The 65,357-nt window shown below is 47.3% G+C and overlaps 2 protein-coding genes across 5 annotated transcripts; both read left to right on the forward strand.

Moving 5' to 3' along the window:
* The first annotated feature begins 814 nt into the window (after positions 1-814).
* LOC119179612 (uncharacterized) lies at positions 815-18,846 on the forward strand. Of its 3 annotated transcripts, XM_075869030.1 has the most exons (4): positions 815-875; positions 3,844-3,992; positions 6,555-6,622; positions 18,565-18,846. In XM_075869030.1, the coding sequence occupies exons 1-4, from the start codon at positions 833-835 to the stop codon at positions 18,689-18,691; spliced, it is 387 nt and encodes a 128-aa protein (XP_075725145.1). In that variant the 5' UTR covers positions 815-832; the 3' UTR covers positions 18,692-18,846. The 3 variants fall into 3 exon arrangements, 2 of the variants coding, with proteins under 2 accessions (XP_075725145.1, XP_075725146.1); XM_075869031.1 differs by lacking the exon at positions 3,844-3,992 and having other exon boundaries at positions 821-875; XR_012884862.1 differs by lacking the exons at positions 815-875; positions 3,844-3,992; positions 6,555-6,622 and adding an exon at positions 7,151-7,256 and having other exon boundaries at positions 18,565-18,716.
* Positions 18,847-35,237: 16,391 nt separating this feature from the next.
* Positions 35,238-36,434, forward strand: LOC142767416 (neprilysin-1-like). 2 transcript variants are annotated; one of them, XM_075869034.1, is made up of 3 exons: positions 35,238-35,539; positions 35,654-35,796; positions 35,948-36,434. In XM_075869034.1, the coding sequence occupies exons 2-3, from the start codon at positions 35,669-35,671 to the stop codon at positions 36,288-36,290; spliced, it is 471 nt and encodes a 156-aa protein (XP_075725149.1). In that variant the 5' UTR covers positions 35,238-35,539; positions 35,654-35,668; the 3' UTR covers positions 36,291-36,434. The 2 variants fall into 2 exon arrangements, with proteins under 2 accessions (XP_075725149.1, XP_075725148.1); XM_075869033.1 differs by having other exon boundaries at positions 35,241-35,796.
* Positions 36,435-65,357: the final 28,923 nt, after the last annotated feature.

Raw genomic sequence — 65,357 nt, forward strand, 5'->3', positions numbered from 1 at the left:
ACGTTTCATCGCGCACACGAACGCTTTTTCTGGACGAAAATGCGTCAAAGTGTGACTGTATACGTTGCGAGTTGTAACCAATGTCAATGCTACAATCGTCCGACAGCCCAACCAGCAGGACGTCTTCGCCTCATGGCAGCCCCGGGTTTACCGTTTGAGGTCGTCGGTGCTCACCAGCTTGAGGATAAAATATACAGACGATATTCATTGTAAGATATGGTCGTATATAAATCATATTGTATTGATGGTTTTTATAGTTTAGAAGGAAGTGTGAAACGGTTGCCCTAAAAAGGCATGTTCTGAAAAATTTTTGTTGGTTGGAACGCACACCATGAATCGGCGCTTCGCTTGCTTTCTTTCGCGATATTTGAAACATCATTCTTGAAAATTCTGGCAGTGTAGTGAAATACATATCATACTGAATAAAATTTTTACTTTGTACCTGTAAACGAAGACCGGCTAAGAAACGGCCAAGGAGGTTCTTAAATTTCCTGTTCCTAGAATGAAAAAGAAAAGCATGTCGATGACATTAAGGGGAATAGGTTTCGCATTCGCGTTCATCTTGTTCTCAGCCGCGAGAAGCTCTGCCATTTCGTACGTGAAAGGTCAGTGAAGAGGTTGAGAAACTCTAGAAGAAATTTGCTGAATGAATGGCTGCTTGCAGTGCGTATCAATATATTAATGACATACCGTTTCTGGTCTTAGTCCTTGGGTGCATATGGTCATGACTACGGAAATATCATTGACTAAAAAAAAAGGCCGTAGATGCGTATATAACCTAGTATCTGTGGTTTTTAAGCTGCACAGAACAAAATCCGTCACGACGCGAATCATGGGTGTCCTAAATATTGCAGTACTCGAAGTTTTCCCTCTGGGTGAGTCAGTTTGTAGAAAAGCCTTTTTCTTATCATTCAGCTACACGAAATTTTCAAAAAGAAGGATAAGTGCGTAGCGATTATGGCCGTCAACTTCACGTAAGGCAATCCAGTTGGCACCTATTTCGGAAAGTAGCCGTTCGACTAAAGATTTTCTAACTTTTGTGCCTTGTCGAAGGAGTGACACTCGTGCCGGGGCTCCGATGTACCTTTGTCGTGCGTAGGATTCTCTTTCACGTGTCGCTTCGTGATTCGTAGACAGTATTCAACATGTAATACATTCTTTTACGGTTAAGTTGTACGTAAACTAGGCGATTAGTAATCCCGCGTGAACATTGTCAACAATTACATACCCGACAGAAAATTTCTAGAAGGTATGTTTAGCAGAAACAGGGTAGGCGCCTACTACTCCTCACTTGTCTATTAAAATTAATTTCATTTTATTTTTTATTTATTTATGAATACTGCAATTCCTACTAGGGATTTTCGCAGAGTGGGTTACAAGAAATACATGAATGCTCATTATAAAGACGAACAAATTTTCAAAACACGAAGATAGAAACACACAGAAACAAAAGTACGCAAAAAGCAACCCAAATATGCAAAAATTCGAACGTTTATGGGCACAGAGCTTAATTGGCATGCTATATTAAACATTGTTATTGAGGCTAGAAGAAAACAATGTTAAGGTTGGCTGTAAAACTTCGGTGTTGGTTAGCTTGTTCCAGTCGTTTATAGTTCGTGGAAAGAATGAATATTTAAAGCAGTTGTTACGGGTTGCATAGGGTGTTATTGTACGCTCATGCCTTTGTCGAGTTGCGTAACCGGACGAAAATGAAAGAATTTCAGAAATGTCTATCTTGTAATGTCCCTTTATTAGTTGATATAGAAATTTTAGTCTAGATAAACGGTTTCTTTCTGTTAGTGTTGGTAGATTAGCTCGAGTTAAAAGTTTCGTAATTCAAGTGCGCCCGAAGCTGTTATAAATAAAACGAATGGCCTTTTTTTGTACTCTTTCTAGCTTGTTAATATTAGTTTTGGTAAAAGGGTAAAATAAGAAAACTTAACAATTCAAATCACAAATGAATAATTTCAAAAAGTAAAGCTATACAAGAGTTAACGAGCGAAATAACAAGATAAATAAAAACCTACGCCCTACACTTCTGGCACACATAAATTGAAGTGGAGGTACTTTAAAGAACCATACGATAAATTGAAAAAATTCTGCGCCTCTCTGTACCTTTGACAAAAATTTAGCGTCAGCTCTGTGCGGTATGCTACAGAGCTCCGCAGATCATGTACCTTCACCGCGTAAAATGATTGATTAAATTTTTCATGTTTGTCGCATATATACAGAAGTCATTTCATAGCATCTGAGACCCTTTGCATTCTGGTCAGTCATGGACGCATTCAGTTCATACGTGAAAACAGACCCAGTGCATTGGTGCCCAATATACGCTTGCAGAGAAAATAAATATCCAACCGAGCGATATCTAAGAGCAACAAACATACAGGCAAAAGAGAGAGGTTTGTATTGTTTCATTTAGTTCTCCGTTCACCGATGTGCCTTGTTATCTACAAAGTGGCCATTTCCCATGGTTTTATAAGCTGATTCTTCAGGTAACTACAAGAAGAAGACCTGGTTTAGTGACAGAAATTCGGGTTGACTCTCAGAACGAACTTAAGTCGAATACTAATGGAACACAGTCAGCTTTTGTTTGCTCGAAATCTTCACTTACTTCCTCCGTTGTACTTCAATAACTGCAGAAGCGTCGGTAAATGAACGGATGTTGTAAATATTGTGAAAACGTTAACTTCTATGACAATGAAGGGATTCCCCATTAGGTGATGCGAAGTTCCTTGATGGGTGCATACTTCTTAGCTTGCCACGGGCGCAATGCGACTCCTCTCTGTATTCTTCAGCCAAACGCCTTAATTAAGGTTGGCGTGCTCTTAACCCAAAAGGAGCCATTGAGATGGTCAAAAATGAAAGAAGCATTTTTTCACGAAGAATGAAATGATAGCGGCATTGTGCGTGCTTTTTTTGCACACCATGTGCCATTTTTATTGCGAATTGAGGGTGAAGTCTAATGGCTCACAAGCAGTGGTAGTGAGACTAAAGAGTGAGCCATGCAGAATCGCGCCTTCCCGTTCGCGTTCAACTTGTTAGAAGGTGCTTGAATTGGTCTTCTGCCACTGGTTCGAAAGGTGTTCTTATCAGACTGCTTAAAAAATTAGGCCATACAGGTAAACAAAAATCGCAGAATATCCACGGAGTGCATGGTGATGAGTGGGGCGAAGCGTCCGTTCCTCCGTTTGTTCTTACTTCCGTGCGTCCGTCTGTGTGACCGTCAGTGCACCCATCCATCCGTCCGCACGTCCGTTCGTGCGTCTGCCCGCCCGTCCGTGCATCTGTCTGTGCGTTTGTCCGTGCATCCGTCCCCGCGTCCGTCCGTGCATCTGTCTGTCTGTCCGTCCGTCCATCTAGTCAACACCCCAAGTACCGCCATCTCGCATCTTTTCATCATATATTCAGCATGTAGAAGTACCGCCATCCAGCGGACATTCCAAGCACTAAACGAGAGGTGGCGCACGTGCACTTTCTTACGGCCTGCGCTTCGTGTCTACTTCCAAACTTTCACCACCTCCAGTGCATGGTTATATACTAGTTCACTATATTCATGGCACTGCAGCCAAAACCTCGCTAAACCTTGCTAAAACCAAGGAGGTTACGCCCAGCGAGTTTAACGTGGCAACCCTTTCTGGTCAGATAGTGCTCACAGTTCGTCCTTCTGATACTAGATTTTTTTAAAGTAAGCATCAAATTTAAGGTAAATTTTTATTGAAGATTAAGTCACCAATACTCGTCGCGGTAACTTATTTCATAAACAACTATCTTTTTATTTACTATTGATGTGCATGGGTTTCCTCCTCAATTCAAATAAGTGCGCGCGTGCCGCTCCTCTAGTTCAGCCGTGGAGGTGGCTACCTACTACTACTACTACTACTGCTGCTACTACTACTACTACTACTACTACTACTACTACATACATCGCGGACGCCCGACCCACGGAATACGGAGCTTCGACCCTGGAAGAAACAACAGTTTCCGATGAGGTATGTTAAATAAAGCAAGAGAGAAAAAATTGGCCCCGTATCTGCATGTAACCTGCAAATGTCGTTAGTCTTGCGTGTGGAGAGGGTGAACAAAACATTTATTTGATGTTCTGCGCAAGAAAATCGGTGAATGGTGTTCCGGAGGCGCTGCGTTAGGGTGCCTCGAGCATGCAGCGTAGGCGAACGAGCGCATCAAGTCACGTCACACGTGAGACATGAGCGCCATCTGGTAGTTTCTTTTGGAAAACAAAGCGCGTGGCCATACGCGCCCGTCTCAGAGGTGATAAGGTGTAGAACGCGAAGCGACGGGTAGGTGCCACCACCATCTCGTCTTAGCAAAGCCTTGGAAACACTTCCTGTTCCGTGCAAGATTTGCATGGTAAGTGCAGCGTGATAAACGTTACCGTCCTTAAAATTACTTATGTATGCGTTTTCTAGTAAGAGATGCATATGCAGAATATATGCGCGTTGTCATGGTGCCCCAGACATGTGCAATAATTGCTTTTCAATTCACAATTACACAAGCATGAACGCTCAACCATGAGCAACATTGGTGGTCGCTGCGGATGGGGTCGGCCGTTTCAAGTACCCCATGCCGGTAAGAGTGGACAAACAGACAAATGTACAGACATACATAGAGACAGACCAAAATTTTTGCGTCCCCAAGAAAGACTATCACCTTTAAAAATAAGACACTGGCTCATATAGACCTATAATCATTACACTTGTTCTATAAAGTTTTACGATGGAAGCAATATGACTATAGATGAAAATATTGAATGATTGATTCGTGGGGTTTAACGTCCTAAAGCCACCATATGATTATGTGAGACGCCGTAGTGGAGGGCTCCGAAAATCTCGACCACCTGGGGTTCTTTAACGTGCACCCAAATCTAAGTACACGGACCTACAACATTTCCGCCTCCATCGGAAATGCAGCCGCCACAGCCGGGATTTGATCCCTCGAACTGCGGGTCAGCAGCCGAGTACCTTAGCCACTAGACCACCGTGGCGGGGCTATAGATGAAAATATAAACAGAGCTTGGTTGTATTTATATACAGTATTAAGGCATTGGTGGAAGGTTAGTAGAGAACCCTTTCGTTCCTAGAGATTACATAAACAATTAGAATAGAAGCATAACATCAAAAATAGCATTTGTAGACAACAATGATGCATAGGTGACGATGGCGATTAAAACATTCTCAAGGAATGTATTGAGATACGACGGTATACAGCTTTTCATGAACGGCGTGCAGCTCTTGTAACCCGAAAAATACATTCTAGGTGGAATGTGAATGAATAAATAGGAAGGAGGAGGTTTATAGTAATCGAGGTGGGTAGGCAGGAATGTCGGTTGCATAGTTTCTCACATTAATACCTACAGGGAAGTCTGGTGCCACCGTTTTTGCGAATTCCTTAGGGGATGTCGTTCCCGCAATAGGAATGATGATATAAGGTAATGCGATGCTTCTGTTATCTGGCGTTCAGCAAGCTTCGGTTAAAGTGGTAGCTGTAATAAAGAAGAAGCACACCGGCGCAAAGACAGCCGCATTGAGTGTGCAGCAGATGCTCGAGCCAGCTAACTGTGCTCGGAACTGTATACGCGATCAGCCAACAGCTCTAGTGCAACTAATTCCCTTTTTACATTAAACAAACCCGAAATAAAACAAATTGTAATGAATGGAAATATGCGTACTTATGCCGTGTGAACACTCTGCCGCAAGTATTTCGTCATTACGTGCTGTAATAAGGAAGTTACAGGAGTTGGAACAACCGTTCCAGCTGGTTTCAAGTTCTCGCGCGGCCTCGCCACGTAAGGAAGGAGAAGGCGTAGCCCGCCGTCATGACTCCACCAAGGTTAGCAACATGGCACGACGTCGGCAAGTGACGTCATCAGCGAGCTCGATCAGTCGCAATGCACTTCCGCTTGCTGTGGCTCCTGGTTGTATTTTGTTTACACTGTCTCACGTGGTCCTGCTTTGAATGGCGCGCTGCGCGCGTCTTGAAAGGCTCGTGCGGGAGTTATAGAGAGATAGGTTGGGGGAAAGCTACAAAGGACATGCATTGTTGACCCACATTTTGTCATGCGGGTGCTAAGCTATGCGAGAAATTTACGCGCGACACCTGAATGGCTGAAACCGCCTCAATGCAGGGCCAAAAATAAGGTGCACTTTCGTAGTGCTGGGTGGAAACAAGCACCAAAGCCTCCGAGATTGCGGGCGCGCGGCGCGTTTAAACACGCGGCGCGCCCGCTATCTCGGAGGCCATGCAGGAACTGACGTCAACTCGAGAACTGTTCGTTCAGACCTGGTTTATATAAATCAACGAGCTCGGTGGTACGTAGTTCAAGCCGCTCACCCACGCCATTCTGGGAATATTGTTTTACCATCTCAGCGAACTGGAACCTCAGAGATTTGGAGAGAGCAGACTGGTGAGGTCAGCCATTACACCGACATAGTACTCAACAACACGTATTGTTGATCGGTGCCTCAAATGTTTCGTGTGGAATTCTCTTTATTTGCTCCGCTTTGTAACATTACCACTGATACCGATTTTCGCAGTTTTCATCGTTGTTCTCAGCCATCCTGAAAGCCAAAAGTTTGAGTGTGGACCATACTGCCCAGACCAGGCAAGCGTTTTTTTTACATTTACTTATACAAAAAAAAAACGCACGGATTTTCATGCGAAAGCAGGCTCAACGAAAACCTTTTCGTGGTTTTGAGAACCTACTCAAAAACTTCAGAATGAATGAAAAAGCTATGCCTGCTGTAAAGCTTAAGTTCACGACATTTCTCTCTAATTAATCATGTATAAAGGTAATGTTATTTGAGGATGTGCGGTACCAATCAATTTCACCGATTGCTGTTCTCAGAAATGTCACAGCTTGAGAGCCGTAGTACATGTTTGATCTCGCACTATTAGACCATGTCCGGAGAATGTTTGTAGCTGCTTGTGTACACATTGCGGAGTGAAAGGTAAGGTAGCCGATTAATTGAAGTAAATTGCAGTGGCTAAATATATCATACGCTTACTTTACGGGGCATTAAGGACTGCTTTATGCCTTAGACGAAAATCAATCACTGATGGTTTAACTCGTCATTGATTGGTGTGAAATAAAACTGTAACTTACCGAACTTTTCATCCTGTTTTTACAGGGGGTGACTTATAATTCTTGCTGGGCAGTTTGCGAATCGAGTGTTAATGAAGGCTTGGACCCATTTAATACGAAGAACGGGCGATTCCGAAATGGCACACCATGCTGGGTGTGTAGTCCTCTTTAAACACGAAAGTGTTTTATGCCGGCTTCCACCAGGGCGCTGTGACGTATTTCCGTCACGGATACGACGTTGTAAAATATTTACCAACAGATATTGCAGAGAAAAATGCGACAAAGAAAAGTTCCGCAGCGGGGCGTCGAACGAGTGACCTCACGCGACGCTAACCACTATGCCAGAGAGTGACGCTCCTCCAACGTGTTAAAGGCTAGTTTTTTACGTGCGCCCGTCGTGCCATCTGCCACGGAGCCCGGCAGATGGCACGACGGGCGCATGTTCGGCGCGCGTGCTCGCAAGGTCGTCGTGCCACGCCACCCCGCACGTCGCTGTGCAAGCGCGCTTCTACATAACGTGGTGAGAGCGCGTAAGATGTTCTCTAGCGTGGTGACCCACTCGCGCGCGCACTTATCTCGAGATTCGGGTGCTTCGTACCTTTTGCAATGTGCTTCCACCGCAAGTTTGCTTTGAAGGTACAGTATTTAAAGAGAGCACGGGCATCATTTCTCTCATGGCCGCGTTTGCGAAAGGGGTGCGCTGCTCACACACGAAGAAGTGAAAATTCTGACCATTGTTCTCGCTCGTCCTGTTCATTTCGTGCATCTTTCGTTCTGTTTGAGCAGCGTGCTTCTTTAAGTGTCGAGCTGCGACAGTTGTTCGTTTGTGCTCGTCCTTAGTATGCTCATTTCGTGTGTGCTTTCTGCTTGAGGTGCGCGCTGCAAGTTTCGAGCTGCTTGCCGTTCTTCGCGTGACATTGCAATTGGTTACTGCAGCAATCATTCCTTCGCCCTTGTGGCGAACAAATGCTGAACTCTTTCTGCGAAGACATGTTTCACTTTCGTGATATACCAATTCCTAAAAAGGGGAATAGGCCTCGTGTTTTTTTTTTATCTCACACTTAATTCGAGTCTTATCTGCGCTCATGAACGAGAATGCTGAGATGCACTAGGCGCTGTTTCCTACTTGTTTGAGGTGGCACACAAAAGTGCGCATGCGAAATGTGTTTCCCCTCGTAGGATTATTCAAAATGTTACCAGTGCTTTGTAAGCCTCTAAAAACCCATTTGGTCTATCTTCAGTTAGACGAGGAAGAACGTAAAATTAATGTCATTTGCTGAGGCAGTGAGAGCATGGCCAACAAGTTCTGTAAAAGCAAAATGCCTTACCGCTGATTGTATAACGCAGTTAAGTTGAAAGCAATGAGGAAACGAGAGAAAAAAAAAAAACGTTAAAAAAGCCGTAGTGCAAGCTTGCTATAGACGCCCGACTCTAAAGTTTTGCGGACACGCAGCGCCACCTGTCGACGCACTTTTGAGTAGTGCAAAGCCCGACTCCCTTTCACAGTTTGCTGAGCAACCAGATGCAACTACGGCGTAAAAACAGCGATTGAGCTAAATATTAAGTGTATTTGAGCATTAAACTCTTAGAAAAAGAGCTACGATTTTTTCTCCGCTAGTCAGACGAGTCACCGAACCGCCGTGAATTGCTTGCTGGTTCACTCTCCTTAAGGACGGCGAACACAAGAGCAGACGCAACAGCTCCGCGCTCTACGAAAAAAAGACACCAGCCGGCGCTACAGTTGCGTTGTGAATTGCTACGGACGTTAAGGACTTCGTTTTACTGTTTTCCGCAGCTTTCGCGAAGCATAACGGCGAGAGCACTGTACGTGGGCTGTTGTGTTGGGTAAGTGAATCGCTCGGTTTGTCTACAGCCGTTCGCGTGAGAAAGTGTGATAACGTAGGTCGCCTATTATTGTTTCGAGTAGCTTTGATATCAAGGGGAACTGTAGTAACTTTAATTATGCAGCTTAACAGAGCCTGTGACCACGGTGCCCACCGTGCAGCAGTAGACAGGTGACGCGCACAATAAACATCGCTCATGCCGCGACGCCGATAACCTGAAGCTCTACAGCATAACGCTTGAGGGCTTTCAAGGCTCTAAGTTCCGGCTTTATCTATGAAATGCGAACATGCACGCCATACAGGTATATCGCAAAATGATCGTAACCGCAATAAGTTCTTTTTTTTTTTTTGCTGTTGGTCTCCGCGATTGCCGGAGCTATCTCGGAGGCCTTGGTTTTGCATTTCGTTGTACACCAGAAAGTGGACACGCAGGCATCCCCGTTTGCAGTATATACAAACGGATGACAACCGTCAACAGAACATTCTATCATGCGTAATAAAGCAGATCAACGCACGCACAAGAAACGAGGGATCAAGGGAGAATGTAACTGCAAATGCGAAAATCGCCAGGGCTATTTGTATACTTTGTACTACTGATGATAAGATAGATTGCTCGTGCATGCACTTTGTCGCTTTGGCATCACGTTCATGCCTAACTTTAACGCAATTACGCGTTACAGATTGAACGTTGGAGTGCTTGCCGTGAACTCGATGTCATGCGATGCTCGCTTACACTTAAAGTGCCAGTTGCAGTACGCCGAATTAACTGAAATATATTTCGCAATGTACCCACTGTTTGCGTTGATGTGCTTCCTACTTTTCTGAATCCAGGTTGGATTGAAGTAAGAAGCTTGTCAGGTCCTTGATTTTATGGAAACCGCGCTTCAAGGCCAACGAAAGAGGAGGGCCTATGCACGTTCACTTGCGGATAGCTTGCTTTGCACTACCCATTTATGGCTGGCGCGTCGGTGGTGGCGCTGATGGCCGCGTTTTTCGCAACGCCGCCTGGGTAGAGTTTAACGTCTATAGACGGTTTTCCGCAGCGGCGAATGGACGCTGCCACGTTTGAACACGTGATCTAATGACCTTCTCCTTTCCACTTCTTCGGCTGGCCGATTCGGCGCCGCTGCTCCCAGGTTGCAGGCCAGCAAAGAGGGCGCAAAGCATAGTCCGTGCCGCCAGTTTCTTTTTCGTCTTCTTTTTCTTCGTTTCTCTTACGCACTGCGGCGTGTCGCCTTATGCCCGACATAATTTAGGTGCCTTTTTCTTTCTTCAAGAATGACCACCACCACCGTTTTTCGCCATAGGCAGCAGGGCAACGCCCACCACACGCCACATCGCGGTCGCGCCGCCAAGATAAAGGCCATGGCGCTTCGGTGTGGTGGCGCCATCTAGTTTCGCATAAACAAAGTAGCTCCGGAAAACGGTCATAGCCTTCATGAAATCAAAATATAAATTTCTCATAAATTTCTCAGAAAATTCTTTTTTTCCTGACTATGATTGAGTAAAGTTTAAAAGAACAACAATAGCGAAATCTACCTACACATGTTTGTCACAGTCAGTACTTGCAGTATTGTCATTGACGAACTACACCCTTTTGATCTACGGTGCTCATAACAACGCTGTATCGGGCCGCAGCATTTGCACGTTGTAGCCTGATCTTATCAGCGCAGGAATACTTGATTGATTTATATTTGAGGTTTAACGTCCCCAAACAACCATATTATTATAAGAGACGCCGTTGTGGAGGGCTTCGGAAGCACGGGAATACTTATAATATGAGATAGAGGCTCTAGTCACCCATGGTGTTCACTACAAAATTGTTCCTCCACAACACAGTGATAATCCTATCGTTTCATGGGACGCCATTTGGACACCGCAGAAGTACACGCTTTTTGCATTCTGGCATAGATTTTATCTGCACCGCACGGGTTAAGGGGTAGTTTGCATGAACCATTTTGGAAGGCACGCCATACGCGAACCTAGTTCTTGTGCAATGGAAAGTTTTGTTTCTTAGAAGCTGAAAAAAAATATGTGCACAGTATACCTGCGCCCGCATAAATTCGATCGGCTGTTCCAAGTAGCAGCCAAAATTCATTAAATTCAGTCGTGTTATACGGAGTCTCGAGGTATTCGGTTTAGTATGTTCATAAGTATGGTTTCGTAGCTGGCTAGGATGTAAAAACAGCGCACAAAATAGACGAAGATGGAAAAAGAGATGACAAGGCGTTGAACTCGCAAGTGAAATTTCTTAGAAGGAACACACACTTATATCAGGCAGATGACCTATTCACATGGCGTGTCATGGAGTCTTTATCTTTAAAGAGAAATGAAAAAAAATAAAGGAGAGATAAATTGAATGTAAATCAGGTGTTGTTTAAAAGCTGCCATTCTCATGCAAAGGGGGGGGGGGTATATAGGGCAAACCGGATGGTGCGTCAACGTTAGATTGAGGGAACACTTAGCCTTAATGACGACTAGCGTCGGTTTGCACTTGCCAGCTCATTGTAGGGAGTGTGGCTGCCAGCCATTGGCGGACGAAAGCACTTGTTTGGGAATCGGGACAAATACACTAGAGAGGTGATGAATGCATTTTACTTTGAAAAGGAAACGAAAGGTGCGTGAGCAAACCACCTGTTTAGGAACTTAGATATCTGGGCTCAGCGCTGTCAGGTTAAAGAGATTGTTAGTTTTTTTATGGACTGTGTCGCATGTTTTTGCGAACAGGTTGCTCCTTCTCTTTTTTTCTCGGGTGTTTACACGTGTCTCGCTTTTCCCCCATGATTAGATCCGTTTTGTGCCCTGTTTGCTCAACAATAAAGAGTGCCCTACAGTCCACCACGCGTTCGATTTCGGTGAGCTCATCACGCACAGATATGAATGATTGAACGGGAGACACTTCCAACGATTCGTCGTCGTGCAGAACTACGTCGAAGACGCCCGAAGTCCATTGGTTATTTCAGATTGGCCAGACGCACACAAAAGAAAATACGATGCCACATGAAAAAGCTGCATAAGCGACGATGGGCATCTTTTTGCGAATACTTGAATTCAAGAAAGCAGCCGTCGCTAATCAGGAAAACTGTGCGTGGTCTTCTTGCAACCGTTGGTGAGTGCTACCCAATAAAATCTCTGGCACTTCATTTACGCTGCGAAGAGATTGACGTCGCAGAATCTGTCTGCCAAAAGATTGCCTGCGGGGCAAATTCAACTGGGACGAGGACGCCCGTCCCTTCTTTATTTTCACGTAATCCCCGACTGAAGTGTCCATTTTCAATAGAAAAAGTAGACGGTGCACTTGCTTTGTGCTGACGTTCTTCAGCGCCAGGACCTGATGGCATCGACACTGCTTTTAGTGTTACGAGAATAATTTATTCATTTATTTTATTTTACTTTCACCAAAACAGATACAATGGCGAAAAATTGTGAGACGGCAAAAAAGCTCCAGTTTTTGCAGCTTGACTAAGCACCGTCCATCTATACGTCAGCAATGACAGGGTAAAAACGAAATACAATAAAATGAAAAACAAACAAACACTATAAAGCAATAATAATGCAAGCTAAATGCAAAGTAAATGACAGGCCAAGGTATACAAACAAAATGAATATTTCATAAAAACATGAACACAATAATTCGCAGAGTGTGTATCATCGCTTTCGTACATAAGAAAGGTACACAATGAGGTTACACAAAAGAAATAATTAAAAAAGGCACACAAAAATGATGCAAAGCAACACAGAGTGACCTATGTAAGCAATACAAATCTACAAGAATAGTTTTTGCACATCGATATTGTTTAATTTGTCAATTTTTATGCCTTGCTGCTCATATGAGTTGAGTATAGTAGGTAGCATGTGGCTAAGACTTTGGGCGCCGTAATTGGTGCGAGATAACGGAATTTTCCACGGGGTTATATATCGATAGAAGTAAATAGTTTGAGCATGTTCAAGATTTGCAAGCGTCAGAAATGCGTCGAGTTTTCCTCTGTTTGCGCTAATCTAAGATTGTAACAACCTGAATTTGTATATGTCATTTGCATTAACAATTTTATGTTTAACAAAAAGTTGTCCTGTGTGTTCAAGGTATGGTATGTTTTCTATTGCCCTGATCGCTCTTTTTTGAAGTAATTTTAGCCTATTTAAATTTGTTGACGTAGTTTTTGCCCATACTAAAGCGCAGTACTTCAAGTGGGCATGGAAAAGAGCCTGATATAAGAGTCGCTCTACAGTAACGGGCAAAAGACGTCGACAACGATTGAAAGTGCCAACCACGCGTTTCAACTTTAAACTAATTTGGTCTGTATGCTCATTCCAGGATATATGTTCATTAAAAACCATTCCGAGCGTCCTAATTGATTTGGTCACTGCAATTTTGTAGGGGTCTAGGCTAACATAATTTGGTACATGAGGGGATATGCCGGAAGCTCGGAAAAGGACACATTTTGTTCTTGATTCATTTAACATTAAATTGTTCTTGGTAGACCAATCACGAAGCTTATAACATGTATTAGCCGCTAAAGCCTCGAAAGTACTAAAATCTTTTCCAGTAAAAAATAATGTGCAGTCATCAGCATATATTATGAATTTACAATTTTCACCAATTCTGACTATATCATTTATGTAGTATAAAAACAATACAGGCCCCAGAATACTACCTTGTGGTAGCGTGTTTTTAATTGGTTGTGTGTGCGATTTAATGCCATTTATTTCAACATACTGAGACCGCGCACTCAGATATGACTGCCTAAGTTTGAGTGGTATTCCCCTAAATCCATAGCATTCTAATTTATTTAGTAACAGTTCATGAGATACGCGATCGAAGGCTTTACTAAATTCCAAATACGATGCAAGTGTCAAAAGTCTCTTTTCGATATTGCAAAGTATGATTTATTTTTGTGCTACTAAGGCACTTTCTGTTCAAAGTTTCTTTCTGAAACCATATTGGCATTCGGTTATTAGATTGTGCTTTTTCGAGAAACTGTCAATTCTACCGTTTATTATTTTTTCAAAGCATTTCGAGAAAACTGGTAGTATAGATATTGGGCGATAATTGCTTAAGTTGTTTTTATCTCAGGACTTATATATTGCAGTAACTTTCGCTAGTTGCATGTTGGTTGGGAAAATACCTGCTGTATAAGTTGTACATATGTTGTACATATGTGCTAGCACTTCCGCTATGAGGTCTAATACATACTTTATTGGTCGCATTTGTATGTCGTCAGGATCACAGCTTCGACCATTTTTTATTCTACCGAATAGCGTAATGACTTCAGATGGGGAAGTACGATCAATCTCGGAAGGCGCTCTTGCTGTAACCGATGCTAGAAAACTGGCAGGGTTCCACAGGAATGGCAGTCAAATCGCCTGATTCCACTTCTCAAATCCGGCAAGTCACCTTTGGACATTTGCTCATACCGCCCGATCACCCTCGTGAGCTGTGTGGGAAAAGCTATAGAAAGAATGATTCTAATGCGTCTGGAATGATACTGAGAGTTCTAAGAAAGATATTCAGATGCCATGTCCGAGTGCAGATGAGGTCGCTTATCAATTGACAATGTAGTTGACTTGGTGACATATGCAGAACACCAGAAGGCCTGTAAACGATTATCTGCTGATCCGTTTCTTGACATTGAATGGGCTTACGACAATGTCACCCTCGAAGCCATCCTCGGTGTATCAGAAGTAGCAGGACTTGGTGGCAAGATCTATATGTGGGCTCACTCCTATTTACGGAATAAATCGTTTGACGGGCAGACAGGGAATGGCCCGACACCCCAGTATTACTGTAGCCGAGGAGTCTCGCTAGGTGGTGTGCTAAGTCCAACGTTGTTCAACGTAACACTCATTGGACTAGTTGACAAACAGCCAAGCAGCGTACGACTTTCCAATTAAGCCGATGACATCTGTGTATGGCCGTCTAGTGTGACTCGCTTGCAACTTCGTGCTCGGCTTCAGAAGGCAGCATTAGTGACATCGTACTATCGACGTAAACAAGGGCTCGAGATCGCAAGTGGTAAGTGTGCAGTCGTGTCGTTCACAAGAAAGACAATGCCCGCTTATGGCATATCAATTAACGGGCAATTAACGGGTGTTTTCCCAGCCGAAGTCACAGCTTCTCATTAGCGACCGATAGCTGTCGTGGACCACGCACAAACTTCGTGAAAAAGCGGCTGACTGCTTCTTGGCACTTGTTCAGGTTCCTTGCCGGAAAAATTTGGGGAGTGTCCACCGAGCTCATGTTACAGATGTACAAAGTATTATTTATTAGATTCATGCGGTGCGACCCACCTGAAATATCTAACACGCGCATAATATAACCTGCGCGCACTCCAAAACACTCAAACCCAAGCTCTTATGATATATATACCTTTGTTTACGCCACTGTGAATCAACGACTGAAACCATTACACTTGCGCAGGACTACCCTATCATGGCGCACAGGATCAATGAAACGATGCGTACTTACCTCAGGTAATATGCTAAGAGCCTTCTTACCTCTTACCGCTCATACCGCTTGGCGAGCCTTGCTACTGAAAGACCCGTGTGACATTTAGTGCAATCGTCGGTGCGCATCATGGATCATTCACGTTCGGTTATACGATGGTATTGATTTAGCGCAGCTCAGTTTAAGCGAGAAGAAAAGATGCTATACGGTCAAAAGGGTGTTTTGACCGTTTAGCATATTTTCTTCACGTTCAAACAGAGCTGCGCTAAAGTGATATTATTTTATCATGCACCAACTCCCTCAGTCAGCACTACTTGCCAGGTTACACACCTGCGGAGAAGCCAGTGTATCCTCCGTGATGCCTGACCCTTCCACAAGTACGTCTCACGATTCCAGGAATGCATAAAAAATAAATTTGCCTTCGCCAGCACTAAAACAATTGAGCCTGCCCTTCTTGCACGAAATTTGATGTAACCATGTACCCATATACACTGATGGCTCAAGCACAGCGTCTAGTTTTGGTGGTGCGGTAGTGATATCAGCTCGAGAAATAACCCTGCTGATGAAGCTGTCACATGTCATTACGCCTATGGTGGCAGAACTTGCGTCTCTGCGTGGTGCTCTAGAGTACATCGCATCTCAGAAATCTAGCAAAGGGGCTGTATTTTCTCACTCGAAACCAGCCTTACAGTGCATGCAGTCAGTTTTCGACGAAGTTGCCACCAACAGCTTACGTACGAAATTGCCAGGATTCATCACCACGTCACAGGAGTTGGCCATGAGGTCAACTTTCAGTGGTTATCTGGACATTGTGGGATCACTGGCGATGATTGAGCAGACGACGCGGCTCGCACATCCCACCAAAAAGAGCACACCCTTCCTATTCCTCTGTCAAGGACAGACGCTGCAAGGCAACTTTGTCACAGGCACGTAGTCTGTGTTTGCTGGAGTGGAACACCCCAAGCATAAGACATACAAGACTTCACCAAATAAACCCTCGACTGTAACTTAGACCACCATCCAGGCTTTGTCAACGTGAAGCTTCGCTTACTTGTCGGCTTTTGTTGGGGGTTGCCTTCACAAAAGCTTATACAACCGTCATTGGAGTGACCGACAGTGTAGAAGACGAGGTTCGCCGCACCGAAGAAGACATCGACCATCTGCTATGTCCTCGACTTGCCTCTGAGAGACGAAAACTTTCTGACGCCTTGCGACAACTTGCCCATGGGTCACTCTTTGTGCAGATGCTGCTGGAGCACCGTCCCCGTCTTTCGTCGGCTCACAAGTCACAGGACAGTCAAATCCCTTTTGCGCTTTTTGAGGACTACGGGCCTATGTGAACGCCTTTGAATTTTACATAGTACCATGGCTGCATACGCGTCCGCCAATTTATTGACAATTTACTTGTCTCTTTCTCTTCCCTTTCTTCTATCTCTCATCTTTATACTCCTCGTTCCCACTCACCCAGCGTAGGGTAGCAAACCGTGCATGTGCCTGGTTAACTTCCCTGACTTCTCTCTTGTTTTTCTCCCTTCCGTATAGTGCGTACTAGACAGTAGCCTCATTCGACTCGGTGTAGATCGTGACAACGTTTTAGTAATAGTAAATGTAGGGGTTTAACGTCCCCAAACAGCGACATGATTATGAGACGCCACAGTGCAGGGCTAGAAAAGTTTCGACCACCAGGGGTTCTCTAACGTGCACCTAAATCTATGCAAACGGGCCTCAAGCATTTTCGCGTCCATCTAAAATGCGGCTGCCGTGGCCGGGATTCGATCCCGCAACCTTAGCCACTACAACACAGTGGCGGGTTCAAACAACGTTTTGATATTGTTAATTCAATTACGTCCTGGCCCCCAGAATGTGCCGGTTAAAATATGAATTCATAAGTCAATGTTCTGGAAGATCTTCAAACTCTAAATGTTCACCAAACAGCACAAGAACGAAGTATGACGGACAAAGTGGCAAGCGATGCAATTATTTACTCTGTCAGCCCACGGCATCTGCTAGAAGTAAACACTCATAATTGGCAACGAATGGTTGCTTGATTAGGATCTCCTCTTTGGCATCTTCATCGCAGTAATAATAAAAAAATAATGGCCCCTGACGGTAAAACTACAAATCGTGAGGTGCCTACATTTGCTTTAGACGACTGTAAGGTGGAAGCTAGCGTTTTCTGTCTTCTTAGTTAATGCACTGACCTTCCCTCACCTCCGAAACCGTTTTGCACCTAATGTACTTTTGGGCAGCCTTCAGAATCGTAGACATTGCCATCTTTTTGCACACTAGTTTTGCATTGCCTCCATGATAGGACGTCTCTTGACAAAGCGACGATGTGATGTGAGGAGGTAATCAAGTGATGTCATATGATGTGACGCCCCAGTAGCGTCAGGATAGTGCGTGTTCGTTGAAAAAATTACCTATCTAGCAACGTCATGTGATGACGTCATCACTAGTGTCGAAAACGACGCCGCCGATGGTAAACGTGCATGTCGGATGAAACATTCAAGACTTTTGCTTTAATAAATAATCCCTAACTGTGCACTGAACGCGGTGCCAATGCGACGTGGCAGGGTACCATTCACGAATGCATTATATTTGTTTCCGTTCGGGCTGTGCTGCTTGATAGTCGTAAACAGAACGCTAGCCTATCGAACCGCTCACTCTGTGTAACTCTCCAGCTGTTTTACGGGCGAAGTTTTTTTACGCTCTGGCTCAGTCCCTCCTCCATTGTAGCCACTGTTTACGTTGCACAATGTTCAATGAACCACACCTGGACTATGATATGGTTATGACAGACGCCGTAGTGGAGGGCTGAGGGAATTTTAACCATCTGGTGTTCTCTGACACGAACTGACATCGGACAGTACTCTCTCCTCTAGCATTTCTCCTCTATTGAACCCACGACCTTCGGGACGCACAGCAGCCAAATACTCTAGCCACTGATCCACTGAGGCGTACACACAGAAGAAAGGTCTGAGAAACGCGAATGCCTGACCATGAGCATTTGAGCGCAGTAACGGCTGGGGTTGAGAGATGAGGTAGTAATGGCAGAACACTATGCAGAAAAAAAAGCGTGAGCCGAAGTGATATTGTGTTTATATCGTTATAAAAGCGCTCACTTGCTGAGCGTCCAGACTGCTCGTGGTCTAACTGTGGTATTCATTTTTCAGCTTGAAGATAGCGGACACGAAAAAGGAGTCTGCTGTGGTGGAGAGTGTGTCAAAAACGGGACAGACAATACCTGCAAGAGCAAGATGTCCAAGTGTAGACTCGATGAGTCAGTACGGAAGAAGGTAAAAGAGGAAACAAAGAGACGAAAAGCTGGAAAGAACGTGAAAACTAGCGTCTAATGTTTCAGCCTTCGCCGCCAAGAACCATTGCAAACAGTTGTATGTAAATATGACATTCTTCCCATGAGAGATTGTTCAAATAAACTAGTGAGAAAAGAATAAGCGAGAAAGCTTAGACATGCACATAACGCGACATGACAAACATGTTTATTTTGGTTTGGAGAGGTGAGGCAGCGGGCCAATTAAGTAGGTCTCCAACCAGGCGTTGGGAAGTCCCACGTCGGATCACAGAGGTCTCCCAGAACGTTTACGGCCCCTCTAAACAGTCTGAAACTTTAAAAAAGAAATGCATTTATTTAACAGGCACGCAAGACAGCAAGTACGAAATTAGGTACATTTTGACAAGGAAGACTGAAAGGGGGGGCTGTAAAAGAGGGATTTGATTAATGAGAAGAAAGGGCATCACATTTACTGGTTCCCAACGCACGGAGCCGTTAACCTGGCTGGGTTAAATCTTAATGAGGGGGACTCTGGCGCGAGCTTTCGCGCACCACGCTTGTTCAGAGGCCCCAACTGTTCTCCTGGATTGTACCCCTACAGAGCCGAAATCTACATTCCACGAAATTATCTCGCATTACAGACTAGGCAGGACAACCTTCTCTCCGTATACTACCAAGTTGAATAGGGCTCACTCGGTTTCGTTCAGGTTATTGCAGACGCCAGCGTATCCCAACCCGAGAGCACTTAATTGCATTGATCCTGACTCTCCGCGGTCCTGCTCTAAATACGGCCACGTGGCCTGCTCTCTGGATCATATTCTCTGGCTGTACCCATTCAATGTGGGCTTCAGGCCGCACAATCAGGTAAAGTGGGACGAAGATATTCGCAGTTCTGACATCACTGCAGGCTGTCCAGAGGGCCTGGGCCATCGCCGAGAGCCACCAACTTGATGGATGGAGTGCTAGGGCTCCCTTCATCCTTTTTGTCAGGACTAAGAAATCAAATTCTCGTAATGTGATGTCATGAGTGGGGACAATTGCTATAAGAAAGAAATTGCACAACGTCTAAACACAATATGGCCGACCGATGGGCGCTCTGGTAGGCATGATTCCCCCAAATGTACAAACCGCACGCGTGCGTGCGTGTGTGTGTGCGTGCTGGTGTGTGTGGGTGTGTGTGTGCGTGCGTTTGTGTGTGTGTGTGTGTGCGTGTGTGTGTAACAATGATTAGTAATAACTGGGATTTTACTTCATAAAACCACGATATGAATATTAGAAACGCCGTAGGGGTGGGTGCCGGAAATTTCGACCATTTCGTGTTTCACGTGCACTGACATCGCACGTACACCTAAGAGTAAACACGTCGTCCTGCCGCATTTTGCCTCCGCAAAAAGGCGGCTGCCGCTGCCTGGATAATAGGGAGATTTAGAATAGCGCAACGCGAGCCCTTGCGGTGCGGTCGCTGCCACTGCGCATGCGTCGTAGCGCGTGTCGGCGTTCGCGTTCGCGGACCGCACAAAAAAAATTAGAAATTGCGTGTGGTGATGGCGGCCCGCATGTGGCCAGCAAGCGCTGGTTTCGAGGCTACGGTGTCGCTGCGATCGTGCGTTGCGGTTCGCAGCAGCGCAAACGCTATTCTAAAGCTCGTATGGCGCCCGCATACGCCCGCAACGCCCGCAGTGCTTGCAAACGGTATTCTAAATCTCCCTAATACCTGACGACCATCGGTCTAGCGGTCGAACAGCATAACCACTAGACTACCGTGGTGGGTGAACACAGTTTCAGTAGCTTCTCGGTGTAACGATTCAATATGTGAAAATGAAGGCAGGTTGTTGATGGTAATGCATAAATTCATGTGCTTGGTGGCATGCCCTTGAAAATAAGTTGTAACGACTGGCGCCGCTGTCGCGTACTATTACTTTCGGGTTCATTTAGAGGAAATATATTCGAACCGTGAGTCAGATTTTTCATATAACTCGGGTGATTACTTTTTAGATGCGAAGCATCCTATGGTCGAGGTCAGTCCGGTGTTTGGCGTGACCACTCTTTCTGCGCATGCTCGTCCCATCTCCCTCACTCTCTTCTGCTACGCTTTCCCTCTTTCGCCTCTCAACACGGACGCAAGCACTCGCCCGTGACCTCCAAGGTTTGCTGGTGGAAGAGTTCTCTTTTACGTTGTTCAACAATAAAAATTCGCAGCATGGCGGTTAACTGAAAGCAGACTGTCAGTACCTGTGTCCAGTCGGAGTCTCCTGTCTTCATTATCCATTAGCAGCAATTGGCATGTTTCAGTAGGAAGCTTCGGTCCATCACTGGGTGTTTTGCGCCTCACCAAGTTTCTCTCCTGCGCAACTCCGCGATGAGCACCAGCGTGAACGCCGCCCCCTGTGTAAACGTTAGCGCCCGCTGCTTCACATCTACAAGTGGTTCCACTTAGCGGGAGATGGTATATATTTTTTTCTCCTGTGGCACGAGTCTTTGTGCCACCATTTCCATAAGAGTTTTATTTAATGTTTACATTTGTCCCGGAAACCTGCCATTGGCGAATATTCGTTGGCTGGGTGTGGCGAATGAGTTAATAGATTCCCAATCATATCTTATTTGCGGACAGCATTTATCGGTTAAAATAGTTAAACAATGGCTATATCAATGTCGCATGTTCGCGTTACAGCGTTGCTTCCCCCCCCCCCCCCCCTTATTTTAGAGTGGAGCTGCTTAACCCTGCCATTAGTCTGTTCAGAGAAAACACAAAATATCAGCATCATGAAGCGAAACACGCTCGCTTCGTCCTCTCCTTTCTCTTCATCATCTTATAGGCAGGCGTTCTATTCTGTGCCGAGCCCCCTCATCGCTCCCCTACCCGCCTCCACAGGTAGACACATGCCATTGTGTAAGTGGCACGCGTCAGTGGTGGTACATGAATGATACCTACCCTAAAACAGCACATATGAATGTTGTAATCTCAATCGAAGCTTCCAACAGGGGCGCCACTGTAGTGCATTTGTTACGGTACTCGGCCGCTTACTTGAAGGTGGCAGGTTTGATCCCACCGCCACAGTAGCATTTTCGATGGAAGGGGAAAAGCTGGATGCCCCACTTTGATTTAGGCGCATGTTAAAAAAAGAAAGCCCAGGTGTTTACAGTTTTCCGGAGAACTCAACAACGTATCCAATGCCTCATAATTCTATCGATGTTTTGGCACATAAAGCGCCAGCATAAAACCCCCAGCGACGTTCTATAGCATTGATATACGGCGCACGTAATCTACATGTTTTGTGTTCCGCTAGGGCACAACGTGGCTGCGGGCTTATTGTAAGTGAACGATGAAATCGTTTACGGGGCGGCAGCATGTAAGGTGCATGAAAGCGAGCGCTGAAGCCGTAGCCTTCTCGGTTTAATCAAAACGATGTCATTAGGGAATTTTCAAATAGCATATGGTGTTATGCCTGCGAGTCCGCAGCAAACGTCCATGCCTCGGAAAAAAAGAACTCTGTGTCAAGGCCAGCACGCGAGCCCGCCTGACGCGATGAACAGCTCAACGGCGTCAACACGCGACGGCGCCTTTCTGTCACCCACGTGCAGTGAGTCACCTCAGCAAGCGAGCCGTCGAGCAAGCAATCGGCGTCTTCCTGTCTGGGGGGGGGGGTGACGCAATGCCTGGCGACGTCACTCGTCCTTGGGTGCAGCCACCTGCAGCGCAGCCTCTCCAGATTCGATGAGAAAGAATGACGCGGCCCAGCGGCGACACCATTGGAGGAGTCTGACCTCACGACCAGCGGCGCTTCTGGTTGGACATTTGGGTTGGACCCGGTGCATATAAAAGAAGCCGTGCGGCGCGTCGAGAGCAGACCCATTTGAGAGTAGAGCTATGTGTTAGAGAGAAGAGTCGCGTCTCTGTCGGCCCCAGTGCCGATTTTGTAACGCCTCTGTATATATGCTGTACATAAACCTTGTTTAACTCACCGTCGTCTCGTCCGCTCGTCTATCAGCTCTGCGCAGAAGCAGTCGCGAGCTGAGAAACCTACGCTACCAAACGGCTGGTGACCTTTCCGGTGGAATTCGAAGCAGTGGCGCCTTCGGGACCGTGTTGGCGTCCCGTCTTTCGAAACAGTGGTTGCAGCGGTGAGATTCGTGGCACCCTTCGTAACGTCGTCGGAGGCGCGCTTCGCAACAGTGGTTGGCAGCTGCGGGATCGGCCGGCGTCAGCGACATCGTTGCGGTGAGTGCCTGATGTTTTCCCCTCAGTTCACCAGACTACTCTATCTCAGGTTGTTGTAGTTTAGAGAAGGGCTGTGTGAAGCATCGAAGTGAGCTTTGATTGTTTCAAGCAAAGTCGAAGTGCTTTGAAACCAAAGTTAATGCGGAGGGGGTAAACACGGGAGTGTGAAAAATTGCTTGCGCGTCTTGCTAGTTGACTTATAGTGGGTACGGCAAGTAAATTGTTAACAGGGGCAAACAGCAAGAGGCTAGTGTGAACGATGGAGAACCTTAAAGTGAAGGAACTCATCGAAATTTGTGAGGAACTCGGCATTACTTTGAGCCGTGCGAAACGAAAGCAAGCGATCCTTGAGATCATGAAGGATGAGAGAGTGTCAGCTGAGGAAGTCGATGAGGCCTGGGTGGATATCAAAGCACGCCGCGAGAAAGCTGAAAGGCGTGAACGTCGTGAGGAGGCCGAGAGACAGGAGCGCCTCGAGTTGAAACGAATAGAATTGGCAATCCTACAGTGTTCGCAGGCGCCTAGCGTAGCTTCTCTGACGATTCAGGTCAGCGGTTACAGAATTCGGGACCAATTGCCACCGTTCGTAGTAGGCGAGGACATGGCGAAGTATCTCGTCAAGTTTGAACACGTCTGTGAGCGAAACGCTTTGGAGCGGTCTCTTTGGGCACAGAACCGTTTAGCTCTTCATCCTGGCGAAATGTCCGACGCGATAACTTGCTTGGCGAGGGAAGCATTTGAGAGCTATGACGAGGTTAAGGAAGTGCTCTTGAGACGCTATAAGTTGTCACCCGAGGCTTTCAGGCAAAGGTTCCGGTATGCTAAAAAGGGGAATGAGTCACACGTTGACTTCGCGTTTCGTCTTAAAGCCGATTTAATTGAATGGCTCAAGGGCAAAGGTGTTTATGACGACCGCGATAAAGTGGTGGAATGCGTTGCATTGGAGCAAGTCTACCGCTGCATCGAGGAGAATGTCAAACTTTGGCTGCAGGACAAACTTGGTGAAGTATTATACTTGCCAAAAGTTGCATAGCAGGGCAGTGCGCGTAGAAAAGGATGAAAAGAAAGAGGGCTCTTCAAAGAAACCTGATCAACGCAAGCCGCGAATTTGCTACTACTGCAGAAAGGAAGGGCACATCGCGATAAACTGTCGGCAAAAGTTTGCAACTATCCTAGAATCGGAAAACAAACGGAAGCCGCTAATCTGCTACAATTGCAAAAAGGAAGGGCACATCGCGATAAACTGTAAGCAAAAGTTTGCTTTTGCAACAATCCGAGAATCGGAAAAGAACATGCGGTTGTTGGAGCCGTATATCCAAGAAATTAGTGTGAATGGGCAAACGTGTCGAGCACTTCGTGACTCAGCGGCAACCATGGATGTTGTCCATCCTTCATTGGTGTCTCCGGATGACTTTACAGGAGAATGCGCGTGCATCAGGCAAGTCGCCGAGGAGCAGAGTGCTTGCTTACCAATCGCCACGGTTGTCATTGAAGGCCCGTTCGGTAAGCTTCGCACCGAAGCGGCTGTGTCTGCCACGCTTCCCGATCGTTTTCCTAATCTTTTCTCTAACTACGCAGAGCAGCTTCTCAAAGTGCAGGGTAAATCGTTCTTCCCCAACTTAGCGTACATGGCCCTCACGCGATCGCAAGCGCGGAAGCTTTCGCAGGAGCTTGATCTTGTTCAATGCGGTGAACTCCCAAGTGACGTTGTCGGCGGGTCAACGGAGCTTCAGAGAGGAAATTTTCCGCGTGAGTCATGTGAGCAGTCACGCGAGCGGCCCGTCGCCGAAGCGACCGGCGCGGTATGCGTAGGGGGAGACGACATGGCGCCATTGAGTCAGAGCGAGAGGGGTAAAACGCTCTCCCCGGTAGCGGAAAGTTGGAGTAAGCTGTCGAGGGTTGAACGAGAAACGCTCATTCGAGAGCAGCGTGAGGACCTCTCGATAAAAGCGCTAATGGAAAGCATAAACTTAGAAAAAAGAAAAGGAATGTTTCTTCTTTTGAAAAAGCAGGGCTTTTGTATCGGAGCTACACAAATGCGCAAGGTCGCAAGTATGAGCAGCTCTTGGTGCCACAAAAGTATCGTCACCAACTGTTGGAACTGGCGCATGAAAATGCATGGACAGGGCATCTCGGCATAAAAAAAAACAAGGCTAGAGTTTCCCTTGAGTTTTATTGGCCGAAATGCTGGAAGGATATTGAAGACTTTGTACGCTCATGCGACACTTGTCAGAGAGCGGGGGAATTCGCGGACAAGTGGAAGGCACCCATGAAGCTTTCTGATACAAATTCTGAAACGAAATTAGGAAGGCGGCTGGACAAAATTTACAACTTGATAAAACCATACGTTCAACGTCAAGCGGTCGTAAATCTGCTGTTGAATGCTTCAGAGGAAGAGGGAGCAGAAATGTTTAGTTCTAGTGAGGTAATCGAAAGGGAATCGGAGGTAATCTTGGAGCAGTTGAACCTAGAGCCTAGGTTAAGTGAAGTCCAAAAGGAGGACCCAAGAAAGATTGTTTCCGAGATTGGAGACGTGTGTTCGGACCGTCCCGAAAACACGACGGTGATCGAACACGATGTCAAGCTAACTTGTGAGGAGCCAATCCCTAGCAAGCCGTATCGTTGTTCCCCTCTGCAACGTCGCAAGTATGAGACGCTCTTGGTACCGCATAGGTATCGTCGCCTAAAAGTGGCCGGTTACTGAGATGGAGCATGATGCTGCAACAGCACAACTTTGACGTTCGCTACAAAAAAGGAAAGCTAAACGCTAATGCAGACGCATTGAGCCGTGCGTTTGGTTAGTACCTTCTCCACCTTTCGGTTTCTCGCTGGCGATTCGGGGCAAAATTTTGTCCTCATCATGGCCTTAGCTGAGCGCTCTCGTCCAGAATGAGCTCAAGGAGCCAACTTTATGTTCTATTCTATTTCGTTACGTTGTTGTATGCGTAAAAATTGAGTTCTCATTTTAAGAGTCTTGTGTCCCACATGTGTCTCATGATGTAGAGGGAACGAAATTCCGATAGACGCGTAGCTAAGTATATGTTGTACTATACTTTGTCTGGTGTTCTGTCGGGTGACCGAGGGCACTTGCTTGTGTCGTGTGTTGTCTGTTGTCGATCCGTTCTTGACAAGTTGCAGAACCATCGACAAGTGCTGAAACCAAGAATCGTCAGAGACGAGCGAAGCTGGCCGGCAAGTTGTGGCGACAAGCCAGAGGAGCTGGGATCCGTCCTCAAGAATGGGATGTGTTCCCGGAACGGAGTCTGGAGCTGCATTATCCCCATGGCCCTGGAGGCGAACCTGGAGGGACCTGGCGAACAAGCGCACCTGACATCCGAGCCCCGTGGAAGCAGCTCGTCTTTCCGGCGCATTGTCTGGCGGCGGGGGGGGGGGGGGGGGGCTCTTATGCCTGCGAGTGCGCAGCAAACGTCCATGCGTCGGAAAAAAAGAAATCTGTGTCAAGGTCAACACGCGAGCCCGCCTGACGCGATGAACAGCTCAACGGCGTCAACACGCGATGGCGCCTTTCTGTCACCCACGTGCAGTGAGTCACCTCAGCAAGCGAGCCATCGAGCAAGCTATTGGCGTCTTCCTGTCTGGGGGGGGGGTGACGCAATGCCTGGCGACAGCACTCGTCCTTGGGTGCAGCGCAGCCTCTCCAGATTCGATGAGAAAGAATGACGTGGCCCAGCAGCGACCCCTATGGAGGAGTCTGACCTCACGACCAGCGGCGCTTCTGGTTGGACATTTGGGTTTGACCCGGTGCATATAAAAGAAGCCCTGCGGCGCGTCGAGAGCAGACCCATTTGAGAGTAGAGCTATGTGTTAGAGTGAAGAGCTCGGCTCTTCGCGTCTCTGTCGGCCCCGTGCCGAATTTGTAACGCCTCTGTATATATGCTGTACATAAACCTTGTTTAACTCACCGTCGTCTCGTCCGCTCGTCTATCAGCTCTGCGCAGAAGCAGTCGCGAGCTGAGAAACCTACGCTACCAAACGGCTGGTGACCTTCCCGGTGGAATTCGAAGCAGTGGCGCCTTCGGGACCGTGTTGGCGTCCCGTCTTTCGAATTAGTGGTTGCAGCGGTGAGATTCGTAGCGCCCTTCGTAACGTCGTCGGAGGCGCGCTTCGCAACAATGGCTAAGCTCGCAGGTGTTTATGCGGAGCGTTAGCGTTCGTCACTCAATGGACCGTGTGACCTATGCGCAATGCAAAATCAAAGGTTTGTGCGTACGCAATTCGAAAATTTCCTATCTATTCACTTCACTGCACTTCATTTCCTTTGTGCTTTCACGTGTGAGGTATACGTGATTCGCAGTTGCGAAACAGACGAGACCGCATGTCTGTGCTTCATGCGTTATACACTGACCGCTTGTTGGTGACACTTTGGCCTTATTATTGTTCCGCAGAGCTCGTAGCCATTGTTCGTGCACAATAAAGATTTGCCCGACTCTCCGGCGAGGCGCTCACGATCGCTTTTAAACTGAATGAAACGCTTTTAGTTTCCATTGTCGGTGGCCGCCCAGTGAACTTGAGCCGAAAGCCAGTGCCATTATCTAGGCACTGAAACATCAAGGCATTGTGGCGAGAACAGTCAAAATTTTCAATAAATGGCCAAGCTTTGCACTAAGTTGCTCAAGGCTTTAAAAAAGCGATGCTGGACTATCATGAAGTGCGATTTGGTTGCTTCTGGGGCTAGGCCCTGGCGAAGTGGTGGTAGGTTATTTCAGCGTCTTCTGTCAGCGCAGAAAGGTTCAAGGTAAAGCACAGACAGCCACAGAGACGACACTATTATCCCAGCTCCAGAAACAAAAACTCACTCTGAAAGCGAGCGTTCGCACTTCTCATAAATATACGAGTGCGTCGTCGTTGGGGCATTGCTTCTATAGCTTCCATGTCTTCGCGAAGCAGCCGCTGCCTTTCCTGTTCTATGGTATTCTCTCGTTGTATACGTACTCGTGGTCTTCGGCTCCCTGCCCTCGCTTCGCAGCTATTCCTTGGGCTACTTATTGTCTTATTCATATTTAGTACACCAGTGGTGAGCAACGAGATTTGCCCAATTTCTCTAGAACGTATTCATTGATAATGATGATACTTCTCTGGTTACCATGGACTTTCTATGTAAGTACAATACAACTAGCCATGTTTGAAGATTTTAAAGGAATAAATTCCAAATTTGCATGCTGCTTTGAGACCTTGAGAATCCTGTAACAGGTCCTGGAAAGTCCTTTAATATCCTTGAATATCCTTAAATTTTTGCTCTTGAAACCTGTGGAAACCCTGGCAATAAACTTTTGTGTATAGTGAGGCTGCTATTGTTGCTACTCTTGCGTTCAAATGAGTCTCCTCTACGCGAAGAAATGCTCCCGCTTTTTTTTTTTTTGGGGGGGGGGTGCGTGCTTAAGCAGAGCATGCTATTTTCTTAATTCAATTACCCACCGTTGCCACTGGCTCAGACGGACGGAAGCACGGAAGGGCTGATGGACGCTTCGCCCAACTCATCATAATCCACTCCATGAATATGCTGTGATGTTTTATTTATTTGTTTTATTTGCGTCTCTCTCGATTTCTTGGTCACGCAAAGAGCGTCCGTCCGTTTGTCTGTCAACTACACGAAATCGTCCGTCCATCCGTCTGTCAGTCCGTCTGTTCGTCAAGTGAACAAAATCGTCAACTATACGAGAACCACCATTGCCAACTAGTGATATTATTTCCAAGGGCATATACGCATGCACAACTCCATCTGGTGAGCAATTTTCGAAACGAACTACAAGTGGCTGCATACCACTACTACTACTACCACTACTACTACTACTACTACTTCTACTACTACTACTACTACTACTACTACCACTACTACTTCTACTACAGAGGAGAGAACAACTAACACCTTAAGGAGCTTCGCCCCTAAAAGTATTATTTTGAATGTTCGGTGGCCTGGATGGTGCCGATCCCACGCCTAGTTCCTGAAATGCGAGCGTGAAAGCCTTTTTTCTTGGACTGTTAGGTGCGTACTGCGTTGTGGATGTCTATACGCAACAGTTTTTAACCAAGGCAGGATTGCAGTTACCCAGCCGTTTCGCGCGGCGACACACTAGTTGCACACTCAGCTACAGGATTATCTTACCAGCGGTAACTCGTGCACACCTTCAAGTTAAACCCATGCCCCAAAATATGGTTGCAGGAGTACAAGTATCAAAGAAAGACCCAAAGGGCAGAAAAAACCGCAAGAATCTTTCAGGATCACCGAAGCGTACTGCTTGTCGACGCTGCTCGACAGGCGGGAGACCGTTACACCATATGCGCGGTGACCGGCCATGGGCAACCTATCACTGCAGTCACCCTAAACACAGCCTCTGCCTTAGAGGCAGAAGAAGCCGCCATCGCGCTGGACAGAGTTGGTCTGACTCCTTCCCGTCTTTGCTCATTCTGTAACAAGGGTGAAAGAATCTAGCATTATTTTTTATCGTGTACTCGCTTCAAGTCACTGAGGAAAAACATTCTTAAAGCGCTTTTTTATCGAATTAGATTGGATTTCATTATTTAGAATATCCTCTCCTTGGGAGCCTCCCCATTAGGTCATTGTCACCGGGATATCTGTTCTGCTGTACATAATTTTTTAATCGAGTCAAGGCGCTTTTGATTGCAAATCTCTCAATTAGTAAAATTTGATTTCTTCTAACCATTTTAAAATGCATTAAATTTAAAAGTAATGTGTAATCCACTATCTAAACAATCGTTTCTTGGCCAATCCCCCAAAGTGGGTGTGAACCATTTGTTTAGGCCATCATCATCATCATCATCATCACCATCATCATCAACATAATCTCTATTAAGGCAAGTGATTACATCTTGTCTGAGTCTAAAACGGTGCTCACGAACTTCATTTTGGGCTGTGTTGGACCTATTGCGGCCAACATGATCAAAAGTAACCAACGAAGCCATAATAAGATACAACTTGAATGGGTGCCCGCTCACGCGGGGAATCCGAGGAATGGGTCGGCTCAACGTGTAGCTCAAGATTAAATCAACCGGGAGGTGAAACTTTCAGCCCTTGACTTCCCGCAGGAGGGGATGAGTACATATAACGAAATTACCGCTTATTACAGAGAGCACCGCAAAACAAACGTGGCCCCACATACTGACCTGACAAGGAAACAGGCTACGATCTGGAGGCAAATCCAAGCAAATTCTTTTCCGAGCCCCCATCGGCTGTTTAAAATTTACCCAGAACACGTTCGACCACACCGCAAGCATTGCGGCTGCTGGAGGGCTACCCAAAATCAAGTTCTTCGGGAATGTGAGGGAAACCCTCCACCAAACACATTACTGCCAGCTTCCTCCCTAGGGGAGTGGGAGAAACTCCTATGGTCGACTGATTACCGTGTTCAAGCAGAAGCAGTTACCTGGGCGGGAACAATCGTGGCAAGCTACTGGCCACCACTCTTCACTCCCTTTGCACGCTGAATTCAACGACTTCGTTGTGCCTTTCAATAAAAAATTCGAGGCCGAGATAGCCTGCGAGATCGATTCTCGTGTACATGCGTATATCTGCAAATTATACAGCGAACATAACTTGGAAGATATTTTAGGGTCTAAGCGTTTTAAGGCCGAGGCTTGTCCATTGGCTGGCGTGCACCTTAGCCACGATGACGATGATGCGGATGACGACTGAGATAATGACGATCACAGAGAACGACTGGCTTGGGCGATTTGTGACGTCTCGATATGCTCTACGATGCATTTCGTCTTAATGATGATGATGATGATGATGATGAACCTTCGGCTTTGCTGGTACTCGCCCACAAAAGGGGATCGGCCAAGAACCATGAAAACAACCACCAGAGGAACGTGCACTGACTTCGTCTTCAGAAACTTCAGGCTAGATGAGATACCACAAATCAGTACTAATGAAGGCAATCCGAAATTCACAACTCAACACTACATACCATTTATGACAAATAAACCTTGTGTGTACCTGTACACCACTTTGTCACTCATTTACATGCGCGAGTGGTCAATGTAGTGGGTGGTTTACAATAATACCGAATGATCCCACTGCTTCGTCCACTCATCAACATTAACTTCGTGCATATGACGTAATTTTAGTGACTTTTTTAAAGTTTGCGTGCACGGTCGAGCACTTCCCCCTCATTTCCTCCTTACTTCCCTCAGGGCACCACGCGGCAGGGCTCTGCACTGCAGGGGTGTGCTCTCTTTGCGTGATCACACGATAATTGCAGTATGTTGTTATGGATTATCTACTATTTGTGTTTATCCTTAAATCTTTATCAATAGGAGTTGTTGAGGTTATCATCGAAATTTTAAGGCAAAAATTCTTGGCCGAAATGCCATAGTGGGCAAGTGCCATACTGCTAAGGAAACAGGGCGACCCGCTTGAGCTGTTCCTCGAGCTCGAACAATCGTGAACGTGCCAGAAGAAGAAGATTCTCGATCGCGTACGGTCACGCATTTTGCGAGCTCTCTTGTTGCTGCGTCCGTGGTACGCTTGGAAGTCATGCACTACCTGCCAAACCTGAGGAAGATCCTCACCGCAAAGAAGAAGGAAAAGCCGGCGGTGAGTACGGAGCCCTGATCTCCGCTCCCGTATTATTCCCTTCAGCGACATGGTGTAATCCCGAAGCCCTGACCAAGTTTTCCTTGCTATTGGAGCACTTTTGTCGCACTTTTGATTTTGAATATCAATATGTTAGCCCACCACTCAAGGCAGGCGCTCTGTCTATGACATTGTAGTCTTGAGCACGCAGTGATGCCTCCAGTTGATGGTGGAAGCGTTCTACCATACCGTATGAACGGGTGTAGTAAGCTATAGCTCGTATGTGTGGTATGCCTAGTAGGTGGGAGGGAGCCCGAAAGACGGACAATTCTAATTGTCTTCCGTTATGAATTGTGGCACGCCATAGTCCAGGTATGCACGAGAGAGTGCGCTGCAATGTGAAAACACTAAGGCTATACTTGATCGTCTGTAGCAGTGCTGCCATTGATGGTCTTAGCTCATACCTTGCTTTTTTTACAAGAAGCTTGCTTTCATAGCACGAAAGGACTCTAAGAAACACGTGCAGTTGTCGTCCTCAAGGATCGGCAGCTTACATGTAGTCTATAACCAATAACACGACGTTCTTTGGCCTACTATGCACGGAATAAGCAACAGCACCTAGACAGGGCTCGATGCAAGGACATAATACTGTCCTTGGTGTAAAAAGAAGTAATATTTCAACTTTTTCAGAGACATGGTACAAATTTCGTTCGAGGCTGCGACGGTCACATTTTGATGGAAGCGAAATTGTACAGGGCCGTGCATAGTATGATATATGTGCACGTCAAAGAGCACCATATGGCCAAGATTTCCGGAGCCTTCTACTACGATGCCACTCATAGTCATAGAATTGTAGAACTTAAAACCCCAGATATTCTTGTATTAGATAATTGGTACAGAACGGACTTCTTGGGGCTCTCACATGGTAACACTGGCACGTTGGAAGGAGAAATTTTGTCTTCGAAATTAAAGCTATGAGCAGTGGAGTTCATGAGCAAAAGCTGCTAATCGAAGGTATGAACAGCCTTTTGTCATTGCAAATACGCACGCTAAGAAACACGGCAGGTTAACGCAGAAATTGCAGACGAGCAGCATTAGATGTTTAACCTGAGTACGTCTTACCGTTCACGTTAAAAAAGTGTCACCAATTTCTAAGCTTCAACCATGGCTCATTTTAGTCAATTACCAAAAACAGGCAAGCTACGATACTGCGATAGGCAGCCGTTCATGTTCTTGGAGGCCAGATTAGGTCTCTGTTAACAATAATTGTTCCAACACAGCAGCAATATATATTGACATGGTGAATTAAAAACTATAAATGTACGAGCACGTGACGAATTTTACGGCACCTAAAAATAAGAAAGAAATAGGACAGAGTATAGAAAAGGGCACTCTTTTCTATTCTGTCCAATTTTTTTTTCTTATGTTCTTGCACTGTAAAATTTGCCGTCATAAACCCAGGCCAACCATAGCCCAAGCTTCTACACTTGTAGGGTACGACAGCCTCTAATCCCATGCCTTTATATCGTCGTATTCACTTCCACCGACGCAGCGGGTTAAGCTGCATCAACCCCTGGATTTCCACTCACACACGGGCAGGTCATCTGGCTCTGCTGTCACCACCGAGCCACCGAACCCTCACGCGCACCCCGGCAACCAGCTCAGACCCCAGCCACCCCAGCTGATACGCCAACGCACAAGCACCGTGGTTGCCACGGACCAGGGTCAGCGCGGTTGGGTGCAAGGCATCCCCTGGCGTCGTACGATGTGCGTGGCGCTCGCTGCGGCTCTGATTCTCGGCACCTGTGCGCTCTTGCTTTTCCTGGCCTGGCACGGAGAGGTCATGAAGCCCGTCTGCGACGAGACTTGCATGGAATACACCACGGTACGCAGTCTGTCAGTCCACTTGAGGGCGTATTTGGGCCGGTTTCACTTCATCAGGGTGCATAAAGGTGTTACAAAAGGGGGTGGGTCATACAAAAACAGAAAGGAAGTCAGTCTTGGCCCAAGACCCAAGCAATGAGTGCGATAGCAAAACATCGTGCTGTTATACGAAGTAAGTCTTGAAGATTTAGGAAGTACCATCAGCATCAAAATCATGAGTCAAGAGCCAGGCAACCAAAGAGACGTGGTCTAGCACGTGCTATGCATCCTGGAACGCCAGTGGCTTAAAGCGGTGCCCCCACGGGTTTGACGCGAGTAGGTTGCTGCTTCGGGACGTCCGAGCACGCTAGAGTCTTGCATTATTTTTCCTACCTCTCCCCCCTTTATGCCAGATCGTCAATAAAGTTATTTCATTCACTCATTCAAGAACCATACGAAATGTAGCGAACGTGGTCGATTGTTCCCGAGTGGACAGTAATGCAGTAACGACAGTAATGAACACGCGTTGTGAATAGTTGACTGTATCACGTCTGACAGGAGGCGAAGTCCAAGTTAGGTCGCAAGAAACGTGACAAGCCACTGGTTTTCACGTCAAAGATCACTAACGTTGAAGTCTCCAGCGACTGTCCCCGGCGCATCCTGTAGGTACGCTGCATGGAAGTTGTGCAGCAAGAAGTTCATGACGTTAGTCCGCAAGGTTCCCGGTGAGGTGCGACGACTGTTACTACGACGAAGCCGTGTGATGTCTTAACGGCGCAACAGTCACCACAGCTCATAGGGGGCAGTGAGTCGAGCTTGTCTATCTAATGTGCGTATATCGTTGGGAACCGAATCCACAGGCACGACACGACTAGCAACTTCCTGAATGGTCCTGGACTTGACGCGAGTGACTTTTCCTGCTGCTTCAGAGTGAAGGTGGAGCCAGGTGCATTTTGGAATGCCCCTGTCATCCAACAGTATGTGCTTCAGTGAAACCACCCCTCCGTTGATCGAGCCATCGGCACGTCAGTGTCTAGGGAAAGCATTTATGGCTTGTCCAAACCAAGTACATGCTTTGTTTAAGAATGTTTCTTTTTAAGTCCACGAACAGTAAGCCAGTGGCTAATGGTGTATATGCATAGCTCGCAGTTAGTGATATGGAGGGTGGGCGGCCGAGCCGTTAAATCTGTAGAGCGCCCTGCTCACCGAAAACTACATTTGCCGTGGTATACAGGGCACAATATGACTCGGGACCACATCTGCCGGCCCGGCACCCACTTCCGGTCAAAGGTGCCTCCCCCCTCCCCCTCCGCAAAAACATTCAGCCTACGCCCGTGCTCACGTGACCCTCGTTTTTGGTGTTTGCGCTCAAATTTGTTTCTTACCCGGCATTGTGGTCAAATGGTTAGGGTATTCTACTGTTGACTCGGAGGTTGCGGGATCGAATCCCGGCTGCGGGAGCCTCCTTTCGATGGAAACGAAGCGCTAAAAGACAGTGCACTTAGGTATAGCTGCTCATTAAACAGCGCCAACTGGTCACAATCTCGCGAGCTCTCCACTACGTCATCCACGTTTATCATATCGTGCTTTAGGGGCGCTAATCCCGACAATCGTTCTTAGTTTGTTCGTGACCAAGTTTAGTGCATTGTTTCGCAACCCAAATAGCAGCGCTTTCCATTTGTAATCACTGGCGTTGATCGCTGATGTGTGCATTGTTGAGCGCTGTCAAAGATGTTTGAGCAGACGTGTCTCCTTTGTTCGGTAATTATTTAAGCTTATAATTGTCTTGTTAAAAACCAATATATGTCACAGTAACCTCCTCGGGTTTTTCATCACGTGCCCTTCAGTACACGCATAGTTGACCACGTGTGCCTGCATATTGTTACGGGATCGTGACGTTGATGAAGGCAGCACTGACGAAACGCTTTACTTGGCTGTACTTGGGGCCCGTAAACGGAAGGGTAAACTACAGCAAGCAATCCACGTTGTGCACTGATATCGGCAATCAAAGCATCAGCCGTCGATCAAACTTATCATCGTTGAGACGCCCCTTCTTTTTTACATGGCGCATTAGACTTTTCAGCCTTATTGCTGGTGGTCACGAAAGCGCTGGAATAGGCTGGATTGTTCGCGTCCGGCGCTCAACAAACTGCATGGTCTACTACAATCGCGAAGCATTTGGAACTTGGTCTGCGCCGAGCATTCCTTACATTGTTGTGGGTGTGTGTGAAATTGAAACAAGAAAGCTCGTGCACTGCGGCGATATCGATGAGTCGTGTCAAAAACATTCCACCCGTACGCTTCGCTTAGGACTGACATTCTGTTCGCGTGCAGCTGCTTGGCGAATCCATGGACTGGTCGGTGAGTCCGTGTCAAGACTTTTACCGCTTCGTGTGCGGCGGGGCAGCGAGCAACCGGACGTCGGTGCGCAATCGTATCAACGAGCGCTTCCTCGCTACCGTCATCGAAACCGCCAGGTATGGGTCCTTCTACAGCAAGGCTGTCTACCCCGTGGTGTCGCTGCATCTAGTATCATGGCGGTGCGCACATGAAGGCTCCCCATAGTTTGGCACGTGCTCGCGTGGTTCGCGAACTTTTGCGGTTTACCGTTCATACTTTTTTCGGCAGGAACGAGGAGATCCCGGCTGAAAGCCAGACTGTGGCGCAGAAGGCGGCGCGTCTCTTCAAGACCTGCGACGACGTCTTGACCCAAGACACGGACTACGTGCCTCGCATCCGCGGCCACCTGCGAGAGGTCAACCTGCACTGGCCTCAACACCCGGCCAATCGCGACGCCGCCTCGGTGGACGTCGTGAGCACTATGCTTGAGCTGAACGACAATTGGGGCTGGCCGTGCTTCTTCGAGTTTGAAGCCGAGAAAGTCGGCGATTATTCGTTTGAGGTACGTGGAGGCCGTTACCAGCGAAAAAGAGTGAGACGGAACGACTTTGTTATAAAACGCGCCATATAGCCGCACCGAAAGCTGGAGAAGCAGCATTTCCACAGGCTATTTGACATGGGTGCCGCCATCTTGGGCTGTGAAGTCAATGTTTTCTTGTTTGGTGTATTGCGGCGTGAATAAATGAGGCCATGAAATGCCGTATGCACCGACCAAGCTGCTTTCATGTGTATGCGTCTACTGCAACACTCTTCAATTATTTGTTAAGGACGCGAAACACAAAGGCGAACAGCAAAGCATGGCAGCACTAAAACACCTCGGTAGAATAGTCTATAGAGCCCGTCGTAAATACGGCTGTGGAGCTATGGCTGTGCATTTCGTAATGAGCTGGGAGCATTGGACGATCCACTCATTGAGCATTTCGCATTGTGTGAGGCCTGCTTGGTGTTTTACTCTTTTCCCACGATAAATTACACGTGTTTGTGTGATTCCTTGCCCGAAATGACACCTGTATAGGATATTTTTGTGAAAGATTTTCGAACACTGGCGCAGCTTTATGGTATAATACTCGACTGCCACAAATAAGGTTATGGTGCAACTTCCGTGTGATCTTAAAAATCTATGGGAACAACTTAGGCATCAATACCAGTTGCTGTTGTGATCCTGCAGCAGCTTTCTCTGTGAAATAAACCAACCCCAGACCTTGTCTTCAGAAAGAAGCAAGACCTAGTCATCAGACAGGCTTTAGAAGTTCAAATGTTCGAATAGTGTCTTCATGATGTATGGTGAAAAAAGTCCGTCAGCCATGCACTCCTCCAGGGTCGCAGGTCTTAGATTGGTAGGTATGTGCCCTATGTAACAGTAGAGCACACCCACTTGTTTTGTCAGTGAGTCTTGCTGAAACAGAATGTAAACACTGCGTGGGTTAAAAACACTGTTGCTATGAATGCGAGAATATTGACATGATGGATACGTTGTCCTGCGTACTGTGTACCGCAACAATCAAATCGTCAGCCTCCGTGCAATGTTACATTGGCTACGATGCTCGGCTTCTGACCCTAAAGTCATGGGTTACATCCCAACCGCGAATTCGATCGTATTTCGATGAAGATGGAATGCTAGAGACCCACAGAGTGTGTGCTGTCAGTGCACGCTCGATATCAGGTGGTTCAAAAGAATAGAGCCCTCTATACTGCGGCATGCATCGTAATCGTATCCTTGTCCCCGCTCGTTCAAACCATGACGTTGTAATTATAATTAGGAGCTGATTATCAATTTATTTAATTGGGACAGTTCTACAGTGGTACAACACCTCCATCGTGCCATTCCCAATCGCGCGCGCGCATTTACGTGTGTGTGAATGTGCGCGTGCGTGTGATTCAGTGTGTGTTTCAGATGGCGCTCAAAGGAACCAAGGTTGCGCTAAGAGAATTAAATGTTTGGAGCTGTAGCACGCAATAAAAAACTTTAGGCACAACTCTTCCTCTCTCGTTGTTTGGTAAACAACAATCCGTTGAATGTCAACGCGATCCATAACCGACCAACTTGAAAGAAAGTGAAAGTCTATACGTTGGTGCACCTTCTTAGACAAGGCACTATGGTGGGACCCTTGCACAGCACCGACTTCCGACGAATTATTTATTTCGCAAAGTAGCACAAGTAAACAGTAGCCGTGGTAGAGATGCCACACTTTTTGCCACCTCCATGAATTTCACCAATCTGCCGGGCTACTCGGCCTTTCCTAAGTAACCTGACGGCGGCCTTTGCGTCGTAAGTTCATAGACAACTTGGTTGGCCGCCTCGGGATGCGTCGTCCGAATCGAGGCAGAGTTGATCACTTTGGCCTGCGTGTCCACGACGGAAGGTGCAGAAGGCTTGACTCCTCGGCACGCCGTTATCGCAGCGGCTAGGCCCCTATCGAAGGTAGCTATGACACCTCTATGCAGCGGATAGCGTGACATGACTTAGATCGAGAAAAGCGCAGGGGCAATGCATGTGTGGCAGAGACGAAAGAGCAAGAACTGCGGCTGTGGTATGGTGGCTGTGGACAGCCACCATACGAAGAGCTAGGCGAATTAACGCTCCTGGCTCGGACACCACGGTGTCCAAGCTGGTCGAGAGCCAGGAGCATTCTCCTATTTTTCAACCTGGCGCTTGATCCATGCGGCTCTTGTTGTTTTGCCAAAGCCGAACAAACGCGCCTTCTTTTGCGCCCCGGCGGCTAAAGGTCATCGGGACGCGGCGGTTGTTATGTAGCGGCTGTGTAATGACGATGCGAGATAAGCGTAAAGGTTTTTTTTTTCGCTCTAGCTTTAAACACAGACAGCGCAAAAGCCAGAGTACTTCGACAAGAATGATACGTCTTACACCGTTGACGTTTGTAAGTGCATGAGTGATGCTATCTGTGTTCTTTTTTGGGAGATATGCCTTGATGCCTCTTCAAATGCAAAATTCAACCATCGGTGTCTCGCCTCCCGCAATGTCACGAACGAGTGGTGCAAAATATTGTTGAATAAATCATCACAAGTTTCACGTTACCATTGATGCCACGGTGGCATCAGAAGCAGCTGAAATTTCGACATTGTCATGCCGTCATTATGACGTACGTAACAAGACATCATGGGTGTCATTAGACTCATTACATAGCGTTGTGGCTTTCAAAAAGTTGTCTGATCACGGAGCCAATGCAAAGCCAGATGAACTGACTCCAATCTCGGAGGTCATGCTCGGAGGCAGTTTTACGTTAAATGGAGAAGAATAATAGCAAACCTTTATTTTGAGGGAAGGGGCACAAATTGTATTCAGAGCATGCATGGAGGTTGAGGCCCCAAGTCCAGGGCTCCACTAGCTTGCGCCGCTCGCCTAACGTGACTCACGAGTGCTAGTTGCACCTCTGGGTCCGAGCTGGCAAGTTGCGCCTCCCACTGCTTCGAACTTCCTACAATAGTGTTGTCCAAAAAAAAAGAGTTCAGATTCTCTGGCTCTCGGTTACACTCCAAAGAGATGTGAAATAAAGTTGATGAACCGTCGCACCACGGGCAAGCGTCACGGTACAACGTACGATATATGTTGCTGAGCCCCGATGCATTCAAAAGACTCCCGTCTGCACCTTGCGGAGATTTTTAGTATCTTCCCCTTCAAAAGTTGTTGAAGAGTGGCAGGGCCAGTCGACATATCTGAAGTATAAGCTCCCTCTATATCATATCTAAAGGTAGCATATACATTAACTCAAGATACATCGACAAAGGAAAACAGCAGATTTTACCGGCGAGTCACCTTAAAGGTCCCCTTACCAGGTGAAATACTGGATAATTAGGTTTTCAGGCACTGGAATGTGTTGTCCATTCAATAATGAGCATTGCTCTGGCTGCTAACAGCTTTAGTTGCAGTCTGGCAAAACTTTAGCCCACCGGGTGTTAGGTGTACCCCACGTGGATACCTGACAGCCTCGCACGCGAAGACTCAGTGCCTGCTGGAAGACCCTGCTTTCCAGCAGGCACAGGTCGTCCTCTGTTAATTTTATCGTGTATATCTGTGCACTTCTACCTGAGGTAATCAGCTGACGCTGCTCGCCGCGGAGACGTCTAGGGGCGATCATTCTTGTATTGGCAGCTCATGTCACGTAGCACGTAGTATATCTAACGCGATAAAGTTACAGAGCTCGTCTCGCAGACGTACCGGTGTCGCTGTCATTGGTGGTGGGTGAACTTAAAGGACCTGCTTAGTGCCTGCTGGAAGGCTCTAGGCTGGTCGTTGGGGCTGCGCAAGGCAGCGGCCCACCGCTGTGGAAGGGTTCCGGAGTTAGCACCTTCCGAGTTTCTGATACATTGCCAGAGCTTGTGGGTTAATGTGGCGACGTAAATACGCCGGACCTTTCATATATAATTAGGATGTGCATTCGGGTAGTCTGCTACACAGTGAGAGCTTAGGGTACGTGCACATCTGCAGTTCGCCTGCGTCCTGTCCAGCTCTTCGCCTGGCGGACGGAAGGTTCGGCGGACAAGGTAGACTGCCACAAGAGTTTTTCCAACTGTTTCATTAGAAGCTGAGAAAGCCAGCGTTTTGAAGCGCCGCGAAACCATGCATGATGCGAGGTGGCACGCTTGAAGCCCTTGCTGTTCGTCCCGTGTAGTCTTCGCAAGCCAAATCCCTCCCCTGCTCTTTTCGGCACTAGAGCGGGAGAATCGTTTGGCTCATACGCATGGACACGCCATGTTCAAACAAGGTATACTGTGCCCGAACCAGCCCGCACCCCCGGGACGTGAGTGGTGCTGTCGCACAAAGCTTATTGAGTTGGCGTTCCCAGCGCTGCGCATCATCTCTATAAAAGTTAAGCCGACTGTGTCTTCGCCAATCGCTTGGCTTTCAATCGGAACATGCGGGGTGCGACATCTGTAGGACGCAAGACTTGTGGTATTATCAGCCAGGGCGGCGTGCTTGAACATATAGATAAACGAGGGAAGATAGATGAGCCTGACGAGTGCTGGAACGTGGTGTACAAAACGTAGTTTCATTGTAAGGGGTTGCCTCTTCACGATGCGCAAAGCGCCTGAATATGAACGCATGCTAAGCGGAGGCAGAATAGGCTCGCTGCGATTCGCAGTAAAAATTAAAAAAAAAACGCACATGTTTCGTCTGTATGCTTCTTTATTGCTCTCAAGTTTTAGTCATTCGAGCAACAAATTGAAAAACAAAACTGCGCATGTACCAAATATACCTGTGGATGTCACCTGTAGAAAGGCAAACAAAACTCTATGGGGTCTGAGGCGAAGGTTACATGACGCAACACCCGAAGTAAAAAGTCTTGCGTACAAAATGCTAGTACGCCCAATAATTGAATATTGTAAAATAGTATGGGACCCTCATACCACCACTAACCTACATAAACTGGAGAAAGTTCAAAGAATGGCTGCCAGGTTTATATTCAATAAATATCAACGCATGCACTCTGCTTCCGATCTTTGCAACCGTGCAAACCTACAAGCCTTAGAACTTAGAACTAAGTATGACCGTTTGAAATTCCTATTCCTCATTATTCGTAGTCAGGTTAAAATCAACTCATTAGATTTCTTTGAAATTTCTCCAGATCCGCGCTCTAGACACAAACACACTTTATATATACAGCCACCAGCCACCCGAAACGACGCATTTAAATACAGCTTCTTTCCGAGGGCAATTAAAGAATGGAATGAACTACCAAACAAAGTCGCGATGTCTTCCTCTATCACGGCGTTTTCTGCAGCTTTAGAATCGCTTATTTTCTCCGAAATAGATGCGTCATAATTCACGATGTCAATGTATATTGCCTCTCGCTTTGTTAATTGTTGTTTTCTATGCGCAGAATGCAAGTGCACATGCCTGTGTTTAACTTTGTCTTTTAGTGTAAATACCTGTGTTCGCTGTATGTCTCTATTTTGTAACGTATTTCATGACCATTTCTTTCATTTGTTTTCCACTCCTGTAAAAACCCCAGCTGGGGTTGACAGTATTAATAAACAAACAAACAAACAAACAAGTGTTACGGGCTACGGTTGGCGACTTCAGATAAGATAAATCTACATAGAGGACGGACCTGCATCCCGTCCTGTACGTCGTCCCTTCATATGGGGGTGCGCGTCCGCGAGGAGGCCAAGCAGCGTTAAACTTGAAATTTGGTGAAATTTGGTCGATTTACGTGGCGCGTAGCTAATTTTTTGCAGACGTGGTCGTGAACGCCCTATGTGTGCACAGCGCTCGTCAGCTCAATATGGTCAAACCTGCTCTTCATGTGAATGCATAAGCGACTTCGTGAGCTTTCCTATAGGCACCCGACAGTAGACGAGAGATCGCGACGAAGCTCTTCGGGCCGCCTCAGCATTGTTGGTACCGACCACCAGGGATACTAAAAGAACGGAACGCTCACTGAACACAGTGACACGCTGAAGTGTCAGTGCCCCTTTTAGCACGTTTTCAAAGAACGTTTCCTGGGCGCCTAATCAGCCGTGACCCCCTTGCTCGCAACTAAAAAAGAAAATGATATGCACGTGCAAGTTCGGTTTTGCTGCGTCTACTCGCTAGGCTACGCATTGGAAGGCTCGCTTATGCTGCGCCTACTGTTTGTTTTGGCGCTACTATCAGATCTCGTAAACTGCATTTCCGGGTGCCTATACTAGTGCTTTGTATTTTGGGGTGTTCTCGTTTCTAGTCCGTCGTACCTCGTCGACCAAGCATCCACTTTCTCTCTGATTTTGCAGATCATTGCGAAACCTACTCGAGGCCTCGACCTCTTCAAGACGACGGTTCTAAGGCTCGGGCTGGGGTCGCCGGCCCACCGACAGTACTTCGAGACACTGTACACGCACTACGGTGCCGGCGTAACAGACGGCGTTACCTTCGAAGATATGCTTGGGTTCGAGGCCGAGGTCTTGGAACCGCTTCTGCAGTTGTACAGCATGCCGGCCCGAGCGTACGTGTTCGAAAGAAGCCCCTACGACACATCCGGAATGTGGGAACGGTGGACCACTACCATCGCGAGGCACTACGACCTCACCGGAAGCGAAGAGGTGCGGGGACATGTTTACACTGCGAGGCGCGCTGCAACTTTAGGAGAAATATTGATACTTACAACTAACCTGCAGTGAGCGCTTGTCCCAAAAATTCTATAGACGAACTCCCCGATGGGAACCCTGATAGACTCTTGCAAAAACGACGGCAACACTGGACGGTGGCGTCCATGGTAAAGGAAGAAACGACCACGAAAAGCGTGCGTCCGCTGGGCTACGTTCTTTTCTGTTCCGCTTTCGTTATGCAAGCGGCGTTCCATGCGACTGTTTTCCCCAGGACCAGGTGAGAAAGGGATATGTTTTGCCTTCTGCCTCTAAATGCAGACAGGCTAGTTGAGTTTTACCAAATCAAGTCGAGGACAGAGCGTCCCTGCGACCGCAGCAACAACTTCAGCGTATAACTGCGTGGGACGCCGCTGCCATGACGAAGGCGGAATATAAAAGAACGGAGTCCGGTGGATGCACTTTTTTGTGGTAGTTTCTTCCTTTACCATGGACACCACCGCCCAGTGTTGCTGTCGTTTTGACAAGGGTTCTAGTGAATGCGAAGGAGCAGCGGTGCGCACGGCGTTCACCCGGCTGAAAAGGGCGTCAACACGGGTGCTAGAAGAATGGTTTGAAGCAAAACACGGTGTAGCGTTTGAGCTCAAACCTCACAAACGCGAAAATGCACGCGACAGCGACGAGCGATGCTATGAGCGATGAAACAGGGCGTTCACGCGACGTGTCGCGTGATATTTTCGCACTATCGCTCGGTTCACCAGATTTGCAAACCGTCGCCCACCGCCCGGAAGTGCCGTGCTCAAAGTACCGGAACAGGATGTACATGAATGACGTACTGCCGGTTTTCGTCATGTGGCGCGAAATCGCCACCTCCTCTCACTCACCTCTCTGCCCGAGTCACGCGTGCACAACGAAAACATAACGTAATGTTTATGCACGTGTACATAAAAAAGTGCTGCAAGGCAATAATAAACACTTTTCGTTTCATTACGCAGCAATATATCTTATTTTGAAATAGCATACCACTCACTACGCGGTTTTCTTGGTACGAGTAGACGGCCTTATGCAAGCAACAGTGGAGTTCACTCGCCGAACCCGTCGCGTGAATGATGTTTGCCTGCGCTAGCGACAGTTCGCGCGAAGGCAATCTACGTCGCGTCGCTCGTCGCTGTCGCATGAATTTTCGTGTTTATGAGGTTTGGCCTTTACCTGGTAAGCATTTCTTCAAAACGCAAGGACATGGGAGGCGGGTTGGGTTTCGTGTACGTTTCATCGCAGATAAATGAACCGAAAGAGTTTTTTTTTATTCGACGTTCGGTCGAGCTTTGAAAGAGGTGGAGAGGGCGAAGCGAAATAGAAGGGTGTTGCGGACGGAGGAGCCGACAGTTAGCTGCAGCTTCGGGTGCTGCGGCGAGCGTGGTGCGGGTGAGGGAGAGAGGGATGTCACGGCGCACCTGCGAGGGGAGCGTGACGTTAACCAACACCGACTAAATTTCAAGGCCGAAAGGCTGCCGCAGTGACGTCAGAGGTTGGGGGCCCAGTTGCCCAACTGAGCATGCTAAGTAAGACTTTTTTTCCACATCTTTTATTCGGCCCAATCTAGCCGCAGCAGCTGTGAGAGCGGGAGCGTTGGTTCTCCTCAAACGTAAACGAAACACAGGCTTTCCGCCGCGTTCGCGGCGTAACTGGGCCCCCACCCTCTGACGTCAGTGCGGCATCCTTTCGGCCTTGAAATTTAGTCGGCGTTGCGTTAACACGCAGCTGTGGCGGGACCTATGCTTAGTACCGCTACAACCTCTGCGGTGAGGGGAACGGGTTGCGGTACGTTCGTACGGACGCACGTACGTGCGGCGTTACACACGTGAGGCAAAGAGCTACTTCTCATCTAGTATTCAATAGCTATGTAGCGAGCGAAAGTAGGAGTTGTCATATAAGAAACTTTACTACCGTTATAGCGATTATATGGTTACACTTATCACCTACTCGGAAGAAGTGATACGTTTGTGGTTTTGCTATTCAGATATGCTGCAATTAAAATGTGATCCCACATAACATTGTGTGCATATGATTACCTTGCACACCACAATGACACCTTCCGATAACATCCTGCGCACATCCAACACGCATGGCCCCGCCGTGGTGGTCTAGTGGCTAAGGTACTCGGCTGCTGACCCGCAGGTCGCGGGTTCAAATCCCGGCTGCGGCGGCTGCATTTCTGATGGAGGCGGAAATGTTGTAGGCCCGTGTGCTCAGATTTGGGTGCACGTTAAAGAACCCCAGGTGGTCAAAATTTCCGGAGCCCTCCACTACGGCGTCTCTCATAATCATATAGTGGTTTTGGGACGTTAAACCCCACATATTAATCAATCATCAACATCCAACACGCATGCATATAGGCGTGCACAGCCCGATGGATTAACAGGTACAACTTATCTAAAACGCTATAAGCAAACGTGGCTGTGCTCCTAGATGTCCGGTAGCCCCTTGGCTGACCTCCCTATAGGGAGGTCCAGTCCACTAGTTGCACACAATGTCGTGGCTTCTACGCGACATCAGCAACTGAAAACAATATACTTTATAACCATTCACCGGCGCAGCATACGTTGTTTATTTGAGCTAACGATGAACGCAGACTTCGTTTTGATGCTACGTACACTTATTTTCATGGTTCACTATACTTGAATATTCGTGTAGACGCTAAGCCGTTCACCTTTCAAGATTTTAACGCGACATTTCTTTCGGCAGCTTCCCCGGAGTGTAGCCTGCTGCTAATTTTATCCTGGAGTTGATAGACAGTTTGTTTCTGCGCGCGTATCGTACACAAAATAGCGTAACCTAGCTGTGACAGCGGAAGAGATAGGAAGAAACAAAGAGAGAGAGAGAGAAATCACAGCATAGCCTTTTATAGTATTGCGCGAAAATGCTAATGAGAACCGAGCATGAGGAGGACTGATGTGATGGTGAGGAAGATGAAAGTGAGCGGCGCAGCGTATTATTGCATTGTGAAATGTGGCATGGCAGGGGCATAGGGAAGCTAGGGTGAGGAGGAGGGAATGAGAAGGATGCCACCAGGTCCCCTGTTCTTTCTGGATATGCACCAGCTGTGCGAATCTGACCAATTTTTAGGAACGAAGTACCTTAACTCCGCCCAATGTCCCTCCGTCCATAAACCGCCACCCGCTGTCTACAACGAACGTAGAAACCGGAACATCTGTGAAGAACAAAAAAAAAAATATCAAAAGGCTGTTAACCGGAACATACAAAATAAAACACCGCAAATACATTGATATTTACACCCATCACTCAAATCACATGACAAAACAAATTTAACAAGATCAAAATAATAGGCTGTTAACCAGAACAACACAGAAGGCCATAATACATAATCTGATGCATACTGCTTCGCACCATCATCAGCATTTATTTCATGGATATGCGTGGGCGTTTTTTACATAACCAAGGCCTACGGCACGGCTTTATGTTCTTCCATAGTAGAGTAGCTCTTACTCTAAATCGTTAAGAACTTTTTCTAAGCACACATTACTGCAACAGCTTCAGCCACAGAGGCTTTATCTAACAGTTCATGGGCCTAGTGCTATAAGCACTAGGCCAACGGGACAGACTAGGGCTCTCCCATAGTGGAGTACCAAGTACTATAAATAGTTAACCAGTTATTCTAAACACATTATCCGGATTGGCCAACAGTCAACTCACCTAAAGGCACCAAAGACCCTTATATCGTGTGCTACACATCCAGATCACGATCTCGACGAGCCACCGGGAGTATTTCCTGGTGGCGCTGCAGCTGATCGCGCAGAAGGAGACCATCGTAGAGCTCGTCATCGGCTGGCTGTGTGTCCAGCTCACCTCGTGGTTCGCCAACCGACAACTGATCGCAAACTACCACGGCTACGGCGCGGATGTCGCGGCGCAACACCAGCGCGCGTGCCTGTCCTTCACCTTAGCGACCATGGGAGTGGCCCTGTTTGTGCCGTTCGTGGCGAGCGTATACACAGAACCGGTGCGTGCCGACGCTGCACGCATCGCCAGGGCCGTGCGTCGCACCGTGTACCAGAGCCTCGACAGAGCCACCTACCCTTGGTTTGAGATGGACGTAGTCTTCAGCATCATGAACATCGCCAGTGCGCATGACCTCGAGGCCAGGTTAGAAAGATCTCGCATAGCCCCTCTGTATTTACGCGAGACAACTCGAAAACAGCAGCCGTCGTCTTTGTCTTCTCAGTGAATGCATTGATAAGCGTGTGCGGGGTTCCTCTTCAAGAGGGGGGGGGAGATGGTGAGGGTTCGTCGCAGTTCCCCCTCCCTATCATGTCAATGTATGGAGCTGGCTCTGCGCCCCCCCCCCCCAACCTCGTGCGCACGGCTGTGGATGTATTGATCTTAAAAGGGAACAAGGTTTGACCGTGTTCATTGGTGCTCGCTCAAGTATAATACACAGCGCAGAACCTCACACAGAACAAGATAATGATGAGGCATGCACAAGGAGCCTTCATTATCAAAGGGCCTACAATTGCGGTGTAGGTCTCGCGTGGTACTTCGTCATTTTTTTCTGCAGCCTGTAATACTCATTTTTTGTAGTACTACGCACAGTGCCTACGTACCAGCACTATCTGCAATGGGGGTGTGTTGTAAGTTAGGACTATTCTTGTTTTACGTTCGGGTCTGCGCTATGCGGTCTGCTTAAGGAGCGGATTTATTCCCGCCTCCCCGACCTCCCTCTGTGCCTAATATGCAATTGCAGTTCCCGCAGTATCGATGCCATTAAAACCTACAGGTGCACCTCACCTGATTTCGTGTTAATTCATTAATTGGCACAAACTGGGACCATCGTATGGAGTTCACGTGATTTAATCTCACGCGATCACCTGCAACGACGTCGTCGTGTCAATGCCTCCAGGATTCGAGGCGCTGCAAACCTTTCTCACCTCACCTCGTCTTGCACTGCTCACATGATCGACCCAACTTTCACAAAGCGGTGATCTGACGTGACTACGACGTCGTAACTTGACGTTATCTCATGTGAACTACGAAATTTTCATTTTCCGTAATGTCATGATCACCGTCATGGGTGGCGTCATAAAGAGGTGATGATATTTAGTATCCCTCGTGTTGACAACGATGAACAGTTTTCGTTTTGTTGAGGCATTGAAAGCTCCCGAAGTCTTCAAATACTGTCGTCGTCCTCATAATCATCATGATCATTTTATTACCCTTAAAGGCCCTTTTCAGAGTATTGCATGAAGGGGATGGGGGGTACAAAGCATGACGAGCAGCATGTTGTTCTGTCTGCACTGTATGATCCTTTCGAGAAACTTCTGGGAACCACCATAGTGGAAAAAGCGTGCCAAGAAAGTAGAAGCAATTCTGTACCTTTCGCACTGTTTCTGAAGTTTTCGGCGCTTCGATTGCTGGCCACAGGTTCTCCCGTTTTCCGGACATGGAGGTGAGCTTCGTGAGGAACGTGCGAGACGCTGCTAACGCCCTCCGTCAGACAGACGCGGACGCCATCGGTACGCAGATTCATACGTGGATGCTGCGGGACCAACTGTACGCGTTCTTCGCCTATCCCGACCGGCTAGACTACACCCTCAAGCCTTCCGTACTAGCGCCACCTGTGTACCACGTGTCTGCGCCCGCGCCGGTGCGCCTGGGCACGTTCGGCGTCGAAGTGGCCAAGGCCACCATTTTCAGCTACGTCGACCTTCGTCACGAGGGACACAGCACCGATTCCCTAGATATCTTCCGAAGCTGCTTCTACACGGCAATGTACGAAGACGTAAGTCGAGCGAGCTCTAGGGGCGAAGCTCTTGAGAGATGTGGCTATAAGAGGGGAAAGAAAAGTGAGCCCCGTAAATGTCTGCATCAGGGTGCGACACCTCAGCAGTAGCTCACGAGGAATGGGGGTGAAGAGGGATTAAAAGGATAGGAATAAAGGTGTAGAGAGAGAAAGAGAGAGAGATGCGCTGGGACAGCGAGCGAGGACATATCGAGGGGATCGGAGAGATATGAAAGATGGATACACGGTCACAGAAGTCCAAGGACGGGGCACCACTTGCGAGAGCTCTTGTCGGCGTCAGGAGATGGCGTAGGCCAAGTCCAGTAGGTCAGAGCTGCGCTGTCGTCGGAGATCGGCGTCGGGAGATGACGTAGGGCCAGCCCAGTAGGTCAGAGCTACGCTGACGTCGGGGATCGCGAGGGCACAACCGGTCAGCACGGAATCCAGCGAGCAGCTCCAAGCTCCTGAGGACCTTGCCTTGTCTTTCATAGTGATCCCGGTATTGAACCGTTGCTATAGTAGAAATGTATGTGGGGCACAAAGACTTCACAATAGACTTCAAAAGAATATTGTATGTATCACAATAGACTTCAACCAAGACATGGGCGTAAGGTAAGAGATCGATGTTTCCCACGAAAATAAATCATCGATAAGGGTACTCATGAGTTGATCGCTACTAAAATGCGCCTAGATGTCTGTTAGATCTGATTATTATTGTGTCTAACAAGGAAAACAAGCCCTAAATGTATACTTTATTCCTTCAGGGAAACCCGTAACACAAAGGGACATTTCGAGCACTCTATCCGAAGAGATTGCCCGTATTAAAGTGGTATGTCTCGCCACCGGTATAAGGTGGTCGGTGCTTGGATTCACTTTAGAGGCATATACTCATTCCGCCAATTTTTAAAATTCTTCTTGAATCGCCTAAGACGACAGCAAGAGAAAAATAATTAAAATTTTTTATCTCTATATACACTTGATGCCACTAACTTAACATTATGTGGGGCAACAGTCGGGTAACGTGTGGTTACTCACCGATACGATACGCTCAGCGTTGCCCACTTTTCATGATTAACTTCGTAGGGATGCGTGAATTTTTTTACTGCCACGAAACAGGGCAGCGAGGGGCACTGGCTAACACTACCGGAGATTAGGCCTAAGCACACATAAGTACTCTACAAAACAGACAAGCGAGCGTCCCCCCCCCCCCCCCGCAGTCATAATTCAATTCGCAGAACATCGGGTATCGTGATTCGAAGGTTGGCATCCCGCCGACGGCAGGCGTAATTTTTTATTCGGATAAAAGGCGACATCCGGGGGGCCTAGATAAAACGGGCAAGTATGGAGTATGCGCAACAGAAACCTATGTCGTGGTACTTGTATGCTGGTGTACATTCTCCACAGTGACCTAATAACGAGTTAGTTGCTTTTTAAACCGTGTTTTTTTTATTTTTAAAAAGTAAAATATACGAAAATGGACGTGACTTTAATTGAGGTTACACGAAGCGGCAAAGCATATCGGTACCTTCGTTGAAAACCCGGTATTTTTTAGCGTAGTCCTTAAACGCCAGTCCCTGTCGGTGTCGTAACCGATAAACATAAAAAAAAGTAATCGATAGACACAGACATGAAAAAAGATGTCACAAAAATATACGCAGAACCGAATAGCATTCGAACACGTGCCGCCTGCATTCTAGTAGTTTTCAACCCCACAGCGATGCTGGTGCGTGAATCTCATTGGCAAAAGGACTTCATACAGGCGTCGCATCGGGCAAGGGCCCAGGTGGTCGAAATTTCCGGAGCCCTCCCCTATGGCGTCCCTCACAATCATATGGTGGTTGTGGGATGTTAAACCCTACAGATCAATCAAATAAATCAACATCGGGCAAGGAATGCCGTCAATCTGTGGTGTACAGCGAGGAAGAAGAGTAAAATAACAACCGCTCATCACGCGATGCTGATTACGCAACGATTGTGTGGTTTAATGCTTCCCACGTACTGCAGCGTTCTCAGCTACAATTCTTCATCGTCATTAGCCACATGCCGGATCAGTAACGTGCATGTAATACCTTACAGACGCATAGCGGGTACCTTCGGTATTCAGGGTCGGTGTCGTTGGTTGTAAGCGAGAAGTATTCAAAGAAAGTGAATAATAGAAATTTCTGGGTCCGAGTGGGAATTGAAGCCAGGGCGTCAGTGTTGGCACGCAGGGGTTTCATCAGGGCCACATTGTCTGTTCGAAGTGGTTATGGGAATAGAACACAATACGAATGTTATTTAGTGGCATAAGTCTCCTTTAGGCGTCGTGTATTGCGTGGCGCGAGCGTTTCGCGCCAGGCGGCGAAAGATGTGAATTGATTGATTGATATGTGGGGTTTAACGTCCTAAAACCACCATATGATTATGAAACGCGCCGTAGTGAAGGGCTCAAGAAATTTAGACCACCTAAGGTTCTTTAACGTGCACCCAATTCTGAGCACACGGGCCTACGATATTTCTGCCTCCAACGAAAATGCAGCCACCACGAAAGATGTGAATTGAACAACAATTTTGGTGTTTCGATGGCCCACCGATTATATATTGATAAGACATACTTAATTGTAATCGGCAGCAGAATCGTAAACACTTGAAACAGCTGCGTAGATTCGCGTGTTGCCCTGCCGACGTGTGTCGGACGTTTCGCTGATTCGGAACGGGAATAAATCTGGCCAGGGGCCACCTAACTGCGCTTGCAGAAGGCATTCAGTGGCACTATGAAATGACCAGTGTTACGCACACAGTCGTTCGTTTCCTAACGGCATGGTTTAGGCATGAACCGATATTGATATGTAGGGGTTTAATGTGCCAAAACCACCATGTGATTATGAGAGACGCCGTAGTGGAGAGCTCCGGAAATTTCGACCACCTGGAGATCTTTACGTGCGCCCAAATCTGAAGACACGGGCCTACATTTCCGCCTCCATCGGAAATGCAGCCGCCGCAGCCGGGATTCGATCCCGGGACCGGCGGGTCGGCAGCCGAGTACCTTAGTCACTAGACCACCACGGCGGGGCGGCATGAACCGAAGCATCGGAAGCTGATTCGCACGAGGCCAGATTACGCCATCTCTATCAAATCTTGAAGGCGAAGCTCAAACGCCCTCCCGTTTTCTTCCGATGTAAAGATAAGCTTACGGCACGATCAGTATCGAATGCCATTATGGGTCGCACTTTGTTTCAGCGACCGAGGGAGACCGACGCCGAATGGGAGCGAAGAGTGGGCCTCCACATGGCGTCCGGCGCCGCAATAGACGTCGCGCTGGCGGTGCTCAAGACGGAGGCGTCCTTCGACGAACAGAGGCTGCCCGACGTGCCTCTGTCGGGACGCCAGCTGTTCTACGTGATGCTGTGCTACATGCAGTGCGGGGCGCAACACGGCGCGGCGCTGTGCAACGAGCCCCTTAAACACAAGGAAGACTTCAGCGACGCATTTGCGTGCCCTCCGAGAAGCAAAATGCGATCGAGGCACCAATGCAAGAGCTTCGTTTAGCGTATAACGCCATGCACCGTATATCGTGCGAAACGAGTGTAGCGTTCGCATGGTATACAGTGCACTATGTGTATGTTTATTAAATGTGCGTGCGAATCGCCTTAACTTAAACAAGCGAAAGAAAATGGACGCATCTTCACTGACTCAAGTGTGACGAGTGGGCGAAGCACTGCGAATTGTCATTACTGTAGCGCCTACCTTTCTTGACGTCTGTGTTGTATTTTCCTTTTTTTCATATCTGCCGCGCTCATACAAGCTATGTCTGCTGGATTCCGTTTCCGCGAAGCAAGCGAAGGCGAGTGACGCCAGTGCACCTGCGCTTTTGGCTTCGCCCACCTCCGCGTACAATGTCTTAACAAACAATTACGCTGCCAAAACAACTACACATGCTGATCTGCAAGGGATAGACTCTACCATATTGTATGGAAGTGTGGACGTAACCCAGCAATGCCACATATCGCTGTGCTGGGTGCGAAACAGATGTTTAGGATCTGCGTCTACATCTACACACCATGACAGTGGGTGGAGGCCCAACTGACAACTTCACGCCTTGAAGGCAGGCGACCTCTGGGGAAGAGGGCCAAGCTGTCACCTCGGGTCCATGGTATCCTAAGATAGAGAGACGCCAGCCATTTTTCGCGACTCTATTGTCCACTAAAATTTACAGCGAGGACAATAATCGCATTGTGATTACCAATTTCGACGGTAAAGTAAAAGCGTTATTGGATTAGAGATCTTCAGTGCGCATTGCAACTCGCCGCTGTAATTTATCAGCTGACGAGTCGTGCTACTGTGCTTGTGGTCGTGAGTTGGATTTCAGGCCAGAGTGGACGCATTTGAATGGGTATAGAGCACCCAGTCACTAGGTTTAAGGCGGAGATCAAATAACCCGAGGTCTTCAAGATTATTCTGGAGACCTGTACAATAGACCATGTCTCGTAACCATATCGTGGTTTCGCGGCGTCAACTGCAGACCGAATCGTAACCGTAAAAAGAGTTTTTTGGTGATTGTGATGCACCTGTAAACAGCTGTGAGCGCGTGTTAACACTACTACATTCTGCTGCTGCTACTGATACTATAGCTATTGCGATGGCGGTTTGCCTTCTTGATTGGGTGGCTACGTTTCTCGCTTTCTGAGCCGAATGCGAGGGCATTGATTTTGGTTGGGCTGAGCGCCCTTCAGTGGAGGTGGTCGCAGCCCTACACTATTGCGTGCCACACATAACCAAATCGCGAGTTTAAGTGGCACGTAAAACCACAAAATATTGAAGGGAGTGTCTACCACCCGCAAAATTTTGTTTTTCTGGTTGTGGAGCAAATTAGCAGACCGTTCATCACATCAGCAGAAACGAGCGCGTTTTTTTGGCCCATAAGAAAGTAATTATAATTTTGACCTGATGTTGAAAGCATACAAAGGATGACCGCTAGCGTCACCTAACACTGATGTGGCCAATCTATGGGTAGGACAAGAAATCGTGGCAGGTTGACTATTTTGTCTAATGATAGACATGTATAACTAAGTTGCATTGTATACGCGCTTGAGGCAGCTTTAGGTTGCGCCAGAGGCTGCTGCTGCCGGCGGTATTAGAGAGGAAACGTTCTAGCCTCTGTAGCGGTATGTTCGCTTGCCTGCATGCCTGCCTGCAAATGGCAGAGAAACGCGAGCATGGCGTGTGCTGTCACCCACAAGAACAACAGTAAAGTGTGCGCGTGCGTTAAACGACCATTAAGGTATTTGTTTTATTAAAAATCGAAACTTGATTAAGCCAACAAAAACCACACGTGGTTGTACAGCTTTCGACTTTCATCGACAGCACAACTGTCATCGCATTCATCGACCAGTGTTGTGGGCATTCATCCGAGCGATTGAAGGAGACCAAACGCAGAAAGAAAAAAATGTTTTAATAATTTCTGCGCACTTTTCAGAGAAACCGCTGCAAGGTAGGGCGCTTCAAGTGTTACGCTTTTTATTGCGACAGGAAAAAAAGAAGCAGTGAAAAACGATGCACAGTCTCTTTACCTACCTTTACCACTATTACTTCAGCGGCTTCTAACATCACTGTCAGGACGTCTTTGATGCGGTCGCCTCACTTGAAAACGCAGGCCACCTTTTTCTTCTCGCGCCCTATGACTTTATTCTTTCCCGCCTCCACCCGAAAGTCGTCTGCACCTACCGTGTCCTTGCACTGCCCCTAGGTTCGGAGCATGGTGTAAGAAACCGTAGTTCGAGGAATTGCAACGTTTCTGTATACCTCCCCTAGTTTTTCAATGCCTTTGTGATCAGCCAACCTTTAACGAAGCGACGGTGTTCTGTGATGTCATCAAAGAAACTACAGCATACAGGTTCAATGAAACTCTCTGGACTACAGAAATTTTGCCGATCTGAGAAGTCATCACGTGATGATTATTTCTTGCATCACTCGTATTGACGGCGTCGACACCCATGGTTAATTTCCACGTTTCATGAGACCTCTGAGGCTTTCGTCTTAAAAGAACAGTGACATCGTCGGCACATGATTGTTTATATCCGCATAGAAGCGGTAGATATCCCTTATAAAAATTATTGTTGATTTTCTATTGTCGGACTATATTTGAATGATTGACTATATGGGACATCAATGGTTTCACAATACTCATTTTCTTGCTTCAATACTTCGTCGACAATATCCCTGTTGAGCACTTCGCAATAGAAACGTCATTGACTCATTTCTATTGAAATACCATTGAGGAAGTATTTTTCAATAGTATCTATATGAGTTCATTGATGGCTTTTCAATTGAAAGTCGTGGGCCGATTTTCAATCTTGGTCATTGATTTCCTCAGCGATCTTTTAATTAAATCGTGATGTATTTGCAATGCTATCTATTGTCATTGCTCAATAATTCGCTTCGTTTTTTTTTTTCAATAAGAATTTTTGTAAGGAATGCCTGCCTCTATCTTAACGTTTCTCATCATTATTACCATCGAAACCACGGTAACGTATACTTCGAGAAAACTAGCAATTTTGTTTACTACTCCTATTATTTTGTCCTTTAGGGCTGCTTCATTAGGACTCAGTGACAGGAACATCTGTGGGGCTCTCTGTGAATTCAAATGTAACACAAGAAGATTACCTTGATGAGCCATTAATCAGCTCTTGATTTTTACTAGCCAATCTAACATTTATATTTAACCATTACATTGTAAAGACGTAACATTCAGAAGAATTTTATATAACAATTACACCTCAGTTATTCAACAAATTCTATTATTCCTCTTCTTTCCTTTTTTTACATTGTGCCAAATTAATCCCGCCAAGTAAAAACAAAGCAATCCTATTTCCCTTGCCTGGATAACATTAAGGTATTGAGTTACATTAACCGCCGGCTTTTTGGCCAATCCCCCTTAGTGGGAGAGAGCCAGAAAAAAGGATCGATCAAGCAAGCAAGCAAGCAAGCAAGCAAGCAAGCAAGCAAGCAAGCAAGCAAGCAAGCAAGCAAGCAAGCAAGCAAGCGCAAGGAAGAATGCAATGAAGAAGAAGCGTCTCCTTGTGTCGAACGGCCGTGCTTTTGACGAGCTCCTCCTTGTTTAAGGAATTTTGTCTCCTGGGTGACGCTGAGAAGACCAGAGGTCAAGAATCCGTTTTGAAATCTGCTCGGCTTTGTGAGTAAACAAAAACCATAATGCTTTATACTGCACTACTGCTGGGGCTAATTAAGGGACGCGAGGACGGGTGGAAAGCGTCGTACTCAAGGAGGTGGGTCAGCCTTGGTGGTCCAGGAGACAAAATGCTCGAATGCTGACACCAAGGCTGCGGAATCGATGCCGCCCCAAGAGGTCCGTAATATATATATATATATATATATATATATATATATATATATATATATATATATATATATATATATATATATATATATATATATATATATATATATATAAATACATATAAAAATATATATATATATATAATGTGCACGCTAAATTTTGATTTATGTGCTTAGATTTGAGTACACGTTTAGGTACGGCAGGGATCCGATTTTGTGACCTTGAGTCAGCAGTCAAGAAATAACCACAAGACCACCGCAGCGAGTTGGCGCCTCTTTACGTCTGGTCGTTATATATAGTATGTGTTAGAAAAGCTTGTGTGGGGGCTAGTTGGAGTATACTGTAGGTAAAGGGTGCGCTGCAAAGTTAAGGACGAAAGCAGTCGTCTGGGCCAGTTTTTTTTTCGTCTTCAACTTTGCAGCACAGCTTTTACTTACGGTATGTGTTAGTTCTGACAAAACCACTTGCACTACAATAGCGAAAATTTCCAAGAACCACAATGTTTATGGTGCAAATAATGGTGGTTGGTTTACGATAGCGGTATTGTGCAGCTGCGGACCCGTTTCGGGTGTACTGAATATTGTAGAATTATAACATGAATTTACTGACATAATGAGCAACTGCGAGCTGACGAGCAATTTGAAAGCTCGAAAGATATACATGAAACTTAGTTGTGAATGCTATACAATACGACTGGAAGATTGGGGGCACAACGAAGGCTTAACAACTAATGAAGACAAGTCCATACAGTGCACAAAGTAACTTCGTGTGTGCAGACATTCACGAAAAAATATGAAGGAATGACTTCTGTGGCATGTCCCTCCACCTTAACTCTAAAGGCTCATACTTTTACGTAGATATATGGCACCAATGATTAAATAATATGCAGTGTGTATTTTATTTTCGTGCTTAATTATGAAACCCTTCGTACCGCTTTATATATATATATATATATATATATATATATATATATATATATATATATATATATATATATATATATATATATATATATATATATATATATATATATATATATATATATGTATATATATATATACGATTGTCCAACACTGCAGAGTTTGTTGGTCCGCAAACTTTCTAGGGTTTCCGGTTATCCGGGTCAACGAGGGTCATAACCCAAACTGTTGGTGGCTTCACCTGGTGGTGCAAAGCTCTTGCCGAAACAAAGCGTGTGAAACCTCGCTGCTGCTGTGAATTTCCGGCACTGGTGCAATCGGCCCAGCCGTGCACATATTACTTTTTTTGTTTTTAGTTTAGCAAACGATGGGGAAGCAGACCTACAACACTCGTCTAACAGAGATTAAACTGTATTCTAGTAATTGTGACTTAAGGGAGTGGTGAGAGATGCCACTGCCTGCGTACAATGAGGCGCTCTTGGGCAAGCATCCGTTCCATACACCGGTCTACCGAACTAACTAAAACTCTGTCGCAATCTAACATTGATACCGAGTTTCGAATCCAGTGAGTGATGGACACCCTGATTGTGGATGTATTGTTCACTGCAGCTTTCCTGGCCATGATCTGCTCATGCGCACCTCGAGCGCGGCTTGCTGTTACCGCGTTTGCCGGTCTCCTGGCGCCCATGGCCATTGCACAAGGATTCAGTGAGCAACTATGCCTAGTTCATCAATGTTTTGCAGCTTATCAACGCATTTATCATTGGTAGCCACAACAAGGGACTTTTTTTTTGTAGCACTGGATGGCAGCCCCTCTGCCTTAACACTATAGTCTGAAGCGGCCTTTCTTAAGTGTGTATAGGTAGCACATTGCGTGGCTTAGCATAGTCAACCTATATTATAGAAAATTAAGCTCTGTTATGTCGTACAGTATGTAATACTATAAACGCGTGTATGTTTCAGTGTTGCCGTCACAAAATCTTCGAATACTTCAAGGCAGCTGTTGCGAATCCATCTTGGTGAGACAGGTGGAAGTGCAAGGTGGCATCACTCTCGTTTCCAGGTTACCAAAACACGACGCCGTGCTCTCTTCTTACCGCATGCTGGCGAGGACTGCGTGACTGTGCCCCAAGATTTCATCCAGAGTTGACATAGTTCACGTACATGTTTTAAGTAACGGTCATAAAGTTACCTTATGTCGGTACATTGTCTTTGTCTACGACAGTATGCATTTCTATACCTTTTTTGTCACCGAAGCGTGCACAGGTTCAGGGACATCAAGTTCACCGGTGCCCTGCAACCGATGGATATTGACAATAAGCACGTGATCGGAAACTACGGGCTTCGAGGGCTCTTCGTGTGGCTGCACGGAGTGTTTGCCGCCATTGTGCTACCCTCGAATGACGCCACGCAAGGTGGGTTATGGTGGGTGGTGCAATAGTGGCTGCTCAGCGGTGACTTTTAGTGGGACAAATATTTACAGCAAAGTGAAAGCTATGGAACTTGTAGAAACAGCTGGAGCTGACATTTACCTGGCCTGACAGGGCCCACTGTGAGAAAGAAAAAGTGCCGATCAGTAGGCGATGGCTTAGTTTAGAATAACTTTTGCTGTGATTCACACTGAACTGATTACGCTGTTATTCCCTTTTTTTATGCATATGCAAAAAAAAAGGAATGTCAGTGAGCCAACGTTTAGACAAAATGCCTTGTAAACGTGCCACGAAGAGTACACGGACTTAAGCTGTAGAGCAGCTGAATAATTGCTATTGTATTAATGGAGGGAGTGGGAGAGGTAGATTCACTTGCATTAGAAAGGGTTCAGATATAGAGAGTGAGAGCCTTGTATAAAGAGGTTACCGCACGTATACCTGCAGCCGTTGCAATTCATTGAACATAGTTTTCGATTGTGTAAGCGTTGTTATTTGTGTTTATGGCAATTCGTTCATCTTCGTGTTTTTTTCTTGCAGTCTTTGAAGAAAACAAAGCTGAACTCGACTCTGAAGAGGTATTTTTTCTTTACTTATTACTATTGATTCCTTTCTGTGTGTATGTTCAAAGTTACCCTTAGATGACTAAAAGGAAGCTAATCATCGTTCTTTAGTTACCGTTTGATACTTGTACGAGTCTAGCGACATTTTAGGCCGTTCATGGTACTTCAGGTAGCAAAAGGTCTGCGTGCTATCAGCGTGACAAAGCATTATCTATACACTCTAAGAAAGAAAAAAAAGCACTCTTTGACTTTTTTTTGACACTGACTTTCCACGCATATGACTTGTCGCTTGGCAGAGACAAGTCAAGTCTCTTTGGAGATTGTTGTACTTTTTTTGGAGTGTCGCCAAACCCCCCCCCCCCCAAAAAAAAAAGAGTTAACGAGCCTATTTGGCAAGAGCATAAACGTGACAAGACTGGACTTGCCGATAAGGCCAACAGAACAGTTTTTGCGTAGTGGAGGAAAGCGGATGGGCTTCGGGTTACGATAAAATGTCACAGTTTTGCCAAAAGGGCGAGTAAATGAATGCGATAGCAACACATTCGAATCTTTTACCAAGCAAAGCTAGCATTTTATACAGTGACATTAGATGACCACAACAAGGCTCGTCCGTAGTGATGGCGTTGATATACGAAGTGAAGCCGGCAGTAAACTCATTTAGATCCGATCTCACGTAACTCTACAGAACGCTGGTGTAAGAGAATACGGCCGCTCCAGGTGTACTTTTGGCACCGTTTGTGTGTGTGTGTGTGTGTGTGTGTGTGTGTGTTGAGAGCGCAGCCTGTAGAAGCTCCCGCCTGCTATGAGGGGCACAAGGCGCGCGCTGATCGTGACCGGCCACCATTAGCGCCCCCCTCCCCTTGTTCGCTGGCGAGATGAGCGCGCGCGCAGGCAAGCACGGCGGTGCTCGTCTGCGAGCACCGCCGGGCTCGCAGCGCATCCTTCTCCGTGTATATATACATACTATAAAGGAGATTTATTAAGCAGGAAGGTTGATGCTTGGAAGGCTTGGAAGGCGATGCACCAGCCGCAATTTCCGAGCTCGAGCCGCTGCTGCACACTCGATGCTGCTGCCTCTGCGCCGGAGTACTTCCTCTTCTTTACAATGGCCCCACGGAGAAAAAAGGAGCCATCCTGGCGACTTAGTCCTGGGCAGGTGGCGTTGAACCATGGTATTGCTTGAGCCTCTGGACGTGTACAACTTCGCGGTTGCGACGTCGCAAGTCTGATGGTGGCGTAAGAGGCTCAATGAGGTAGTTTACTGGCGAAGTTTGTTCGACAGTACGATATGGCCCATCGTACTTTGGCAGAAGTTTGGAAGAGAGCCCAGGTGTGCGATGCGGCACTGACAGCCATACAAGAGAACCCGGAATAAAAATGGGAGTTGAGGTCTGGGCATCATGAATTGCTTTTTGCCTGTTTTGGTCATCGCAGGTAAAGCGACGAGCTAACTGGCGGCATTCTTCTGCGTGTCTGGCGGCGTCCAAGATCGGTAGGCACTCGGACGCGTCTGGTCGATAGGGCAAAATGGTGTCAATGGTGTGGGAGGGGTGACGGCCGTAGAGGAGGTAAAAAGGGGAGAAGCCTGTTGTCGCTTGCGTTGCCGTATTATAGGCGTATGTAATGAATGGGAGAACTAAGTCCCAGTTAGAGTGGTCAGGCGTCACATACATAGATAGCATGTCACCGAGAGTACGTTTAAAGCGCTCGGTAGCCCCATTGGTTTGTGGGTGGTGAGCGGTACATGTGCGATGTACAATAGCACACTCAGCGAGCAATTTTTCAATGACCTCGGACAAGAAGGTGCGGCCGCGGTCACTGAGGAGTTCTTGAGGGCCTCCATGACGCAACACAAAATGACGCAGTAGGAAAGTGGCAACCTCCTGTGCTGTAGCCGTTTTAAGAGCAGCGGTCTCAGCAAAGCGCGTTAGGTGGTCAATAGCAACTATTATCCACCTGTTGCCAGTCGGAGTCAATGGAAGTGGCCCATAAATATCTATTCCAACCCGTTCGAAGGGTCAGGAAGGGCATGGTAAAGGCTGCAGTTCACCGGCGGAGGCGTGTGGTGGAGATTTTCGGCGCTGACATTCGGCACAAGAGCGGACGAAGTTGCGGACGAAGGTATACATGCCACGCCAGTAGTAGCGATGTCGAAGCCTTTCGTAGGTCTTGAAGACTCCTGCGTGGCCACATTGTGGGTCAGCGTGAAAAGAGGAACAAATCTGCGACCTCAGGGTTCGTGGAACGACGAGCACCCACTTGCGTCCCTCTGGTGCGTAGTTACGTCGATAGAGAAGCGTGTCACGTATCGAGAAGTGTGGAACTTGGCGCCGAAGCGTTCGCGTCTTTGGGAGTTCAGAAGTGTCGGAGAGATGATTGAGGAGAGACGCAGTCCACGGGTCATTGCGTTGTTCGATAGCAATGGTGTCAAAGTCAAGCGCTGACAATGTGGAATAGCAAGCGGAGTCAGCGGTGGCTTTCTGGGACAGGGGGGAACGGGAAAGGGCGTCGGCGTCAGCATGCTTCCGTCCTGACCGATAAACCACGCGTATGTCGTAATCTTGAATTTTCAACGCCCAGCGAGCGAGGCGGCCAGATGGGTCTTTTAACGTCGAAAGCCAGCACAGCGCGTGGTGGTCGGTCACGACGTCAAAAGAACGACCATATAGATATGGGCGAAACTTTCCAAGGGCCCACACAATGGCCAAGCACTCCTTTTCTGTGACACTGTAGTTGCTCTCAGCCTTGGTAAGTGTGCGACTAGCGTATGCCACGACGTATTCCTGATGTTCCGGTTTACGCTGTGCGAGCACAGCACCCAGGCCTACACCACTGGCGTCGGTGTGGATTTCAGTTGGAGCTTCAGGATCGAAATGGCGTAGAATGGGTGGCGTCGTAAGAAGCCGTCGCAGGGTGGTGAAAGCCTTGTCGCAGGCAGGGGACCACGATAAGAGGTCTTTACAGCTGCTGAGGAGTTGCGTGAGAGGTGATATAATAGACGCGAAGTTTCGGACGAATCGCCGGAAATACGAACACAAGCCGATGAAACTTCGAAGTTCTTTGATAGTGGCAGGTTTAGGAAACGCCGTACCAGCTCGCAATTTCTCGGGATCCGGAAGGATGCCTTCCTTGGAAACAACGTGGCCCAAAATGTTCAGTTGACGCATGGCAAATCGACATTTTTTTAGGTTTAATTGCAAACCGGCGTTAGTTAAGCAAGTAAGGACGTGCTGAAGGCGACGTAAGTGTGTGTCAAAGTTAGGGGCGAAGACCACGATATCATCGAGGTAACACAAGCATATCTTCCATTTTAGTCCACGCAGGATGTTGTCCATCATTCGTTCGAACGTTGCAGGTGCATTGCAAAGTCCGAAGGGCATGACGGTGAATTCATATAAGCCGTCTGGCGTGACAAAAGCGGTTTTGGGGCGATCGGCCTCCGCCATAGGCACCTGCCAGTAGCCTGACCGCAAGTCTAACGAGGAAAAGAACTCGGCACCCTGCAAACTGTCCAAAGCATCGTCAATGCGCGGTAGTGGATAGACATCCTTCAGCGTGATCTTGTTCAATCGCCGAAAATCGACACAGAAACGAATAGAGCCGTCTTTCTTTTTGACGAGAACCACTGGAGACGCCCATGGGCTCTGTGAAGGTCGAATGACGCCTCTGCGAAGCATGTCGTCTACTTGGTCAGCAATGACGCGGCGTTCTGTAGCGGACACGCGATATGGTCGTTGTCGCAGCGGTGAGTGGGACCCAATGTCGATGTGGTGTTCTACTGCTAAGGCACGGCCGAGAGATGTTTGTTCAACGTCGAAAGAGTGGCGGTAGCTCTCAAGAATGGTGAGGAGTTGTTAACGCTGCGAAGATGTCAAATCTGCAGCGATGAATGGTTGAAATATGTTTGCCGACGTTGAGTCAGGCGCTGAGACGACAGCCAGTTCACAGACGGAGGTAGAAGGCACCTCATCGGGGACGGATATAATTCTGGAAGAACTGATTGTCTCGACGTGGCCAAGGCACTCGTGACAAAGTAGGGATAAAGACGACGACTCATGATTATAAATTGGCATTGTGGTTGACCCTTCTACAAGATCGAGAGCAGCAAAAGGCAGGGGGAGGGCTCTTCGGGCGACGAATATTGGAGATGGTGTGAAGAAGACCGTGCCGTCGGATATGGCGCTGCATGAAACTGGCACGAATGCAAAAGAGCATGGAGGGATGTAGGTGTCATCGCTAACGACAAGTTTAGCGGCAAACTGGGTGTCGACGGACGCTTGGTCATCCAGTGAGCAAAATTCGACCTCAGCCCTAGCACAGTCGATTACGGCGTTATGACGTGACAAAAAGTCCCATCCCAAAATAATAATATGGGAGCATGATGAAAGAACCACGAACTCTATCGTATACAGAACGTCCTGAATTGTCACGCGGGCTGTACATACTGCGGTTGGTTGAACAGGTTGAGCACTCGCTGTGCGAAGCGATAATCCAGAGAAAGGCGTCGTAACCTTACGAATTGAGCGACAAAACACAGCATCTATAACCGAAACAGCTGCACCGGTATCTACAAGAGCGACAGTAGGGATATTTTCGACGAACACATCAATAACATTGGTAGGTGACAAATGAGGACTTGGGCAAACCGAAACTTGCGCAGTTCTTGCCTCAGGAACTGCGTCGTCTAGTTTTCCTCCTCGTTAGGTGCGGGCCGTCGACGCATAGGAGAAGGCGAGCGGCGGCGTGGAGAGGGCGAGCGCAGACGTCCCGGCCGAGGGTGGTGGTCGTCCTGGTAGCGGGCTGGCATTGGAGTGGAGGAACCGTATCGCGCGTTGGAGTCAAGCGGGAAGGAAGGCTCACGGCGGTTTTCATTGGTGATATGCGTCCGGCAGCGGCAATACCTTGCGACGTGTCCGGGGTATCGACAAGCGTAACATATCGGGCGATTATCGAGGGTGCGCCACGGGTTGGCGGTGTTAGTGCTGGTCCAGTGAACTGGAGCTGGGGGATAGCTCGCGCGAGGCTGGAACGGAGGCGCAGGCGCCTTGCGAGTTGGCATGGCATCAGCCGCGGCGTAGGTGAGAGGAGCAGCCACAAGATTAGGCTCGCGAGCAGCTGGTAAGGCCTCGGCGACCTCTCCTTGAATGACGTCACGTAGAGACGATGGTAAAGTTGTGGTAGCTTCTGGTGTGAAAGGCACCAAGGAAAGCTGTCGTGCAACTTCTTCGCGGAAAAATGCTTTTATTTTAGCTATTAGTGACGCGTGGCCATGACCACTGATCACATTAGACAGCGATGCCAAATCGTGCGCTGGAGGACGTCTTGTCAGAGCTCGCTGCTTCCGCAATTCATCGTAGCTTTGGCAGAGGCTAATTACGTCGTTAACAGTGGTCGGGCTTTTCGCCAAGAGCATTTGAAAAGCGTCGTCGTCAATCCCTTTGAGGATGTGCTTACATTTTTCAGCTTCCGTCATTTCGGCGTTCACGCGTCTGCACAAATCGACGACGTCCTCTATGTAACTTGTGAAGGTTTCACCCGTTTCTTGTGCGCGTGTGCGTAAACGTTGCTCGGCACGAAGTTTTCGGACGGCAGGTCGATCGAAGACTGCTACAATCGACGTTTTAAATTGCGGCCACGTTCGGACGTCTGCCTGGTGGTTTCTAAGCCAAAGGCTGGCTACACCCGCGAGATAGAACGAAACGCGTGTCAACTTGTCCGCGTCCGTCCATCTGTTTAAAGCGCTCACCCGTTCGAAAGTCGAGAGCCACTCTTCAACGTCGTTGTCATCTGTTCCACTGAAGATTGGAGGCTCCCGCTGAGGAACACTGCCTGGACAGGTGGCCGGAAGAGATGGAAGCGTCTGCTGATCGGCGTCCGGCATAGCAGAAGGTAGCCGTCGAGAACGGAGTTCCAGGATGGTAGCGGGAAGGTGTAAGGGACGGTACCCGGCACGGCTCCACCAAATATAAAGGAGATTTATTAAGCAGGAAGGTTGATGCTTGGAAGGCGATGCACCAGCCGCAATTTCCGACCTCGAGCCGCTGCTGCACACTCGATGCTGCTGCCTCTGCGCCGGAGTACTTCCTCTTCTTTACAATACATCCTTCTCCGTGTATATCCTTCTCCGTGTATATATACATACATCCTTCTCACCCATCCTTCTCCGTGTATATATACATACATATACGCGAATGACGGCGGTTGCGGTGCAAAAACCAGCCGAGACTGTCTATATAATTGCTATCGCAATAAAAACGAAAGGAAACGTGAGCAAGACAAAGGACTATAATTGTTTGGGACTAGAAGACGCCTGCGTGAGGGTGCAGTTGTATTTCAAGTGTATTTCAAGTTTACGCTTTTACGTCTTACGCATTATTCAACACGTTTCTCTTCGTTAACGTCGTTAACAATTTCACGTGCATGCGCGAATCATAGAGCGTTCTCTTTTATAAACACTGTAGCCGGTTTTTAGGATACAATTTCTGCTGGAATAACTTCATTACTCATTCAGCATTTTTCCAACTCACTGCTCCAGTAGTCCCTCTGTAATT

This window comes from Rhipicephalus microplus, chromosome 7 (genome assembly GCF_043290135.1).
Source record: "Rhipicephalus microplus isolate Deutch F79 chromosome 7, USDA_Rmic, whole genome shotgun sequence".
NCBI classification, from domain to species: domain Eukaryota; kingdom Metazoa; phylum Arthropoda; class Arachnida; order Ixodida; family Ixodidae; genus Rhipicephalus; species Rhipicephalus microplus.

What these genes read in the sequence shown, in the direction of transcription:
- LOC119179612 (XM_075869030.1), top strand. Translation starts at nt 833, where the DNA reads ATGGGTGTCCTAAATATTGCAGTACTCGAAGTTTTCCCTCTGG. An exon ending in ACTCGAAGTTTTCCCTCTGG is followed by an intron (nt 876 to 3,843) that starts GTGAGTCAGTTT and finishes CCGCTCCTCTAG; the next exon opens with TTCAGCCGTGGAGGTGGCTA. An exon ending in AAACAACAGTTTCCGATGAG is followed by an intron (nt 3,993 to 6,554) that starts GTATGTTAAATA and finishes CGATTTTCGCAG; the next exon opens with TTTTCATCGTTGTTCTCAGC.
- LOC142767416 (XM_075869034.1), top strand. Translation starts at nt 35,669, where the DNA reads ATGGACTGGTCGGTGAGTCCGTGTCAAGACTTTTACCGCTTCGTGTGC. An exon ending in ACCGTCATCGAAACCGCCAG is followed by an intron (nt 35,797 to 35,947) that starts GTATGGGTCCTT and finishes TTTTTTCGGCAG; the next exon opens with GAACGAGGAGATCCCGGCTG.